The sequence below is a fragment of the Bacillus rossius genome, chromosome 1 (assembly GCF_032445375.1).
Source record: "Bacillus rossius redtenbacheri isolate Brsri chromosome 1, Brsri_v3, whole genome shotgun sequence".
NCBI lineage: Eukaryota > Metazoa > Arthropoda > Insecta > Phasmatodea > Bacillidae > Bacillus > Bacillus rossius.
In genome coordinates this window covers 283,284,787-283,356,875 of record NC_086330.1, presented here as the reverse complement: position 1 = coordinate 283,356,875, position 72,089 = coordinate 283,284,787, and the positions used below count along the sequence as shown (strand labels likewise).

Sequence of the window (72,089 nt, the reverse complement as noted above, 5' to 3'; positions counted from 1 at the left end):
TGATTTCAATATGGTGCCCAAATTTCCAGATTCCGGGGCTCCTCAGTAATACTAATAAATTAATACTGCACTCTAGTAGGTTAGAATAAAACTAGCATTATGGTAATGATGGTAATGATGGTAAGAAGAAGTACCCACACAAGATGGTGTCCTCCAGCAGACGAAAACCAGATGGTAACAATGTCCTCTAGTAGGTGGTAGCTCCTGGTAGCATGTACTGAACATAAATGTCGGATCCATGATGGTCGTCAAGGACAAACTAAAATTTTAAGGTCAAGGTTAAATTCCAAGGTCAATGTCAAATTTCAAGGCCAAGGCAAATTTCAAGGTCAAGGTCAAATTTCAAGATCAAGGTCAAAGTTCAAGGTCAAGGTCAAAGTTCAATGACAACAGTCGAGGTCAAAGGTATGGTGAACAGAAAATTATACTAACCTGTCGCCAGCACACTCAAGCAGGCGAAAAAAAGATGGAGGCCACCAGCGGACGAATACAAGGTGGCGGACATGACGTCATACCAGCTGACGATATATACCTTGGTATTGGTGGTGTGAGGTCAGTCTAGGTAGCTTCCATGGAGGAAGGATATGTTTTTTTTTGCTCTTACCGGTTTCAAAAAAAGGACGGGAATCGATCTAATCAATCAGTATCCTAATAAGTTAATTTTTTGATGAATTTGGAACTTTTTTCCTTAAAACGGATAGTAAATAAAGATTTTCAAGATGGCGCCTTTCACGATGATTGATACAAGTGGTGACATAATTCAAAACGACGGGAGTGGTGTAAGATGTTTTTATTACTTTTTATTGAGAATTTTTTAAATATATTAATAAATTACTGGTTTACTCTCGCCGGAAATCGAACCGAGGACTGAAATCGTTTAAATAATTAAACATTTGAAGTAGGCAATTTTAAATATTTTTTGGAATTTTTTTCGTAATTTCTAGCATAAAAATTACAGATTTTCAAGATGGTGACCATAACGATTATTGCAACAGTTACATATTAATACAAGATGGTGGTTCTGTCTCGAACAGGTGATGATATAATTACTTCAAATTAAAAAATATACAAGTCCGAATATGCATATAATTTTTATATATACATTATTTAATTCTCAGTTTGGTAAATGTCTCGATGGCCGTGCGGTTAAAGGTGTATGTTTTCCAACCTATAGATCAGAGCTGCGATGGTTTGAATCCCAGCACTTCCAATGTATTTTGCATAAAAAAATTAATTTAATATGTCGATAAGGGCCATAATAGCTATAGTAGGTAATGGAACATCGACATTATGTGATGAGACATAGCGACGCTGGCGCTCTCTAGGAACAAAAAACAGAAACAAAGTCAACGGTATTCAAGATGGCGGTCTCCAGTGGAACAGAAAAAAAATCAAGAGTGATGCTGGTGCTCTCTAGGAACAAACAACAGAAACTAATTCGACGACATCCAAGATGGCGGCCTTCAGCAGAACAGAAAAAAATCAATATGGCGACCATGACGAAAATTTTATCAAGAGTGAGTGGGGCGCTCGATTTAAAGATGGGTGATCCAATATGGTGTATCCAATATGACCGCCGGGGTCAAGGTGAAGGTCAATGGTCAAAGGTCACGGTCATCCAAGATGGCCGCCGTGACGTCACAATCCAAGATGGTGGTTCGGCACTCGGCACCACAGCCTTAAAGCCTGCGCTCGGAGCCCTTTGTACATACTACTGGTAGACTAAGTGTGAATTAATGAAATTAATATATTTATATATTACTTTCATTTATATATATTACTTTCATATATATAGTTATATATTATATATATATATTTGAATACACTGAAGTGAAAGTTACACAATGAGAATACTTAATATAACTTTAAAATTAAACAGATTTATGCATTACCACTTTAGAAAATATCAATATTAAATGGTTTGTAATATATTTAATACTATATTCACTCGATATTTATCGTGTCTATTTCTTTAGTAATAAAAAATTGGAAACAATAACATACTTATCTTACAATTTAAAATATCAGCAATTCCGTGAAATTTTGGGAGCGAAGACGTGGGTTGTTTGCTAGTTGCTTATAGCGTTTATTTCAAATCAGTTATTGTTTATTTGTCACCTGTCACACCAATAAATCAACAGAACAAAATAATTATTAATGTGCTTAGTTATACAGTTGTTTTCACGTAAATGTATAAATTTACAAATATATGTAAGTTTACATGACTACTTCTCTTCCATTTACAAAAAAAAAATACTTTAGGTATTGTCTCACACATCCGGGACTCGAACCCCGGGACTCGAACCAGTGACCTCCTGATTGGGTGTCATAGCTGCAGACATAATCAAGAAGAAACTTGTTGAATGTCTTCGGAAAAGTTGTATTGGGCTTCACAATAACCTTTTGTCCACTAACTCGTTTTGATCTTGTATCGGATTTAAGGCTGCCTTCTATGTATCGATCAAAGATTATGTCAAGTCTTTCTACATGCTGGAGGCGATCTTTCACAGCTGGAAGGAAAACCTTGTGCGTGAAGTCGAGGAAAGTCTTTGATGAAGAATGATGGAGCAAATGCACAAAGGCGGCACAATCTACAATACTAGCAGTACAATGTGCCAAGCATTCTTAAAAACTTCATTTCAACCAGATGTGATGCAATTCATGTCGGATTTCTTGGATGGTTTACGAAGATTTCCAAACTCGCTGATTGATGGTGGGTACAAGTGGTTTTCATGAGCAAATAGCATACCTATATCAACCCCTCGTATTTGACTGGCTACATATAACTTACAAAAAACACATTTGCATCTTTTCGTAAAACCTTCAATTGAAGCTGTTTTTTGGAATTGACTGTCCCACTTTTAACTTTAAACAGAACCAAATTCGACCTTTTTATGACTTCATCCACAGACACATTACCTTCGACAAGTCTTTCCTTTACATATTCTTCATACGAAGTTCCTTCCTTCTTCTTGGCTTCGCGTACTGACTTTTCAGCTTCTTTTGAGCACCTAATTTTACTCACTGCTGTTGAGAGCGCATTTTCTTCAAAAGGATTTCCATTATTTTCAAATGAGGTAACAAAACTACTAACATCTTTCCTGAATTTTTTATTCATTGCCGTGGTGTCTTCTCTATGTTTACCCTCTAACGCATTACCATATGTATCAAGTGGGAATAGCTCTTCAAACTGTTTCAAAATATGAATCACGTCTGGCCCTGCAACCATCCATTTTAGAAGTACAGATGGAGATTCCAACACTTGGGCTTCACCAGCCACTCCCTTAATTCCTTTGTTATTCTGTTCATGTAGGTGATCATCTGCAATTGCAGAAAACTTATGGTTTGATTTTTGACTTACAAACTTTCCTTTAACGAATTCAGCATAAATGTTTGGACGAGAGCTTTCTAGATCATTCAAAGTTTTTACAAAACTGGAAGCCATCTTGCATAATTTATATGGTCTAGAGCAAACATCCATGGGCACACCTTTACGAGAATGCTTCTATAGTTTAGAAAGTTTGCTTCACGTACACTTTGTACAAATGCAAGCAATAGAATATCAAGTTCCAATGTTGTTGACCAGTAAAGAAATTGAGCAGATTCTTCTTCACATTTTTCACACCACTCTTCAAAGCTATCACTTACTTTCTCCTCTGACAGTAAGAAAATGTTGTGGGCTTTAATCCTCAAAATATGTAATGAAGCCACTGTAACTTGGTGGGTATATCGTGTTCGTTTTACATGAGAACATGTTAGAAATGATTCAGCTCTACCAGCAGTTGCCACACCTGAATCAACTAAGATGTCTGTCCATCCCGATCCTAGTAGCCATGACCCAATCATGCTCAGTATTGTCATTTCTATGTGCATTCCCCCCATCATCACTACAATTTTATCATCTCCAAACAATCCTGGGACTTTCCACTGCAACAATTTAACAATGGCATATATTGGTTGATCTCCTGTAAGAACAGGGACTTTATCATTGAGATTTAAGTCTTGAAATATGGAAAATATCAGACGCATGCAGTGTGCTGGAGACTGTGCATATTATTTTAAAAGAGGGAGCATAACTTGGTTACATTTTGGCTGTAATTGATTGACTAACATTTCTGATGTAAACGATGGCCATGACACTATATTATTTTCAGAAGCAGGTTCTTCTTGATCAGTGATAGCTTAAATTTTTTTCAGCCATAAGTTTACAATTCTGGAATATCCTTCACATTCCTCATTTGACCATGCTTAAGTATTTATAGGCACATCACAGTACTTTGTGCTAACTGCCAAAGGATCAACAGTAGTATACCAAGAAGGTAATTGATTTTCAACTTTATCTTTCCATTGTGAATCTTCAATATGCATGTTTCTTTTATGTGGTAGCACAGCATCAGGATGTTGTATTATGGTAATCTCGTGCCATGAAACGACGGTTCTGCTGTAGTTGATGATGGATTATGATTCACATTATCTATAACAGCTGTGGTGAATACACTCGGATGCAATGATGCTGGAATCACCTTGCCCGTGGAAGAATATGACTCACAAACAACATTTGTCATGGTGGACAACACTTTTTGCACTCAGTTGTACGATACACTCAATCAAAGAGAGTTCAACTCATCAACAATTTTCTTATTTCTTGTTTCTGAAAAAATCTTCAATCCAAGTTATAGAGGTAAAGGTGTTTTACGTTCAACTACATGTATTATGCCTGTGTCTTTTTGCCTCTTGTATTTCACCGAATTGAACTTAACGAGTTGAGCTAAAGATAAGAGAGGCTTAATCTCTGCTCTAATCGAGTGCTCAGATACTCCTTTGCCTCCAATATTATCATCTTCAAAAGTAAAACCAGAGATTTGCTGGTACACATTTCTGGAACAAACTAATCTGAAAAAGTTCCTTGAAACTTTAGAAAATCCCTATATAAATCTTTGCGAATTATGTTTGCAGTGCGTGCCAAGCATAGTCCATCACTCATACTGTTGTTGGAAGCACTATCAAGAACATCATCTCCAACTGAAGTCTCAAAGTGAAAAATGATTTCTTTTCCTGATTTATTTGCTGTGAGACCTGGAACAAACGAAATCAGTTCTTCTTTCAGTCAAGTCCTGTTGACATGATAGCATTCTATTCCAAGCTGTGCCATCTCTTCTTCCATAAGTTTTGTGATGGTGGCTAACTTTATCACTGGTGATGCGTTACTGTTTAATTTTAATTCTTCAATGTATTGAACAATATGAGCTAGGGCAGAACCATATACCAAACCACACTCGTCTTCCTCTCCCCCTTCCTTTCTTCCTTCGTTGCGTTCCTTTGCACGAGCACGATTTCTGAAGCTTGCATAACATTTTTTGTGATATTTTGCCTCTAAAGCAACAAAGTCTGGGGATGTAAATTTCTTCAAAACTTTATAGTCTCCAAGTTCCAGTGCCAAAAACCTTACTGTTGGTCCTATGTCCAGTGTTTGTGCTGATACAAGTGTTTCTTTCTCACTTCCTTCGCTATCACAAAACAAACAACAGCTATATATATCCACAGAGTTTGTTTCTGACCTATTCACTCGTTTCGAAATAGACACACTGGAATCTTGATTGGATTCTTTTTTGCATTTTACTCGATTAAGCTTTTGTTTATCAAATTTGTTTCAGCAAACCTTATGAAATTTGGCGCCATGTGAAATAAATGTTTCGGCTATACCACTTACTTCATCAAATTGGGAGAACAGAACCCACTTTGGTAGAGCACCGAGGGTCCTGAATCCCTCCAGATCTTCAGCTAACGACATTAGTCCATTTTCTGATGCTTTCACTAGTTTTTGATCACTGACCTCTTGACATATGATGCATCTATCCCATTCAATAGCAGGAGGTATGGATGTTAAGTCCTCTACCAAACTATGTTTCCGTTTGGATGTCATCATGTTCCATTTCAGTTTTCAAACAAACCTGTGGATAAACATAAGTATACTATTTAATGTTCACATCCTCACACATAATCAATAAAAACACAAAGTAGCACAGTAACGTATATTTCAAATGTTTTTTTTCTTCTTCTGCACAGGAAAACATTATTTTATTATTTCAACAGCAAATAAAATAAGTTACCCAGCAGTAAAAAAAAAATATTTTCTACGCCATCTCTCTCTTTCCCCCCCCCCCCCCTCCTCCAAGGCTGCTCTGGTGGCAACTATGAGTTGTGTCTCGATGTTTTTTTACACAAAGGCATGTTAAAGACAACCTGTGCCAATTTTCATGTTGGTATCCAATTATGAACTATCCTTCACAAATAGAAGACTAACAGAATGCACTATTCTTACTGTGGAAGTTTTCGAGAACGACAGCCTGAATGCTGTCGTTCCCTGAAGCCTTTCTTGGCTTCATACTTTTTATTACCCTTTTAATTTCATGTGCTTGAGTTAGGGACGGCTCTGGTGTGACTGCTGGTGTAATGAAACATGTTTTTCCCTGTATATATTTGCAGTTAATTGCCGGTCACAGGGCTGGTTGTTCGACTGGAATGCAGTTTCTAATGTATTCACAAAGGCTTGTGCCTTGGAGCGGGTCTAAAAAGCTATTCCAGTATCAGTTTGAAAAGGGAAGGGGATTTTTTTCCATTTTGTTAAGGAAACGTCTAGTCATGGTCTAAGCACTGTTCTCCTGGATCTTGAATCTAGCTATCTTTACCTTCTATGTGCTTTCTCGCCACAGCGCAATTTCCTCAGAAATTACAATATTAATTTATTCGTCACTTGGTTTCTCAATGCATACATCATATTTGTGGTGCAGGCAAATTTTTTTGAGATTAAGTCTCATATGTATGTTGGCAGTTCGTCATGCACTAGCCTAATCTCATTTTCTGGAATGCACGTGGTTATGCGTTCCTCGGTTTTGGTCGTAAGTTTAGTAATCGCAGAATGTTATTGTGACGCCTTATTTCATTAAATATTACCAGTTATTATCATTAACAACCATATCTAAGGTAAATTTATTAATAAGCCAGACGGTACAACCTTTAACTTATTAATGTCCTGGATTTACGTTGGACATGGCTTACTCAAGAGTCCTTAGGTTTGTGACATGGTATGTTTGAATAATAGTAATAAATAATATTTTTATTTTTCAATGTCCAGTTTTTTTTCTAGCTCAGGGAGAAAATTTTGAAACTACTTACTCAACCTCTGGGTGTGAGACGATTTATATTGTGATTATTATTGAAAAAAAAAATATTAATAACTTAAATTCATTTGCGTCAAGAATGCGTATGCTATTACATTATAGTATACAAATTTAACTCTCATTCTAATTAAAATCAAATCATATCTGTACACTTACTTAAAATCCATCCAATCGTCCTATATTGATCAAGCATTATTCACAAAAACAAATTAAATATACATGGCCTTCCAAAAACCTTTCCTTCTTTTTTTGAAGCCATTCTAGTCTCTCTTTTCCATAGAGGTACTTAGCTTATAACACAGCAACAACGATCAAAAAAAAATTAAATGCTGAGAGAAATAATACAAAGATAAAATAAATAAATGAAGTAATCACAAACTGCACAGATATGCAGTAACGACTGTGATGGTGACGTCACATTATGTTAATTTCGGTCGAGTCTGGAAGATTATTTGTTAAATAATTTGAAAAGACCCTCCTGTCAGCCTTTATTTAGTCTTTAACTTTGTGGATTGTGTTCGATTCTATGTTCGCATTATCAAATATGATGTGAAAAGGAATTAGTCGAATGACATGTCATGACCATCTCTAGTCCGAAACTTATGTTTACTCGTTTATTAATTGCTTGGTAAAAAATACATTCCATATAGCCAAATTTACCGTTTCACAAGTACACTAAAGTAATTTTAGACACTGCTACTAGAATGCGCTTCATAACGTGACTCCCCATTTTTTCACGACTTTCGTACATTGTCCTATTATAATAATTGATGAAGTTAGTATTTATAGCTAAAATGTTTATTAACACATCAGGGAGGAATCACCGATCAAATTACGAATGAATAAAATAATGTTTCTGTTATCCAGATAAATTTGACTTCAACTAACATGGATAAAATTGCACACATCCAATTCATAATACTATGCTTCGAGATCATAGCACGAGAAGAATTAACATAGGAAATATATTAAAAACAAACGACAAAGTAATAATAGAACACTATATATTCTTGTATTTGAAACAAACTTTAACGTATTGCAAACATAATTAAACATGGCTACCGCCGCAGCCAAATACACGGCTTCTGTTGGTCGCACGGAGCAACATAAACGGAAGAGCTCAGCATTGCTGAACTGGTCCATGCGGGTCCGTCTCCGTCTGCGTGCTATTGTAGAAACTCTGTCCCGTGAGATTCGTCCATTTCCGTGCCATTGTATAGCGGGCCTAAAAGGTTAAGTTAGGTTAGGTTCGGTCAGTGTAATAAATAAGAGTTCTTTTTTTTTTCCCCCAGGAGGTGTCAGGTTAGGTTACGTTATGGTAACTAAAATTAAAGGTAGGTTAGGTTAAATTAGCGTTATTTCAAATAATCAATGGCAGTAAAATATGTAGTTTTGCCACGAGCTATCGGCAAACTTTGGATAGCATCGGAACTGTTCGGGCGTGGTGTCTCTCGTCCCTGTGAGCTGTAGGCTTCCCGCAGGCCAGCAAGAAGAAGGGCAGGTGGCGCTCCTCGCGGGCTGATGGCCTCCCTTCAGAGCTGTCAGCCACAACACGAGGGGCCAGGTAATGTATTACCCAGGGTGCACTGCAATCAGCCGGAGCGCGCGCCGTCCCCGGCTCTCCTCGCAGCTTGCTTGCCCTCGGGGAACCGCGAACACCTTGGAGCTAGCTGCTCTCGCTAGCATGTTCACACGGCATGGAACACTGATTGAAATAGCCTTATCTAAACATTACAATTGCTACAGTGCTGTCCTTCAATCGATATGCAGGGACACGATAATATCGCGGATTTATTGAGTAGCGAAAAGACTTGAAGCACATATACACCTGATTCAATTTGATGAGGCAGGTATAACAAGGAGAAGAAGTGGTTACCCAATCTCGTGTAACCCGCAAAATAATGTCACCGTAATTTAACAATGATAACTCAAAAGCTGCTTCATTACTATAGGCATGTTGAGTCCACCTTGGAATGAAATTAATTACAGAAACAAAAGTGACTCTGCCTATGAGCTTAGAGACTAAATTTCGTTTTATTTTTATCAAAATTGCAGCCAAATCACAAGAGATTTCGGTATAATTTTTTTTACGTTTATGTATTATAGTTATTCATAAAGATAGTGTATTCTAAGGGCATGCATATTTCGCGAAAAGATTCCGAGTCCATATGAAAGTTAAAACACTGTAGCATCGCGATTGGGTGGGTTTCTTTGAGGTAAATGTCTATTGTTATAACACCAATCACAGCTGTTCAGTATGGAAGCAACCGCGTCCTGAGTGACTCGATCAAGCAAGGCAATAACTTCTCTCGCAGAAGGCCGCCAATCACAAGGAAGAAACCGCTGGTGCGTGTATAGCTTGTTGCATTCTAATAGGCGTTCAGATTTGTTTTGCGAAAAATGCCACCCCCTATGTATTACTGAAAAAATGACATTTTAATATGTTTGGCACATATTTCGTTATAATAGTTTAAAATTGACTGTGTTGCAGATACATTTCATCAAATAAATAATTAGCAATGAGCATGTCTAGAAGAGAACTACTGGGAATAATAAAAATAAATATACAAGAATTTGAAAATTAGAAAATTTATCAAGGCTTGTAATGTAAAAATAAGTCAATAACAGATGTACAACCAAACATTAGTTTTTCCCCAATCCATTTGGTCAACACATTTTCTTATACAAAAGTTATGCTAAATTATAATTGAATTTCATATACTTAAATGTCTATTTATTGTAATTTTAGTTTAGTTTATAAAAATGTGATTATATTTGCGATTTCGGTTACATTTCGGAGTAATGAGGTTTAGTAACTTTCATTTCAGTGTTATTTTAGTATTATTTCAAATCACCATATAATTTTGTCCCTACATATGTTTATACGTACTTGCGCTAGGAATAAAATTATATTAATTAATTTAAAGAGCTGTGTGATAGCTTAAAATGTGGGTTTGTATGTTTATACCAAACAATTTATACGCGTGAGGAGTTTTTGGCCACGGTAATGAAACCAGAAGGTTAGTTGGGAGGGTACCCTCAAGCAGCACAACTACTGCCCGCCTGTAGGAAATAAGTCACTAGGAGAGGAACTTAGGTCCACTGCCCGGACTCTAGTGCTGTGGAGAAAGTTTATAAACATACATGCTGTATACTTTGTGAGTGCCAAAACACGTCCTGTAATCAAAGCTTAACTTAGAGTTGGGCTTGCCATTTAATTCATTCTATAAATATTGACACAAAATTCAATTCACAAATCATGCAAATACCCAAGCATAGATGCGATTACATAATATAGTTTCTAGAAGACATAAAACATGACTAGATGAAAATACACTTGCAAGCAATTAAGAGCGTGCAAGATTCTTTAAATACAAGCAAAAAATAGTTCAAAAACATTTTTTAAACGTAGCGCTACAGAAAGTGCTCGCATTAACCTTACATACACTATAACATGACACGTTACAAGGCCCATTTCAAGACAATGTTACAAGTAAGAGCTGACTTACAACCATGCTCACGCACTGTTAAATATTTTCACCTTCAATTTACAAGAACAGTCGTTACAAATTATCCAGGGATTTTCATAAATTTATGGTTATCTTCGTAAATTTACTGACACTGAGATCACTATCTTCGAACATGAATTCAAAAGAAAAATTCTTGCTATATTAAGAAACCTTTCAAAACCTTTTGTCCACGTGCTAGTTCATCTTTGTTTAGAAAGAAACATACAACTTGGAAATAAAAATACGGCTTAGTTTCTAAGAAGATTCTGTTATTTAAAAATACGAAGAAATCTTCTCTTTTTTGATGTTAATCCTTCATTGAAAAAACGTAAATTTAATGTAATTCCCATCAAAGGCAAGAGAAGTAACATTAATATTGGCTTTCTCAAACTGACTGAACATGTGCAATATTAACAATTAGTTTTGAACCCAAGAAACACGAGTACTACAATCAATTTAAAAATAAAAACGACTGAACGCCACAAAATCATCCCAAAGCTAAAGTACTAATGAAAGGAACATTATTTATAGCAACATCCCTCTCTACTCTTCCTTACAAATATCCGACCAACAGGTTTCTATAACATAAGCTTCTTGTAAGCTTCGTACATTTTGACCGATGAAAACACATTACTCACGCACGAAATGTGTCTAAAATCAATACTTTACAAAACACAAGTTACACAGGGACCAGAAAATCATTGCCCTCCCGCATCGAGTAACATGGTTAGCTACGATCCCACTTAATGACACGCAGTTGCAACAATAATCCAGTGTCAAATGGCACCATCCACTATCTTTATTGACGTAAAAAGGTGCCTCTAACACGCAGACTCAGCAAAATATCCAACTATCATCAATCAAGCACAAAAAAAGGATTAACAAATACTCTAAATAAGTTCGTCCCGAAATGACAACAGCTCTAAAGCAGAGGCCGGAACAAGTCCCAAGCCTTAAACCCAATCATAACTGAACCCAATCACGTATAAACACAAGAAACACGAAGTCGAAACAAAAAAAAAGTTGAAACAGAATTTTCTAAAGAGCGGCTCCAAAAGATTAATTTCCCTAACATCATCAAGCTCCATAAAACACAGTTGACACTTACGCGCAACGCTGCAAATAAATAGCCAGGTAGCATGTTGCCACTGCAGTCACCGGTCACCGGACGCAGAAGAAAGATCCAAGTTCGCTCCTACCATGAATGATTACAACTCTCACGCCAGAGTGCGCTGAAGCATGATAAAGACGGTTGGTGGGGGGGGGGGGGGGGGGGGGAAAGGAGGGTAGGACACTCTTTGCTGAAAGAACTCCGTTGTTCTAAGAGCGCAGTTCAATTCTCAATGGCCGCGGTGCCCGCCACCAGCTCAGTACCAAATTAAGATAAAACATTTTTTATCGCCTGGAATCAAGTGCTCATAGTTTCTTTACAGCACATAAAAAAATAAAAATAAATTTTTTAATATCTTAAAATGTTATGATAATTGCTTGTTCTTTGGTGGGATATTTATTTGAGGTAACAATTGTTTGGCTTGTAGTACAATATTATATTTATAACAAAAGTAGCTGAATTCATAATTCAATTAAGCCATCGAATTCCATAGATAGAGTGAAAACAATACATTGTTTAAAACCTCGGAAAATTGAAAGCCTTTATTGAAAATATTTTCACACCTTATTTAACTAGTCTCTTTGGATATTTTTGTGAACTATTGTTACCCCCAAATTTATTTTAGAGAAATTATTTTAAACAGTGAAAAGTTTTTCTGTTGTTGTATAACTTGGAGTAATCAAACATTATCCAGTCACTCAGTGTTTTATTTTAAATACTTCCCTATTATTTGCAATAAACCAGTTCAGCTTCAAATTCAACTTTATATCATACGTTGTATATGTGTTTTCCATTTATGCTTTTGGGATGAACCTATTTGTAAGTCAAAATATGATTCTCTTTGTATACATATGCTCCAGCTAGAACATTTTTTTTAACCAATCGACATTATTATTTACGTAACGCAGTCACGAACACTAATTTTTTATTCGAATGGCCTCTTTACTTCCTTTCCGTGCGACCTAATTTCCTTTCGTTGAATAGAAAAACTCAATACAGATATTTAGATAAACAAGTTGTGAAAAATCACGCCATTCTCCGCTTTTTTATGCTTTCAGCAGGAAGTACATTTAATTCAATTGATCACTGGGGGCAGACGAAACACACGAAAAGAAGATTTATTGCGGTAACTATTTTTGTTTGATTCCACGTACGGGGCTGTATTCGTGCGAGGAGCTGACTGCACGTGAACTCACAAAGAGTACGGAGTGTAATAAATGAAGGTGTAAAGATAGCTCCGCTACAACTGCGTAATTGATTGGACGTGCTGGATTTGACGGCGACTGCTCCCTGGCGAGGGATGGATCGCCCCCATCACGGGCTGCCCAGAGCCACAGGGGAATGGATTCGCCATTTCATCGCGGCTCGGAGGTGTTTGAGGAGGAGCTACAGGGAGAGGCTGAGGAAACCCGTCCCAGCATCATTGCCATCCCTCCCCTCTTGCCCATTAGACTAATGTGGTTGACTCAGAGGGATCCCCATCCTAGGAGCACCACAAGGCGCTTAATCAAGTGCACCACATCTCCGGGACTAATCAGACAACCCAGAGAGCCTGGGTTCTCTGGCCGAAGTGCAGCCAAATTAAGGCCCCCGCCTACCCTGGCGCACACGCGGCGCACAGAGCTTCAGGGAAAACCACGCGATTAGAAAACTGCTCAACATAACCGAATGGTGCCTGTTTAAGAAACGTATTTAAGAATTCGCTGAGGGCCGATAAGTAGTTTTGATTCCGAATTAAGTTTTTAAACTGTGTTTTTAGAAGTGTTTTCAGAGAAATTTTTAGGCACCTTTATTTCCATTTCTGCGCCATATAATTTTACGGACGCCGCTAAAATTTCATAGTTGTCCTATTCACGATGAGAAGACTGCGCGCCAGTTCAGAGCCTTGCGCGACACCGCGCTAGAAGCACCAGCGAACCTCACATTTCTCATCTCGCCTCACTAACACAAATACACTCTGACTAGGCGGGTCCCTTAAGGTATACAGAGAAAATAATTTCACTCAATCTTCCTAGAATGATCGAGACTTGAAAATACGATTTTCTTAATTTGCACGATCAAAAAAAAACACAATAAAGAAAGTAAAATGTAATTTCAGTTATATACATTTTCTCAATCTATCCTAAAAAAAAACAAAAAAAAACATGGTAGCTGGAAACTACTAAGAAAGAAAGTCTGTGTCATTTAAATTGTCTCCAAATTTGACAGTACTCAGAAAAAGTGTCTGTCATACCTATTTTGCAATTGTCATTTGCAAAGTAACAAATTATATTTTTTTCCAGAAAAGTGGCAAAGCCATGAAATTGTATTCAAACACTGTCGAAAGAACAACCGTGACAGAAGGTACGTATACCATTGGTACTACAGGATCACGGCAAAGCCCGCCACGTCATGAAATTGAAAAAAAAAAAAAAACTCCGAGTTTAACACCACGGAGATTGGAAACCGGTGGATCACGTCGGAGGAATACGAGTTACACAATTACCATTTTTCGTTTTGATGTGTAAACATCATAGCTCTCGGTACATGGCATTTGGTAGGACTAAATTCGTGACTGGAACGGAAGTCGATTGGAATGGAAATTTTTAAACATATTGCTGCCATCTATGGAAGACTTAGAATCTCCAAAATATGGCAGACCGACGTGATTCATCTGTATATATTTACTTTCGTGAACAGAAATATGTAATAAGCGTATTGGTGATCCAAAGTCAATTTTATAATATAGTTCAACTATACTTTAGCTCTTTATGTTTTAATTTATAGTTATGAAAATAAATAAAGAAAACTTAAAAATAAACGTGAAAATGCTGGAATTACAATTTTGACAACCCTTTGTTAACATTGAAATGTCTATATAGCGCAGCGTTCATCATACTGTAGAAACACAACAAATTGTAAGCCTACATATATTTGATACCATTTTGAATAAAATAATTTCGTGATAAATTTTTTTACTGTTAAATCGTAAATGTTGAATCAGTTCTATAAGGTTAAGGTTAATTTGTACGGAGCATTTACAAACTGGTTTCTGTCGTTCAAGCAAACTCCATTATGCACACATATACTAAGTCCTATGTGTGGTTTAAGATGTTTCAGGTAAATTTTGTTTTAATGTATCTACTGGACTGCAACTTTTAGTTTGAAAAATACTTACCAGATAGCGCCGCATTAGTAATTTGTTTTAGATAAACAACATAATATTAAATATATTTTGACGCCATGTTTGTTCTAACAAAATTTTCCTGGCTATTAAATTATAGCTACTTTTAGAGTTTCTTTTATATCTTGTAATGTCTATTCAAGTTTAAAAATTTTTTTCATGACAGTTTCAGTACCTTAAAGTTTACTTTGGCACACCAATAAGCCTGCTACATCCCCCGATGTAAGCGAAAGTTAATATATACGGGTGCATGTTGCCACACGTGGGTCCACCATCTAGACGACTTGGGCTCTTGGCTATAGCAGTTTCTGCATGAATGCGCATTGGACTTCCAACCTATTCAACTTCCGTTGTGTAATATGCGCTTGTTTCATTGCATTTTTGGTACATACTTAAATTTAATCCTCAACGCGCCTAAAGAAGTATATCCTCAATTACGCAGTGTAAGTTGTGGCTTGCCGTGTTTCTGCACCCAAGCCCAACCACACTCCCCCACATCCACCAGCAACAGTCCGGCCCCTCGGAGACGGAAACCATAGTACCGATTAAATAAACTTTCTCCAATACCAAGGCCTCCTTGAGGCACATCTAACTGATCCTAAAATCTTTAAGATGTGGAGCCAAATGACTTTGTAAATATTAATAAATAAAATAACGGAACAACCAGCATTTATAAAAAAAAAAGGTGACTAATAAACAAAACTCTTTCGGCAGCTTGGTACATATTTTTAACTAATTAAGAAAACAGGCATGGTGTAGGTACACTAATTCCAATAATATGGTAAATAAATTTATAAATTTATGTAACGGAAAAACAACATTGCAATAATATTACAAATCCTTTAGAATACGCGCGTCGCCCGGCCGAGCTAAAAACAAGAGTTAACAAAAATTTAGGCTAAATAAGTAATTAACACACAAGGAATCTTAAGCTATAATTAAAATAATGCTTTAAATATTAACCAACAGTCTATGGACCTATCTTAGTTCAAGTCCGGGTATTGTTTATCTGGGCAGCCCACTATGACTTAAAATTCCAACTCTTGCTGGTTAAACTCCTTGTAGAATCTCAGAATTATATAAATTGTTATTTATTTATTTTATTTATTCAATTTTTGTTCTGTAGATCCAATATGGAGGTAAGGACTCCGGAATACAGAACAAGTCAATTAATACAAATATATACATATATACAAATAAACTGTACAACCACAAAAACTAGATATTACACAGTACTTTTACATTTCAAAAGTAATAAAAAAAACATGGGTACATAAAAAAGAACATGGGTACACAAGAAATTGTATAATTTTAAGTCTAAACCTCAGAGTGTAGAGTTAGTTTACAAAACTCAATATTTTTCTCGTTTTGTGCTGTATTTAAATAAGATTTACCAGAGTTTAGTTTTCTTATCTGTTATTAGGTCAAATAATTCTATCAGAGAGTAGGAAGGATGTTCTAACAGAACTTTTTTGATTGTTCTTTTGAATATAGGTAAATCAGTTATATTTATGACATTTGTGGCAATAAGTTGTAAATTTTTATGCCTATGTAATTTGTGCCCTTTTCATACTGACTGGTATTATGACATGTTATCCTCAATTTATTCGAGTTTATTGTGTTGTATAAAAGAATATCTAAATTTTTTTGTAAATAGCGTTTCTCCTTATGTATGAATAATAGTATTCTTAGTATATACTCGTTTATGACTGTTAAGATTTTAAGTATTCTGAATTTTTGTTTACAGTGAGCTGATTTTTTGTCATGTGTCATTATACGAATTGCTCTTTTTTGTAATTTTAGAATTGTTTCAATTCCCACAGAGTTTCCCCAGATTTCTATATTATATGTCATTATAGAGTGGAAGTGAGCGTAGTAGACAGTTTTTAATGTTTCAATACTAACTATGTCTGCCAGTCTTCTTAGTACATAGCAGGATACACTTAGCCTACTAGCGACAGAGTTAATATGGTCTTTATACTTCAGCTGTTCATCTAAGTTCACACCAAGGAATTTAACATTTGATGTTCTAGTTATGATATTACTGTTAAACTTTAATTAAAACTTTTCTTCTACTGTATATGTCTGTTCCTAAAATTTATACAATTTGTTTTAGAGGTATTTAGTACAAGTTTATTTGCTTCCAACCAGTGTTTTAGATGGCCAAGTATTAAATTTGCTTTAGACACGATGTTGTCTACATTTTTACCTTTCACTAGTATTGAGGTGTCATCAGCAATAGCACTGTGCTGGCTTGTGGGATATTTAAAGGGAGGCCATTAATATACACTAAGAACAATAGAGGTCCTAGGTTACTACCTTGAGGGACTCCATGTTTAATGACTTTCCAGTCTGAGAACACTATTTTATTGTTTGATTTTATTTCCACTTTCTGTTTGCGGTTGTGCAAATATGAATACATTAGCTCAAGTGCTTTGCCTCGGAAACAGTAATGATTAAGTTTTTCAAGCAATATTTCATGATTAACAAGATCAAAAGCTTTAGACAAATCACAAAAAAATGCCTAGTGCTGTGTTGCCACTATCCAAGATTTCGAGAGCTTTACTAGTAGAATTATGTATAGCATTTATTGTCGATTTGTGTTTTTGGAAGCCGTATTGATTACTGTTCAGAATTTTACAGTCCGTGAAGAAGGATGATAGTCTATTATAGAGCACTTTTTCGAAAATTTTGGCAACAATTGGTAATAAGCTAATGGGCCTATAGTTTGCTGCATCTAGTGTATTTCCTTTTTTATAGACAGGTAGTATTTTTGATTTTTTTAAACAATCTGGTACAATACCTTCCATAAAAACCTCATTAATTAATAGTGATAACGGCTTAGCAATGTGATGTCCAGCAAGTTTTATTATTTTGTTAGATATGCCATAGACATCTGTCGAATTTGAACTTTTTAATTTATTTATTACTTTTAATATTTCCTTTAATGATGTTGGGCATAGGTAAATTGATTTATTGTTAAATGGGCAGTTAATTTTCAGGTTTTCAATAGCATTTGTTATTTGACTGTTTTTTGTAGAGTTTAATGTAGAGTTTAATGAATCAGCAACATCAGTAAAAAAACCTGTTGAATTCTAAAGCAATCTGGTCACTGTCATGATTTATTTTACCATTTATTTCCAGATTATTTACTTCTTTTTCAATTTTAGTGCCCCTGCTTAGTTCAGAATTAATTATTTTCCATGTTGTTTTTATTTTATTATCACTTTGAGTGATTCTGTTTTGTATATTCTTTCTCTTTGCCAGTCTTAAAACTTTTTTGTAAATTTGTTTATAGTTCTTATAATATTGCTGAAATTTGGTGTCGTGACAGTCTGTTTTACTAAGATAATATATATTTTTTAGTTTTACACTTGATGTAATTATTCCCTTGGTTAACCATGGTTTAGGTTTTTGGTCAGTCCTAACTTGTCTTATTGGAAATTATGCATTATTAATGTTTATCAATTTATCAATCAGTAATTTAAATTTTTGTTCAATGGTTGTCATTTCATCAATATTTAGCAAAGTTTCTTTACCTTAAATATCTAAGAATGTTTTTTTACTATGTTTATTAATGCATCTGTATTTTAAATAGTTAAATTTTCTATCAGGTAAATGTGCTGATTGCACTCTAATTACCTGAGCCATATGATCTGAAAGTCCATAATCAATGTAATTACTTGTATAGTCTTTATAGTCAAGGTTGGTAATAATATAGTCAATTGCAGAACTGGTTTGTTTAGTAATTCTAGTATGTTCATTGATTATGTTAAGTAGGTTATAAGAATTAAGTATATTCATTAATTTTATTTTGGTATTAGTTTATTTTAAAAAATTAATGTTTAGGTCACCACAAATAATTATAGAGTTTTTTCCAGTGTTTCAAGCTTTTTTTATTATTTTATCAAATTGTTTAAGAAATGTATCAATATCTCCATCAGGTGGCCTGTATATACACAATATAATACATCTGGCATATGCCAGATTGGTTTCGACAGCAGAGCATACAATTAATTTTTCCTTACTTAACAAGACCAGATCCTGCCTACTCTCTGTGAATTCTAACAGATCTCTATGAATGTAGATACAACTACCTCCATGAGTTTGTTTAGATCTACTATAATTTGATAACAAAATATAATTTGATATAGGGTATAATCTAATTTCATCATTATGCAACCAATGTTCAGTAAGACATATAATATTTGGAATAGTGGTTTCAATTGTTGACAGAGTAGTGTTTACCAATACTTCGAGTTCAATGAGTTTGTTACGTAGTGACTGAATATTCTGATGCAATACAGTAAGTGTAGGCCTTTTTGATGCCTGGAATTTGTTTTGTTTATTGAGAGCATTATCTTTAGTTTGAGTTATTAACTCACAAGTCTTTACATAAGTAGTAATGTTATTTGGAAAAACATAATTAGTTATATTTATATTAGAATTACAACTGATTGTGTTTAAGAACCGAACCTCATTGGAAGTATTATTGTTAATTAGGTCGGTTCCCTTTTCTAGTTTCCCTTTGTAATAAAGCCCAAAGGTATAGACTTGGAGATTTTATCCCCATGTGACAATGTGTTAATTGCACTATATAAACCTGGGGCGAAATGGGGTATCTAATGGTTGGAAGGTAATAAATGTAGTTAGAAATGTTACAAATTGATAAATTTTATGTAAAAATGATACTTTAGTCTATGAAGAATAACTAAATCATAAACTGAAAATTATAAATTACTATTGATTTTAATAATCATCATTTAAATAAGAAAGTGCATTTTGCCCCATTTTGCCCCTAGTATGGGGCAATATGGGGTATAGTTATAATAAATTTAGAAACCAATAATTTGAATTTTCTAAATAAGTTAAATAAGTTTAATAATAGTTAACATTAAGCATTAAATAAGAGCATACAATTATGTTGAATGAAAATACATAAATTTATGGTAGTTAGTGTGCACAGGGTTCATAGATGTGAACCACTTCGTCATCATCACTGTCAACACCAGCACACGAATTGTGAGCCCACTTTAAACATCTTGAACAACTTATCCATCCTTCATTTGACTTAGAATAAAAGACATTGCAGTACAGGCACTCCGCATCGTCATCTTGACTTTCTTCACTCTCACTTATTGAGCACTTGAGGAGAGGAGACTTTATGTTTTTCTTTCTTTTCTTTTTGCGCTCATCTAAATTGAGCTGTTTCTGTGCTGTTCGTGTCAATTTTTTGGTCTTTTTATTCTGTATTACTAGTAATTCTGCCTTATAGGGAGATGCAGTAAAAATAGCCGTTGTTCCCCTTTTACGTGTTTTCCTCTGTTCGCCTTGTACTACTTTGGGGACAGGTAGAACATTTTCAGGAGAACAATTTGGGAAAGTGAAGAGAGTAGCTCTACTTTGAAAGGATGTTTCAGGCAAGGGCGTTGAAGTTACTGTTTGGAGTTCTGCATCTGCCGAGTTAGAGTACCCTTCTTGAGGGTCATCTGTGGGAGGAATTTGCAGAGGTGGTACAGTGCTAGGACCATCAGCTAGTAAACCTATGTCAGTGGGATCTTCAGGAAGAAAATCTACTTCAGTGAACACATTCCCATCAAAAGGCCAGATCCCAGTCTTCCGAAAACCATTGATGGCAGTCAACATAGTTGCAGCCTGCAAGTAAGCTGATCCAAACAGAGATGCAAGCTGAAGTAACGTCACTACGCGTCCAGGATGAGAACGCAACCATTTCCTCACTTCATCTTCGTAATACTTGTTGAGGGGCTTCATGAATGATACATCTAGTGGTTGTAGACTATGGGAACAGTGAGGAGGAAAGCACAATAAAATAACACCATTTTTCCGGGCTGTATCAATTAGTTGAAGGTTTTTAGTATGAGATGCATGCCCATCAAGCAAGAGAAGCACTGGTGATTGTTTGGATGCTCTAGAAAAGATAACAAATTATTAAACCATGAAATAAATTATTCCTTTGTGATCCATCCTTTATCTTCAACCTCAGCCCATGATCCAGTAGGTAGTCCTGTTTGAAACTCTTGTTGCATCCTTTTCCTTGGAAAGATTAGCATAGGTGGTATATAAACACCAGCAGCCGAAAAACAAATTTCTGCTGTTACAGTTTCCCCTCTTTCAGCTGAAGTCACAGTACCAACCTGCCGACTACCCCTCTGAGAAATAATTCGGGAATGACCTTTGGGATTAACAGTGATTCCCGTCTCATCAACAATATAAATTTTATCTGCAGTGAGACCATATTTGTCAACAACCTCTGTTAAGAGATCAAAAAACTTCTATACTGCTACTTTATTGAAGCCCATTGCACGTGCCGCCGATGTAGCTTCAGGTTTTCGAAGAGAAATTTCAGGATGCCGTAGAATTTCAGAGACACTGATTTGTACATTTTATATAAGTAGATTTTTTAGAATAAATAATCTATGCAGAATATCACAAATTGTCATTTCAGTATTTACTTAAACAAACATGGGGCAAAATGGGGTAGTAGGTACCCCGTTTTGCCCCTTGAGAAACATTTTTGGTTACAACCTTCTAGCTAAAAATGTACTTATCTAAAACATTAGATAGAATTCATAAATTGTCGCTAAAGACATGCACTTTTTAATTAGTATAAGTATAAATTTTAAATAAGTAAGTATATTTAGTTACCTTGGCTGGAATATCACGTAAATATTGCAAAACACACAGTCTGAAACAGCATACTACCACTTCTAACGAACTGCAAACAACAAGATGGCTCCGGATACACTGTGGTGTTGCGTTTCACTTTGGAGTTTAACTTCCGTCTACACATAACAAGTGGAAGCACGTTTTTGACGATAAAATCGTGGTACCCCGTTATGCCCCGCTTCCCCATTCTGCCCCAGGTTCCCCTATTAGACTAGTCAGCTTCCATTTGCCTTCACGATATAAGTGCATTCCATGTGTTGTAAACAATTTCCTGTCCAAATTATCAGTTTCTACAACTTTAACATTTCTAAACATACTACAAACTTTGTAAATCCTACGATTTGTTTCCTTGACAGCTACATTAACACAAGACCAAGATGGCAGGTCATGCCTAAGGGGTATTGCTGTAACAATAAAATTTGTTTCCTTAAATGATTTTAGTTTTTGCTTAAGTACCTTTACCGCTACATCACCTTCATTTTTTGAAACGTCATTGGACCCACCAATGATGACAACTGAGTCCTTAGGTCCTAGGTTTTTACTTACATTTTCACTATCACCCAAGATAGTTTGCAACCTTGCGCCTGGCTTCACCATCCCTAATACACACTTCTCTGGCATTAAAATACACAACTCTCCTGAAATCCCTCTTCCATGGCTGTCGGCAAGAATTACTGTGCTACCGGACTTTCTTTGCTTCTTTCTTGTGTTTACATGTTCAACAGCCTCACCTTTCCTTTCTTTCAGAACACGAAACTTGTTATATACAGGAATGGAAAAGTCACGAGGTGAAGTTGATTTTCCTGACTTACGTTTTTGTACCATTTGCGTCCATGTGCTTCCAGCATTAAGACTCGTTGTTACAGTGTCTTTTTGTTTGAGTGACAAGGATTTCAGTTCTGATTGCAGCACATTAATGATTTCTCGGAGCGAACTAACTTCATCCAGAAGTTGGTTTATTAGAGCCTCCTGCTTATTCGTAGTATTATTTTCAGAGTCTGTAGTACATAAGTGTTGCGTGGTGTCATATTCCAACGAAAGGGTTGCCATTTTGTTTTCGTCGTCTTCAGGTATTACACACGTGGCACATTCCCTCTCGTTTTCCGGGATGTTGTTTTCTTTTACATCACTACATTTATTAAAATGATACCACTTGTCACACTTTTCACATAGAATTCCATTCCTAACTACTTTTGTACATTTCCCACACCTAATATCTCTTAAAACACAGTTTTTCGGCGGTGCTAACGAACAACACTTTTGAGTCGGCGCCATATTGTTGTTTTTCTTGTTTTTTTTTTCTTGTTGTTTTAACTAAGCTTCCGTTTACACAATTTTTTTAAATTATTTGAGAACCATAATAGAGCACCTATCTCCGAAAAATCAACCAATTTTCCGAAGCCCAACTCTAGGGCAATTGAAATTCCGCCAGTAAAAGTAAAGGAGGTACCGCCAGCCCACTAAAGAAATACTGCATGTGCCGTGTTCGCCGCGCCGTTTTCGTAAAAAATAAAGTATCGTAAACGCAGTTGTTTATTGTACAAAAAAACTTCTCACTTAATCACAAGTCAGTTGGTACGATGAATATCAGGTGATTCAGTACTTACGTTGCGGTGTCTTGAATTGCGGAGGGGATTGAGGGCAAAAATTGTAACATCACAATTTTACTAGTCGGGATGCCTGCCGCACTTCTCGACCAAACTTAAAGCCGATAGGCGCAATACCTCATACAGGTGAGCGGACATTGACCTTGGCCGCTGCTTAAAGGTGACGTTCTGGTAGCACTAGTTGTAGCGGAATAAATCAGCGAAGCAGCCAACATTTGCTTGTTACCAATGATGAATGTTTACACATCACTGAAGAGTACTGAAAGACTAGCTCACTTTTTTTCCAATTATAATTTTTGGCTCGTTGATTTTTCATTACAAACGAGCAAGCAATGTTTCCTTTGATTACAAATATTTGTCAATGTTTGTTTTAATTTCGACAATATTTGATGGTACTGACAGTTTTAACTTATTTTAACAATTACAAATGTACACCTATGCCTTACTCACGAATCGTACTGAAAGCATTTGCACAGAAAGCCGGTCTGCATGCAACTGCAATATTGTGTTTGGTTCTCAACCACTCTGAGCTGTGATTAATTAGTGGAACTATCAGAAATGGTAGATTTACTAAGTATTAATACAAAACGAAGCTTAACAACAGAAGAGTTCTATCTTTATCGACATAAGAGCTGCTTGTTTTGTGCGTTAAATATATCTATAATTTTTTATGTTTAATTCCTTATAGAAACATATTTTTTTTTACAGAGTACTGAAGTCATAGAGATTGCGTAGAAAAATCAACACTTCAAAACAAAACAAAAAAAACAAAATCGTTATATAATTTCTAGTTAACAAATACAAAAAAAATGGTCCGTTCAGAAAATTAGAAATTTAGATTAAATCTTACGTTTTAAAACTTTTGTGTGTTTGGAAGAAATACTTTAAACCAAAATCCGCTAATGCTTTTTATTTGAAATTTACAAATGGTTTAGTTAGCAACTATAGAATTAATTTTGTCCTGTATTTACTTTGATTTTCAAAGATTCTTATTCCGAAGATAATAAATAAATTAATTGTGTAGCAAAAAATAATTCCTTATAGCATTACAACACGTAGTTATATATTTTAAATATCATAATTTGCACTTAAAATACACTTAGAAACACGACCAATAATCTTTTAATGGATTCATATAGATCGCGAAAAAAATGTTAACATAAAGATTTCAATCACACAAACAAACTATCCATTTATGTTTAAAATATATCTTTTTAACATTAATTTATGTTAACAATTATATTTTTCCAAATTATGTATAGAAAAGAGTGAAAGTTTTAGAAAACTATACGTAGCATGTTATGGAGGCAGTGATTACTACAAATTCAAAACGTAAACACCATAAATGTTTTTGATTATGATAGTAAAGAACTCTCGTTTTTGTTTTATAAGTATTCGTCTTTATTTTATTTTAATAAACATTATTTATCATGGAACCTTATCTTCTGCATCATAAATTTTATCTTTATGACTTTTAGTAGTGAGTTATCCTTCAAATCCAATACAAATTCTGTTATTAAATATAATTATTCAATTAACTTCGGGAATAACAGTGACTTGAACCACAGCATACTTACTAATAAGTTTAAAGAAATACAAAAAAAATACAATAATTATAAAAAAAAATATTTTTATATATAAGGACGTTTTAAAGTAAAAAATGTAACATTTTATAAAATACAAGAATTTACCTATACTTATGTGTGTCACTCGCACATTATAACAGACAGTGTAATAAACATCCTTTTAAATATTTCAATGTTCGTTAACCAGTATAAGACTACACAGCACAAAAACGTTTGGGAAATTAGCGAATACAAAATTTAAGTTATTAACTATTTTATTCGATCAAAGACACCTTCCCTCCTCCGCTTTTTCTACGCGCTGTTAATAATCACTTTAATCCAATACAAAACACTCAATGGTTACAAATTATCCAGTTATAATCGTAATTTTAGAACTACATTCATAATGATACGTGTTTTAAATTAACAAACTATGAACATGAACCCACAAGACATATAGCCACTTCTATGAGCTGGTTATGTCTTCAGAAATAATACTCTGCTTCTTTCCATGTTATTATTTAATTTGCTTCCAACGAAAGATAACTTGGAATCTAAAGTAGTTTTTATGAAGATGCATTTGTCTAGAAGTACAAGAAAATCTTCGTTTCTATTATTTTTTAAAAGTTCGTAATCTTACTGTAATATCTCTCATTGCAGTTATTGCTGGATTTTGTTACTTAAATTTGTAGTGAAATTTGTAGCTGTAGGCTACTTTAGTCGAAACAGCGCCGAGGAAAGCTCTTTAACTAATCTCTTGTTCGGTAAGCGATTGCCAAACACGCTAACGACTTCCTGAATCACTTAATGCGAGGCTCAAGAGACAGCAATTAACGATTGGCAACGTCCTCCTTTAATAAGTGGTTTGTCCTAGTTCTAAAATATGCGACCAATTTTTATGACTACACAGTTGGAATGGGAACAAGTCATGGCGTTTTCGCAAGTTTGGCAAATATAATGATTATTCGGCACACTTTCAACGACTTTATTTTTGATACAAAAATCACTAATTGATAGTAATTAGTTTTGAATACGTATACGGTTATCGCAGGAGTCAGTTTATTTACTTTATTTCTCAAAGAAAATAATTATCATATTTTAATGTGGGTTTCCTTTATAATGGTTGCTCAAGTATAAACTACTTTTACGAATTTTTTTGAGAGATTTTCAGTACACACTATTATGACCTACTACCCCATTCAGAAATTATAATTTCAGTATATATATTTGTTTCTGTTTTTACATTTTTCACTGACTTTCATATGAAAGTTCTCGGACCTTCCTTATTTATTTAATTAATTATGAATAACTTCTTTTAGATTTATCAAATATCCGCCTTTTCAGTTATCTTCAACTTTATTCGCTGGAACATCTCAGAAAAAAAGCTTATATTCCTCCCCCCTCCCCCAACAGGCTCATCACCACAAAGACGCTGCACATCTTCCTTGGCGAAGGATGAAAGTTTTCCCCGAAGAAGAAGTAACGCGACACAAACCACGCGGAAAGTAGGAGATACCACGATAGCCAACGTTGTGGTCGTGAGCTTGCAACTGACATTCACAAAAGGGATCACGTATTTTACTGCCAGTGCCAAACAAAATTGGGAATGCTCTGTGAACTACATAAGTGTGGTCATGAAAGAATAAATGAACGAACCATTACACTGTTAGATATTACGGTAAATTAACCTGCCTTTCTAACGAAGAATAAATTTCAAAGAAACGAAAGAACCCTCGGAGTTTTAGAAAGCTGTATCTTTGTAGAAACCACGTCACACAGAAAATTTTTTCTGTGCTTTTACAAAAAATTCATTTGGAAACCAACTGCCAAGAAATAGTATGTAATACTACAAAAATGTTTTTGTAATTTTATATAAAACATAGTTATGGTAATTTTTGCGGATTTGAAATATGTTTTTTTCCAAAATAATACTGGCTACTTCTAACGAAAATTGACGCATCATTTTGTATTTTAATTTATAATTCATTCAAGAAAATATTTTTAATCCCTGAAAAAAGTTAATCGAATAACTATTGGAAGTACTGAGACAACACAAAGGTTGAATGCCCGGTTAAGAATCTGAACCTCATATTACTGCGAACTCTATTTTGAAGTGATACAATTATTTCCATGTAAATGCACAAATTTAAAATTTCTGTAATGTTCTATGAATATTTCTGTTCCATTTGCAAAAAAAAATTACTGTACATATTCCAACTTTTGTGTCGGTTTGTTTATTGAGAACAAGATAAATAGGTATTTGTTCGTCGGAGATGGAGTATTTAACAAGTTTTTCAGAGCTTTGTTAACATAAGAAATGAGTCTTATAAGTTTATGTTCAAACGAAGTAACCTCAGTTCTTGTAAACTACCAAATATATCTATTAAGTTTACGAAGATACATGGATGATTTGTAACCCACAGTTCTTCTTAAATGTAAGGTAAGATAATTAAATAGTATAGGAGCCACTAGATAGGAAATTCAACTTGTTTTGGGTAATCATGCCTTTATGTAATAACGTGACAAACATAAAATAATGTCATAGGTTAATTAACACTGGTTTATGTGTAATTAATAACATAATTTTTTGAAAATTAAAAAAAAAGTTAATTTGTGTATTTTAACCAATGCCTAAGGCACAAATTAATTTTATAGAAATACCGTATGTATTTAAAATTACACAAACTGGACGTATTTTATACATATTAATTACAAATAATGACTGGTTATTTGTTCACCTTGTTAATTTACAGATATATAAGTGAACTTACGTGGTATGAGTTTACAACAGAACGCATGACTCGATAATCGGAATGCAACGTAGTTTCCACGGAGATTCAGTTATAATGTAACTGCGACTGAGCATTCGTCTTTTTATGGGCATTCTTCGTTGAATGGTACATGAGTTCACTTTTAATTTCTTTACTGAACATAGGTATATTTTTTTTTGTAATATGAACAAAAATATTCATGTAAAATTACAAATATTAATACATTTTTACATTTACACGAAAGCAACCGTATCACTGCAAAATAGTGTTCACAGTACAACTGGATTCGGATTTTACTTGGGCATTTATGATTTGTGTTGTCCCAGTACTTCCAATAGTTAAAGTTAATTCTAAACCGTTCCCTGAATAGCTATAAAATATTAACGGCGCACATTAATAAGAATAATAAAACACAATAATATCTAATCATGTAATATTCGATTATATTTTACATGGTTTGAAAAAATTATGCTTGAATGGAACATCCATGTAAAATATAAAATTTTATGCGCCATTTTTTGTAAAACAAATATTTCAGTATTATCTCAAAAACTAATTTAATACACTCAAAAATAATCATTGCCACGAGTTATACAAAGTTACAATATCTTTCTTGTATAGTTTTAACAACTACTACTTGGCAACTGGTTTCCATATGTATCTTTTTTGTATGAGTACAGAAATTTTATTTTCTGTGTAGTAGCGCACATAAATGTTATGTTGTAATTTTGCATAACCGCTGTTTGGTTCCCACGTGGCACAGAAACACGGAAGCTTGACTCCCACGCACACTGGGGTACGCGATGCGGCCCGAGGCGGGCTGTGATTGGACGGGCCTACATCCGCGGCGGGCTGCGATTGGACGGGCCTACATCCGCGGCGATAGCTCGCTTGAACGAGGCTCAAGTGGACGGTTTCCTCAAATGGAAGGGAAAAAAAATTCTAAATGCGGTCAAGAAAAAAAATAGAAATCCAGAACTCAAAGTGGTACTTCAGCTTTATGTGGTTGAGTTGTTGAACGAATGAAATATTCAGATTGCTCGGAGAGCTGCTATTGAATCACACAGCTCCCGAATTTCAGAGAGAGGCAAGAAAATATATTACGAAAATTTTATTGAAAAGTTATACCAACAGAAACATGATGAACCAGAAGAAGTGACTGCCACTTATAGTGCTTCTTCCGTACTTCATTTGGTGCAGAATCTATACTAATAATAAAACTGTTCTATGCAAAATGTTTGTACATTGAATGAAATTATTAAAAAAAAAACTATTTTCGAATGGCTATTTACATTATTTATAACTTTTTTTATATTTTTATATTTTTGTCTGTTTATCTGTCTGTTTGTTGAAGCATCAATAAAAAACTACACAATGATTTTGATGTATTTTTTTATTGGAAAGGTCTTCACATAATTTTAAAACTACGCTTGATATAATTACAGACATCCTACCTAAAGAGATGAAAAAGGGATAAATATGATTTTAAGATAATTTATAACTCTAAAACTAATAAAGCATAAGAAAAGATAATAAGTTAAAATAATTAACACAGGAAAAGTACCAACCACATTTTAAATTTTATTTTGCGAAATTCAACATTTAAAGGGAGAGAAAGGGGTATGTATATTTTGAAGATTTATAATTACGTATGTCTATTAATTAAATTGAGTAAATAAATGTTTTTGGCTACCAATAATAATTAATACAAAAACTATCAGACAAAATTTTTATATTTTGTGAAATTCAACCCCTAAGAGGTGATAAAGGGGTGAGAATATTTTTAAGATTAATAAATATCTCCAAGTTTAATTAAGAGTAATAGATGATTTTGGGTAACAACAATAAACTAACGAAAACTACAAACTAACATTTTTATTTTCAGCAAAATTTCACTCCTGAAGGGTGGAAAAGTGTAACGTATGTTTTATGATTAATAATTGTTTCTCCGAAATTATCTAAGCGTAATAAAATTATTGTGGGTACCAATAATAAACATACGAAAACTACCAACCAAATTTTTATATTTTAAGAAATTCACTTCCTAAGGGGTGCACAAGTGGTAGGTATGTTTTAGAAGATAAATAATTATAATACCTAATTTAATGAGGCAAATAAATATTTTTGGATACCAATTATAAACATGCAAAAACTATCAACCAAAATGTTTTATACTTTACGAAATTCAACCCCTAAGGGATATCAAATAAGGTATTAATGAATTTATGATAATTAATTTTGTCTTAGAAGCTAACAAAGCATAAATAAAATATACTAGGGTCCAATAATAACAACTACCAACAAAAACTACCAACCATAATTATACCATTTTGCGAAATTCCAACTTAAGCCGTGAAAACGGAGTGAATATGGTTTTAAGATAAATAATTTTAACTTGGAATTAAATAAAGCATGACAAATAAATGGGTACCAGTAATAAAGATACGAAAACTACCATACACAATTTTACCATTTTGCGAAATTCAAACCCTTAATTTGTTTAAAAGGAATTGTGTGTTTTTAATACAAATAACCAACACTTCTAATTGAATTATAATTAAAAGTAAGAAATTAAAAATGTTTCCATCATGAGTTATGTATTGCTTATTTTTGGCGATTATTAAAAATTGAAAGTCAGAAATACATTAAGCAAGACATAAATTAAATTGTAAAAATTTTAAACTAAACATTTTTTATTTTAGGGTTTTGCAAGATTATGTCCCTAAGGGGTGTAATCGGTTTATGATTAGTTTAAAGAAAAAAATGCATGTTTCCCAATCTGATAGCTCTAAGGGTTAGAAATTAAGAATAAACAACCAGCATGTAGAGTTACAAATTATATATATATATATATATATATATATATATATATATATATATCAGTTTTCTGGAGTTCGTCTTTTAAGGGTGTGAACAGGGAGTAAGTTTTGTTTATCATAAAAATAATTTAATCGCCAAAGTAAATAAAGCCGGATGTAAGAAACTAGCATGAATAACGTAAATTATTATTACGTAAGGTACCTTAACCATTTTTCGATATTCAACCCCAAAGAGCAGTGAAACGAGGGAACGTTAGTTTTCATAGTAATAAATCAAATATCAAAGCATATTAAGATGACGGTAAACATATGAACATATGATTTAATATATTTAAACTTTTATAATTTCATATATTCGACTGCAAAATTGGTGAAAAGGCGGTAAATTTTTTTTATTATAAAAGTCGTATCGCTGAAGCTAAACAAGCGGGATGTAAGTTATGCGGTAGTATTTATAAACATGAAAAATGTATCAACTATTTTTTTACAACTTCGTAAAGTTCTACTTTTTAAGGTGAACTATTTTAATATGGTTTTAACGCTGAAAAATATTTTCTGATTAAATAAAACTTAATTTAACATAATATAAATGATAAATAAACATACCTTAAGCTATTTAATATTTTAAAAGTTCTCTGAAATAGATCTCTTATGTTGTAAGAGTGGTTAATAATATTATATATATGTGTGTGTTATGAAATATATTAAATCAGTATTGACAATATGAGTTTAAACTCAATATAAATATAAATTTATTATAATTATTTTGGAGTTCATATTTGCTGTTAAAAGAATAAAACGGGATTAGATTGGTTTTCGTTTGGTTAAAAAATATTCCCATATTTAATTAGTTATGAATTTGTACATTGACATTCGTGTGGGAAAAGAGGATAGGGTTAACGAATTAGGGAATTTTGTTTAAGTAATACTAAGCAGACTAATAATCACCTAATATGTTGGAAATCAATTTTTTCTTCTTCTCTACATTTCAATTAATGATGCGATTGTATCAAATAGCATTCAATAATGGGCTGTGTTTGTAATAAGGGGAGATTATTTAATAATTCTAAGCATTTCTTTAGCCAAATTAAATTAAAGTGTTAATGTAAACGATGGCATAATCTTAGTTAAAAAGAAATAGGCGCGTGTTCAATAAATTTTTAAATTTTCTTCCTCGTGAAATGGATAGGAGATAATGTGATTTCATCAAGATAAAATATATCCTCGAACACTTTAAAAAAGAAGTTTTAAAATCAGATATTTAAACAATGCTAAAAATTAAAAATGCCTACACATACCCACTTAAAAAAATTTCATTCTTAAACGTTTTTATTATAAAATAAATATTTAAGTACCTGACAAAAATTTAGTAAAATTTTTTGTAAATTTTTTACTTACTTTTATTTCAATGTTAAGATTTTATCAATGTTTTGAAATCTTGCGAGCGAAGCTACGGGTTATTAGCTGGTGTGTCATATAGTGTAGAAGCTGTTCTCAGTACTGACTGAGTGCTTCACCACGTCTAAAATGCCTTACAATAAACAGCTGTGTGCGTGGGGATGCATTGCCTGCCACAGGACTGCACTAACACGGTATAGAGTGCGCTATCAAGGACAGTCGTTTGCAGCCACGCAGAGCGACTCCTGCAGCTCCCCAGCGTGCTGCCAACATTTTTGAACAATCTTTTGTACCCTTGTTGCACGCAGTTGTGATGCTCAACTGTAAACAATACTGACCGATAACCCATCGCTGTATTTACATCCCAATAGGTGTATATTATATTATCATATTTATTACTTTTGAATGTTTATAAATACTCTGTAAATATTGGGGATAGGACATATGTCTATTCAACATATTCTTCTCCAAATAATGTGAGGAATAGCCATGTGGTTAATGGTACCTACTTAAGAATCTTCATCTTTGTACTTTAGTTATTATGTTCTCACTGTGCTCGTTTATAAAACTTAATTAATATTTTTTTTAGATAGTAGATATTCATTAAAAATCCATTGATTAAACTATATATTCAAGGAACATTTGTTTTTGTTATATTGGAATTTTATAATTTGGTCATGGGTTTAGGTTCAAACTTATGCTGATTTTAAAACATGTTTTTTTTTCATTGCTCCATAAGTACTCCAGCTTATAACGGCCGTTTTCCTCAGAAGACAGACATTGTTTGTGCCTTTAAAACGTTTAATTTTGATGACGATTTCTAAGTGGTGGTTGTTCTCAAAAATAATATAACAATCTGAGGAAATTTGAAAGCTAATGGATACTTCAAATGTAAATGAGTACCAACTTAAAACGTAAACCAAGCGTTTACTCAAAATAAACAACAATTTTTTGACAGTTGGTCTTTTAATTTAACAGCGCCGAATTAGGAAAATTCAACGCTAAACAATTTTAATTTGAAAACAATTTATATAACAAAAATTATTTTATAAATTACCCTTTTTATAGATAAATAAGGGGAAAAAAGACGATTCTCAGGATAACTTTTATAAATAAATATTTTTCGTAAGCAGCATTAGAACAGGCACCAAACATTAACATTTATTTTTGAAACATTTATCGTTATTGTAGTCATCCACGTGGTGTAGGTGGTTCAGCGGCCAGACCCGGACCGGGTCCCTGTGGTGGGCGAACCCACGTCTTCGCGAGTGGGAAACGTGACGGACGCTGCCCTGAGCCGGTGGTTGGGGAGGGTTTCTCTCGGGGTGCTCTTGTTTCCACACCACCCGATAGTTCCGGCCGTGCTCTGCTAGCTTCTCCTCCCCTTTTCAAGGTTTACAAAGGCCTCCAAGTCGCGCACGAGCTCTTGCCTCGCGCACCACAAATATCGTCGCCTCTACGTGCCAGGCGAGGAACTGGCGTGCAGTCTATTGGACTTGTAGCTGTGATCCTATAGTTGTATGTTGGAATAATGTGAATGGTCCCGGGTTCAAATTCTACCAAGCAATCCCCAGTTCAGCGCTCAAGCACACGATGAAATTACTTAACACAAGCAGAATCTTTAAGTGTGTTTCGAATGACGACGAACAAAAACTCGTCGATAACGTAATAAGTTAAAAACGAAAAAAGAAAATCTACAACACCAATGTAACTTTATTATGATGTTCTTTATACTGATATTAGATATAACCAGATATCACAATTTCGCACGTTTGAACTTCCACAATCAGGTACATCAATTTTAAGTGTACAAAAAAAGTAACATATCACAAAGTGAATAAAACAGGCTCACAAAAGCCAATAATTTAACTGTAAATGCCCAGATTAAATTCCATTTTAAACCGAATCAATCATTATAAAAATTACGTGATAGGATGTTCGCCATCTTTAATAAGAATTAAAGTAACCATACACGTATTCATAGAATACTTTAAACATTAATTTACCGCTAGCAATATTACAAAACGCTTAAGGAATATTATCAACGTATGCAAAAATACAACGATTATCACAAAAATGCAACAAGAGCAAACTTAAGGGGAAATCACGTAAATGCATTTTGCCCCTCAAAATATTACAAGAAAATACAAAAAAAAAAAAACACAAAATGATTATACGGATGTAAAATCCCAGGGCAAAAACAGTTTACAAACGACTTAAAATCTGACTGGATAGCAGGCAATGCAAGCCTCGCAAGCCCGAGCATGGATGGTCACACAGTCGAATGGCAACCTGTACACGCTTCATAAAAAATGTTAAAAATTTATGAGGATAAGTTCTCTTACAGAGAAATGACAAGGACAAGAAATCAGAACGCAAGAAAATACATGGATACCAAGTCACAGCAAAATCGCGAAAAAAGCAACAAATCATGTGCCTTAAAAATGTTTATCCAAAACATGATTTTAAATGGTGGCAGCCGAAAACAGTGATTTCGAATAAGGGAGAATAATTGACAGTTTACGTTACGTTACAAGACAGAGCCACCGTCTGTCGCCAAATCAACTCAAGAAATTCCAACTTACGTGCCATGTCTAGCCGGACCTTCACGTCACATCAATAATAAGTCCAAGTACGTACATCCACATTAAGATGCGAAACTACCTTCACGTCACATCAATAATAAGTTCAAGTACGTACATTTACATTAAGATGCGGAACTATACCCTAACTCAGCACCCTAATACCCTAATGAACATGACCCCAAGCAGGAGGAGGCAGCTCTCCGAGGCTGAAATACAGGCGCCCAGAGTGCGCAGCGCATGCGCGAGAACCCTGGACGGTGGCCGAGGCTGGTAGGGGAGGGGATGATGACACACGAAAGGAATGGAGGGGGTGGGGGAGGAAGGCGACGGCCACGCAGCGGCGTCTAGAAGCGAAGGCGGTGAGTTCAGTTCAAATTAAAAATAGAGACTTCTTACGTTTTTCCGTCTACCATTTACATTGCTCTGTGTAGAATTTTTCAAACCTGAAAATTGTCCGTGAAAACCACCGTTTTAGTCCTTTTTACTACCCAAAAAAGTACACGTTATAGACGAAATCATATTTACAAGTGCAATGTTTCTTAAATGCCATTAATTGAGGAGTTGAAGGGGGCTCTAATGTCGACCCGAATCAGAAGTGGCAGTCACATCTGCCAAAACCAAAATATGCGCAGAATGAAGTAAAAGTAATATATGTAAGGCATCTAAAGGAAAGACTTAAAATATTATAGACTAACATTTAATTACTGTGAGGCAAATTGATTCACAAATAACACCACCAGCATGTATTGAACTTGGGCCACTAAAGGTAAAAATTACAAAGTGCTGCAGCATTTATATACCATAAAAATTATAGAAAACCCTGGTATGGTAGTTTCATCAAAGCCGTATATTTTACGATATAAAACGTTAGGCGCATACTAGCAAACATAAAATTTTAAATTTGCAATCAAGTCTAGAAGGCTCCAAAAAGATAAACACAAAACAATTACGATGAAAGGCAAAAATAAACCAATGCATTGAAAGTAATTGAAATCCACATTACACGCGAAACTGTCCTTGCATGTATAAATTTAACCTATACAAATTGGCAGCAAGGCCTAAGATGATTAAAAATTAGAAATATTTAAAAAGGTTTTCTTCGCAGCTAAAAGACTCGTGAACAACACATAAGTTCATCATGACGGGCGTCGATAATAAGTAATGATTAAGAGTTTTAAGTACTTCTTAAACCACAAGACTTTTACTCGCAAAAGTAAGTCTATATTCATTCACTTTTAGCGTGCATTAAAAATACACATTTAGCACTCCGAAATGTCCATTGGAAAATACGAGCGGACGCCTTCACACTCGTGTATAAATCCGTCACAGAACACAATTATTGCGCAACCCAAACTTCTTTGCCATTCCCAAAATAAATTTCATGTTCTTAGAATGCTCGCTAAGGCTAGGTATTAGCGAACGTAGCTACCTTAAGGCAAAATGTATTTACTGCTATAGCTTGCAAACTTTAAAGAGTCCCAGTCACAGCTAATGCCAGAAAAATGTCTGCTGATGTGCAAAGAGATTCGTGTCCAACCAAATTATTGCCAAGTAAAATTTTTAGAATAGCCAAAATGTTTTGACGGCTTCCCAAGCACTTAAAATGGCCGTTGAAACTAAAACCAGCTCAAAAGTAAATTCTAAACTGCAAATGTTTTGTAAAATTACTTTTTATTTAGTAACTAGCTGACCTGACAGACGTTGTCCTGTCATTAAATTCAAACTGGAATAGTATACTAATAATAATGACGTACACACGACATATCATCTTGAGCGTATGCATATGCCGAAGACTTCCAACGTATGTTGCTGGGAGAATAGTTGTTCTGCCGATATTCTGTGCATTTCCGTCAGATGAACGGATTTCTCGGAAAGGAAATTTGCCTGATTAAATCTGATTTATGTCAATCGCTCTGTCTCATCTTTCACGTACATATCCACAGCATATTGGTCAAATTGACGCCGACATTTAAAAATGTGGTTGTCCTCAATTTCCCGAACAATCAGTCCGTATGAATAATAATTCATTGAACTAACTTTTTTGTTAGTTTCGGCGCCTATAAATGGATTTATCATCTTCATTAAAAAATCATACCCATCTTCACCTTGCCAAAATAAGATAGGATATTGTAACACATCATATGATCGATGTGTTTCGGAGACACCATGTAGTTGATCATTCCGCCGATGTAAAACAATATCTCGATTTTCTAAATGTTCACCCACGACGACAATAGCGACTTCATCAATTATGAGTCAAAAATGTTTGGAATCTTGCCCATTTTCAGAAACCAACGAATGTAGCGGGTCTGGGGGCGCTTCCATTGGCATCAATTTGAACTGGCCGCTGGCACAACACAATCCAGGAGCTTCATTTTTCAACTTCAATGCCTTGAGTAGTATAGGAATGACGGGCCGAGCGCAGGGTCCAGGGTGAGGAGCGAGGAGCTGACCAAGCTCTGACGTCACGACCATCTCTGACGTCACGGCGGCCATCTTGTATGAGTGTAACGGGACACAGCGTAACGGGACATAACCTAACAGGACAAGTAGATCACGGTGGCCATTTTGGATCCGCCATCTTGGATCCGCCATTTTGGATGACGTCATTGTGTTCTCGAAAATTCCGGCGATGTGTTTTCTGTCATATTGGATGATGACGTCACCGTTGCAATTTTGGTTACGGCCGCCATCTTTAACTTTTTTATTTATTATCCGATTTTAATGAAATTTTTTTTAAAAATTATAAAAAAATTAAATAATAAAATTTTAATAAATTATTTATAAAAATCATACATTAACGACACGGAGCTCGGAGTCCTCAGTTCGAACCCGAATAGTGCAAAAAAAATAAAAATTGCGACCGATCCTTCCCCCGTGGTGACTTTTGGCAGACTGACTCCCACCACTTTTCTTAAAGCATATATATCGTCACCTAGTATGACGTCATGTCCGCCATCTTGTCTACGTTGCTGGAGACCACCATCTTGTTTTCGTCGGCGAGAGTGCGCTGACGCCATGTTAGTTTAGTTCTTATCCGCTAGAGTGCAGTAATCATTTATTACTGTGACACCCGCCATCTTGAAATTTGGACACCATCTTGAAAATCCGTAATTATTTAGCTAGAAAATCGGGAAAAGTTCCAAAATTCATTAAATAAAGCACTCATTAATTTACATATTGATTCGATCCGCTCCTGTCCTTGGTTCGATACCCGATCGATGCAATAATGGTTAATCTTATTTAAAAAATAATAATTTCAATAAACCATGTTCAACATTCGTAAAGAGACTCTAAATCCTCTACGACCACCATCCTATCAGACGTCAAGACCACCATATTGGAAATGTGTAATTTTAATGCTAGAGATTCTAGAAAAAGTTCAAAATTCATTAAATAAATTTGTAATCCATTTAATGATTGATTAGATCGACTAAGATCCTTGGTTCGATCCCTGGCCGATACAAAACAACTTTAATTTAAAAAAATACTAAAAAAGTGTTAGGTTTGAGAAAATAAAAACACCACAAGCTCTTTTAAAAAAAATTTATTACATAAATTCAATACACTACTAAAAGTACAAAAAAAAACACTTACAAATACCAAAGCCTTTTGGATTCCTCGTTTCAAACAGTCTTCTTATTGTACGGACTAAGCCTTTTACATGACTTTAAATGTCTATCCGATCCGTTCATTACCGCAGCCAGAGACGGACTGAAGTTCATATCACTTATATAGTCTCATTAGCCGGTACAACACATGAGTCAAATCAATAACCATGTTCATTATACGTCTCGGAGCATTTTTTATAATGAAGATGTAAGCTATCAAGGCGTGAAATTAGTTTTTTGCATTTATTGCACTGAAATTGTATTCTTTTAACATTATTAGAACAACTGCTTCTTTCATGTCTGCGAGCATTTGAGGTGATAGTAAATGATGCGTCACAGTATTTGCACTGACGCAATGTACGCTCTTCATTAATTGAAGTATTCAATGCTGATGAAACTTCGGATGATGGTGGAACAGCACATATCGAAGTCTCCTCCAGTGTTGTCAGAGGCGTTGCCAACGGGATCTGCTCCAACATCGTCGGCGCCGACGTCATGGTTCCCGTAGTCGATGGTACATCCTCCATCGAGTACGACGTTAAAGTCGGCAAAGATGCCATCGAAGTCTCAAGAACAAGCAATTACACGTCTTATGCACCAGAAGAAACAAACTAGGTGATCCGTACACCGTCGACGTCAGTAACAAAACTGAGCGTCCTGCTGTCTAGGACTCGCTTATATACATGCACCGTATGGAATAATACGCTAGTCAAACCAAGAACATTTTACTAAAATACTAGAGTCAAAACAACATTAAAAAAATAGAAGCACCATCAAAAAAAAAAGGAAGCACACTTGGAAGCACCTTCAAAAAAGGAAAAAAAAAAATTGGAAGCACCATCAAAAAAAGGAAGCACACTTGGAAGCACCTTCAAAAAAGGAAAAAAAAAATTGGAAGCACCGACTACGAAAAGGCAGCACACTTGGAAGCACCTTCAAAAAAGGAAAAAAATATAATTGGAAGCACCGACTACGAAAAGGCAGCACATTTGGAAGCACCGCCTACGAAAAGGCAGCACATTTGGCAGCACCGACAACGAAAAGGCAGCACATTTGGCAGCACCGACAACGAAAAGGCAGCACATTTGGAAGCACCGACAACGCAAAGGCAGCACATTTGGAAGCACCGACTACGAAAAGGCAGCACATTTGGAAGCACCGCCTACGAAAAGGCAGCACATTTGGAAGCACCGACTACGAAAAGGCAGCACATTTGGAAGCACCGCCTACGAAAAGGCAGCACATTTGGCAGCACCGACAACGAAAAGGCAGCACATTTGGCAGCACCGCCTACGAAAAGGCAGCACATTTGGAAGCACCGACTACGAAAAGGCAGCACATTTGGAAGCACCGACAACGAAAAGGCAGCACATTTGGAAGCACCGACTACGAAAAGGCAGCACATTTGGAAGCACCGACAACGAAAAGGCAGCACATTTGGAAGCACCGACAACGAAAAGGCAGCACATTTGGAAGCACCATCATCGAAAAGGCAGCACATTTGGAAGCACCGACTACGAAAAGGCAGCACATTTGGAAGCACCGACAACGAAAAGACAGCACATTTGGAAGCACCGACAACGAAAAGGCAGCACATTTGGAAGCACCGACAACGAAAAGGCAGCACATTTGGAAGCACCATCATCGAAAAGGCAGCACATTTGGAAGCTCCATCAACAAAACAAAAGGCAAAAAGGAAGCACAAGTTACGAGATCTAAGTCTTAGAAATCAGAATACAAGAAATAAAAACATTAAATTATTATAATTTAAATTGTTTATTTTATTGCTTTACATTATACAAATGCAAGTAAAACAAGCCATTATTGTATGTAGCCAGCATTCCTCAGTTCCTTGAGTATGAAGGATATTTCTTTGATGCACGAATAGTTTCCTGCACAAAGCGAACCATGTAGAAGTCTTAACCGGTCAACCAATATGTTTGGATCATTCCATGATGTGTAATCAATCTCTTCTACCACCATCTTCCTTGCACCTTTATAAATATTATGATCTCTGGTGTCTTTCGTTTTACCACCAACCTCAGGGTAACTTTCATGTTTGAGACGGTGATCATCACAAGCTTGATCAGATTTATTTAATATATCACGTCGTTTCCACCGTTTCGGTCTCAGGACACCGCCACATTCTTCGATCTTGGCAGCTTTAGGTGCTTCATCATAGTCTATGTCTTTGTCAACAGCCTCAGAGTCACTGTAACAATCACCGTAGAAGGAATCGTCTTCACCGAATTTACCGTAATAATTCGATGTTGATGATGTTGAAGTGTCTTCATCGTCTTCATGCTTCCTTTTTAGGAGTCCATCATTTTTACAAAGTAGGAAAGATCTACTTGAATTCGGCTGGAATATATTCTCACTTTTCACGTTAAGGATTCTTCCATTGTCTTCATTCTTCCGTAAATCATCAACCTCCTTCAATTTAAGTTCTTTGTCGAGATCGGAAGAGCCAAGATAATTATTGTGATGATGCAGATCACTCTTCCTTAGGCTAGTAGATTCATCGTTGTCCTCTTGCTTGTACGCAGGCTTGGCGCTACAAGTTCTGCCATGTCTTTTTAGGCTCTCTCTACGCGTAAACGACTTGCTACATCGAACACAACTTATCATATTACGCAGAGGATTTTTAACACAGTCATTCTTCTCGTGTTGTCTTTTATTCTTTCTCAAGATAAACTCTTTACTGCAAAACTTACACCTATGTTCTTTCGATACAGCGTCAGATCCCAAATCGGAATTCATATTAGTTACTGAGACTAATGCCAGATACCAATTGAGTGTTTTAAATTAAATCCAATACTTAAATAGAAATTTTTTCATATTTCATCAGCGAGAATTAATATATCTCATGCAAAAGTACTTTATGCATGTAGTTCTGCTTTTCAACAACAGATGTCGCCACATGTTGCTTACAGGTAAATAATATTTAGTTATTTTATGCGGGATGCGGGATGCTCACTAACGATCGCAAAAGAAGGGTGGCTTCGCTAGACTCCAAGGAAAAGGAAGTTCGTCTTGCATGTTGGTGCTCCACAGATGTCTCATGGCATAATATTAATTTGACTGAGTAATGATATGTGTTAATTCCACCTTATAAAAATATTGCAAGTTTTGATTTAGTAGCAGAAATTATCGAATTAAATGTAACTCCAAATAAAATGACATGTCTCATTAGACAAAAAAAAATCCATGCAGAGAGCGGTTTCTCAGAATAGTCAGAAACACTTCAAGAAACCACAGGAATGATTGCAAGAATACGAGAAAACCATCAAAATATTGACAAGAATATTCAGGAGCACACGGAGAAAACCACCATAATATTGACAAGAATAATCGGAAGCACACGGAGAAAACCGCCACAAGTTTTCTTTGTTATCATAAAATTACAGAAAAAAATCAAAAATAAAAAAACACAACAAATTCAAAAACTGATTCTGGCTTGGACTAGAACTCTATCTTTGCTCAACAATGAGAAGTTCACATGCTAGCATAATCAGTTTTTGAATTTGTTGTGTTTTTTTATTTTTGATTTTTTTCTGTAATTTTATGATAACAAAGAAAACTTGTGGCGGTTTTCTCCGTGTGCTTCCGATTATTCTTGTCAATATTATGGTGGTTTTCTCCGTGTGCTCCTGAATATTCTTGTCAATATTTTGATGGTTTTCTCGTGTTCTTGCAATCATTCCTGTGGTTTCTTCAAGTGTTTCTGACTATTCTGAGAAACCGCTCTCTGCATGGATTTTTTTTTGTCTAATGAGACATGTCATTTTATTTGGAGTTACATTTAATTCGATAATTTCTGCTACTAAATCAAAACTTGCAATATTTTTATAAGGTGGAATTAACACATATCATTACTCAGTCAAATTAATATTATGCCATGAGACATCTGTGGAGCACCAACATGCAAGACGAACTTCCTTTTCCTTGGAGTCTAGCGAAGCCATCCTTCTTTTGCGATCGTTAGTGAGCATCCCGCATCCCGCATAAAATAACTAAATATTATTTACCTGTAAGCAACATGTGGCGACATCTGTTGTTGAAAAGCAGAACTACATGCATAAAGTACTTTTGCAGGAGATATATTAATTCTCGCTGATGAAATATGAAAAAATTTCTATTTAAGTATTGGATTTAATTTAAAACACTCAATTGGTATCTGGCATTAGTCTCAGTAACTAATATGAATTCCGATTTGGGATCTGACGCTGTATCGAAAGAACATAGGTGTAAGTTTTGCAGTAAAGAGTTTATCTTGAGAAAGAATAAAAGACAACACGAGAAGAATGACTGTGTTAAAAATCCTCTGCGTAATTTGATAAGTTGTGTTCGATGTAGCAAGTCGTTTACGCGGAGAGAGAGCCTAAAAAGACATGGAAGAACTCGTAGCGCCAAGCCTGCGTACAAGCAAGAGGACAACGATGAATCTACTAGCCTAAGGAAGAGTGATCTGCATCATCACAATAATTTTCTTGGCTCTTCCGATCTCGACAAAGAACTTAAATTGAAGGAGGTTGATGATTTACGGAAGAATGAAGACAATGGAAGAATCCTTAACGTGAAAAGTGAGAATATATTCCAGCCGAATTCAAGTAGATCTTTCCTACTTTGTAAAAATGATGGACTCCTAAAAAGGAAGCATGAAGACGATGAAGACACTTCAACATCATCAACATCGAATTATTACGGTAAATTGGGTGAAGACGATTCCTTCTACGGTGATTGTTACAGTGACTCTGAAGCTGTTGACAAAGACATAGACTATGATGAAGCACCTAAAGCTGCCAAGATCGAAGAATGTGGCGGTGTCCTGAGACCGAAACGGTGGAAACGACGTGATATATTAAATAAATCTGATCAAGCTTGTGATGATCACCGTCTCAAACATGAAAGTTACCCTGAGGTTGGTGGTAAAACGGAAGACACCAGAGATCATAATATTTATAAAGGTGCAAGGAAGATGGTGGTAGAAGAGATTGATTACACATCATGGAATGATCCAAACATATTGGTTGACCGGTTAAGACTTCTACATGGTTCGCTTTGTGCAGGAAACTATTCGTGCATCAAAGAAATATCCTTCATACTCAAGGAACTGAGGAATGCTGGCTACATACAATAATGGCTTGTTTTACTTGCATTTGTATAATGTAAAGCAATAAAATAAACAATTTAAATTATAATAATTTAATGTTTTTATTTCTTGTATTCTGATTTCTAAGACTTAGATCTCGTAACTTGTGCTTCCTTTTTGCCTTTTGTTTTGTTGATGGAGCTTCCAAATGTGCTGCCTTTTCGATGATGGTGCTTCCAAATGTGCTGCCTTTTCGTTGTCGGTGCTTCCAAATGTGCTGCCTTTTCGTTGTCGGTGCTTCCAAATGTGCTGTCTTTTCGTTGTCGGTGCTTCCAAATGTGCTGCCTTTTCGTAGTCGGTGCTTCCAAATGTGCTGCCTTTTCGTTGTCGGTGCTTCCAAATGTGCTGCCTTTTCGTTGTCGGTGCTTCCAAATGTGCTGCCTTTTCGTAGGCGGTGCTGCCAAATGTGCTGCCTTTTCGTTGTCGGTGCTGCCAAATGTGCTGCCTTTTCGTAGGCGGTGCTTCCAAATGTGCTGCCTTTTCGTAGTCGGTGCTTCCAAATGTGCTGCCTTTTCGTAGGCGGTGCTTCCAAATGTGCTGCCTTTTCGTAGTCGGTGCTTCCAAATGTGCTGCCTTTGCGTTGTCGGTGCTTCCAAATGTGCTGCCTTTTCGTTGTCGGTGCTGCCAAATGTGCTGCCTTTTCGTTGTCGGTGCTGCCAAATGTGCTGCCTTTTCGTAGGCGGTGCTTCCAAATGTGCTGCCTTTTCGTAGTCGGTGCTTCCAATTATTTTTTTTTTCCTTTTTTGAAGGTGCTTCCAAGTGTGCTGCCTTTTCGTAGTCGGTGCTTCCAATTTTTTTTTTTCCTTTTTTGAAGGTGCTTCCAAGTGTGCTTCCTTTTTTTGATGGTGCTTCCAATTTTTTTTTTCCTTTTTTGAAGGTGCTTCCAAGTGTGCTTCCTTTTTTTTTTTGATGGTGCTTCTATTTTTTTAATGTTGTTTTGACTCTAGTATTTTAGAAAAATGTTCTTGGTTTGACTAGCGTATTATTCCATACGGTGCATGTATATAAGCGAGTCCTAGACAGCAGGACGCTCAGTTTTGTTACTGACGTCGACGGTGTACGGATCACCTAGTTTGTTTCTTCTGGTGCATAAGACGTGTAATTGCTTGTTCTTGAGACTTCGATGGCATCTTTGCCGACTTTAACGTCGTACTCGATGGAGGATGTACCATCGACTACGGGAACCATGACGTCGGCGCCGACGATGTTGGAGCAGATCCCGTTGGCAACGCCTCTGACAACACTGGAGGAGACTTCGATATGTGCTGTTCCACCATCATCCGAAGTTTCATCAGCATTGAATACTTCAATTAATGAAGAGCGTACATTGCGTCAGTGCAAATACTGTGACGCATCATTTACTATCACCTCAAATGCTCGCAGACATGAAAGAAGCAGTTGTTCTAATAATGTTAAAAGAATACAATTTCAGTGCAATAAATGCAAAAAACTAATTTCACGCCTTGATAGCTTACATCTTCATTATAAAAAATGCTCCGAGACGTATAATGAACATGGTTATTGATTTGACTCATGTGTTGTACCGGCTAATGAGACTATATAAGTGATATGAACTTCAGTCCGTCTCTGGCTGCGGTAATGAACGGATCGGATAGACATTTAAAGTCATGTAAAAGGCTTAGTCCGTACAATAAGAAGACTGTTTGAAACGAGGAATCCAAAAGGCTTTGGTATTTGTAAGTGTTTTTTTTTGTACTTTTAGTAGTGTATTGAATTTATGTAATAAATTTTTTTTAAAAGAGCTTGTGGTGTTTTTATTTTCTCAAACCTAACACTTTTTTAGTATTTTTTTAAATTAAAGTTGTTTTGTATCGGCCAGGGATCGAACCAAGGATCTTAGTCGATCTAATCAATCATTAAATGGATTACAAATTTATTTAATGAATTTTGAACTTTTTCTAGAATCTCTAGCATTAAAATTACACATTTCCAATATGGTGGTCTTGACGTCTGATAGGATGGTGGTCGTAGAGGATTTAGAGTCTCTTTACGAATGTTGAACATGGTTTATTGAAATTATTATTTTTTAAATAAGATTAACCATTATTGCATCGATCGGGTATCGAACCAAGGACAGGAGCGGATCGAATCAATATGTAAATTAATGAGTGCTTTATTTAATGAATTTTGGAACTTTTCCCGAATTTCTAGCTAAATAATTACGGATTTTCAAGATGGTGTCCAAATTTCAAGATGGCGGGTGTCACAGTAATAAATGATTACTGCACTCTAGCGGATAAGAACTAAACTAACATGGCGTCAGCGCACTCTCGCCGACGAAAACAAGATGGTGGTCTCCAGCAACGTAGACAAGATGGCGGACATGACGTCATACTAGGTGACGATATATATGCTTTAAGAAAAGTGGTGGGAGTCAGTCTGCCAAAAGTCACCACGGGGGAAGGATCAGTCGCAATTTTTTTTTTTTTTTGCACTAGTCGGGTTCGAACTGAGGACTCCGAGCTCCGTGTCGTTAATGTATGATTTTTATAAATAATTTATTAAAATTTTATTATTTAATTTTTTTATAATTTTTAAAAAAAATTTCATTAAAATCGGATAATAAATAAAAAAGTTAAAGATGGCGGCCGTAACCAAAATTGCAACGGTGACGTCATCATCCAATATGACAGAAAACACATCGCCGGAATTTTCGAGAACACAATGACGTCATCCAAAATGGCGGATCCAAGATGGCGGATCCAAAATGGCCACCGTGATCTACTTGTCCTGTTAGGTTATGTCCCGTTACGCTGTGTCCCGTTACACTTATACAAGATGGCCGCCGTGACGTCAGAGATGGTCGTGATGTCAGAGCTTGGTCAGCTCCTCGCTCCTCACCCTGGACCCTGCGCTCGGCCCGTCATTCCTATACTACTGCCTTGCAAAGTGAACATACAACGCAACGTTCATAGGTCCAATAGCAACGATTTGCTGTGAACTGTAATCGATTGCCACCTTATAATTGAATGCAGCTCGATGTGGATCAAATGCAACATTTCTATGTTCTTGATGTCGATTCCGTTCAACGTCATTTCGCGCTTCGCGTTGCTCATCAGTTTGACTTGCTCTTAAATATATTTGACTTGCAGCATTGCGAGTTCTGCGACCAATGTTTGTACGTATACTTCTTGGAATTTTTAATATCAAAATTTAAACTGAAAATTATAAATGAACAAACTTAAAACTCCATAAATTTCCCTATTCAATCAAATTTGCAGTGTGCACTAAGCAATTAAAACCATAATTCATTAACAATATGCAATATCAAAGCAAAATTGTTTAATTTTCCCTTATCATTCTGACCAGGGAGCTGGGTAAGGGTTACAATTCGTTCTTAATGCCGACCATGGATTTCCATGATGAAGTCCTTGATTCCGAACGATACAACTAACTAACGCAAAGATAGGTAATATAACGCTACGCTAGAATTATGCGATCTTTGTAAATGATATTGGCGATGTGCGATCTGTGTGAACAACTGACAGACAACTGTCAAACAACTGACCGTTATTTTTAACGTGCTTAGCAAAGAGTTTATAACGCTGGAGCTAAGGTTACATTAAAAAAGTTTATAATAAAAAGAGTCGTTAGGTTTTCAAAAATTTTCTAAGTTTCTGTGCAATTTTCTTAATTTTTTATTGTAAGAACCTTCTGCGAAGTATTAGAAAACATTAAAAAAAAATGAATGAAATCGGTAAAGCCGTTCTCAAGTAATATAGCATGACCAGGAGAATAGGGGTTCATTTATATATATATATATATATATATATATATAGATTACGTTTAAGAGAGTTCTATGTTTTATTTATATTTAAAACTTAAGGGGCCCGCCTAGTCAGAGTGTATTTGTGTTAGTGAGGCGAGATAATAAATGTAAGGCTCGCTGGTGCTTCTAGCGCGGTGTCGTCTCTAAGTCAAGGCTCTGAACTGGCGCGCAGTTGCGCAGGACGACTTTTAACTTTTGAGAGGTGACCGTAACGTTTTTATGACGGAGAAATGAAGATGAAGATGTAAAGCAAGACCCTTAAGTTCTTTCAAGAATTTGTACCACGCATTTGAGGAATTTAAGCTATTCTAAAAATACAGTTTATAAGCTTAATCCGGAAACGAAACCACTTACCAGCGAACACTGAAATGGTTTTAGTAAAACTCGGATGTGTGGAGTAGTGTGCCCGGCGGACTTGTGCGCAGGCGCTGTCGGTGTTCGTGAGCGCCTACACGCTGGTGGCCATCAGCGTGGACCGCTACATGGCCATCATGTGGCCGCTGCGGCCGCGCGTCAGCAAGCGCCAGGCCAAGGCGGTGATCGGCGCCGTGTGGCTGGTGGCCGTGCTCACGGTGCTGCCCACGGCGCTGGTGTCGCGCCTGGTGCAGCCCACCGAGTGGCACGCGCGCTGCGGCAAGTACCTGTGCCTGGAGGACTGGCAGGACGCCGACATGCGCAACACCTACAGGTGCGTCTGCCCGCGTCTGCCCCCGTCTGCACACGCGGTTCTCGCGTCGGTTCCTTTCCTTTTTAAATGACTTGAGGCAAAACAATATTTTTCTTTCATAACTTAATTTTTATTTCATCTTTAAACAAAATACTTTGTGATTTTTTGAAGTGAAACTTCTAATGAGACTTCCAACAAGGTTGCGTTAAACGTTTAACGCTACCACGGAGGGGGTATGAAAGCACTGTCGCGTTAAACGTTCAACGCGCCTGGGGAGGGGGAATAGAAAGAGACAGAGTGAGAGTGAATGCGTGGCACTTGAACGCATGCGCGTAGCATACCTGTTACAGGCCAGCGCGAGCGTTAGCAACGAGTAGCGTCCAATATTCCAAGCACATGCGCGTGGTATTCTTGCGATGCAGCGAAGTTAACAGTGTGAGCGTCGTGAAATTAGCTGAAATACGTACTGGTTGTTCTATTTTATTGTGCTATTTCAATTTATAATATTCATTATTTCATTAACTTGTTTTTTTTAGTTTGATTTGATACTATATGATTTCACTATAAATCAATTTCTACCCCTTCGTATTTTCATTTCCACATTACGAAGTTTCACTTCTTCCACGCGGAGGGACTCCACGCACTATATTTTTATCTAGAGTCTACTCCAGTAACTGTGTTACCACTTCAATACCCTTATGACACATCGCTGTTTCAGAGTTATAACATCGGGCATCCGTGTGCATACATAGATATTTATAAAATCGAAATATATACCGATAATTCGCTAGGTGCCAATACGCTACTCCTCAAAAACGTTGAAAATTGTTGAAGATGTATTCTGCGCTTCAAAAATATCGTTAAATTGAAAATAACCATGTCACATTGCTTAAAAAAAGACTTAAAAACATCTTTTGACAATATTGATAACGATATTCTCTCTGTAAAACTAAAATATAATTAAAAGTTTGTGATAGTGCTGTTGCGTAGTACACGTATTCATCCAACAGGCATTAACCTGTTAAACCTGGCACTTCATTGTCAGCATAGCGTTCCGTAGCCTACTTGACCCGCTTTTGTTTTCCTTACACGTTAATTATATTCCTTTATTTATCCAGCACTATCGATATCGCTTATATGGCTATTATTTACGACTTTGAATGTCCTTTACACCTCATGATTCAATTAATGGCATGTTTAAGTTAAATATGGATCATGAAGGGTTCTTGAAATGGTCAATAAATGTCTAGCATAATGATACTTCAAAGTCACAGGTAATAATAGTAGTAGTTATATAATAGCCGGCCCGAGCCCTGGTGCTGTCCACCATCTTGGATTGTGATGTAACGGCCGCCATCTTAGATGACCTTGACCGTGACCTTTGACCTGGACCCTGAACTTGACCTTAAAAAATTGCCTACATTCGCCAAAATTTGTCCAAATTTAACCACAATTCGCCAAAAAATTTAAAATGTCACAATTTTAGAGAAATATTTTCACCAACAAATCTAAAAAAAAAAAAAAATTGTGAACATTCAAAAATTTCCATTTTCAAGGGAAAAAGTCCCATTGAGAATTAAAAAAAAATAATTCAAAATTCTTAAAAGTGTTTTTGCTTTTAAAAAAACCATGTCTTAAAAATGGCTTTATAATCCTTAAAAATATTAAAGTCAAGCCCCCCAGATTGAAAATATTGAAATTAGACTTGACCCGGTCCACCATTTGGCCGTCATTTGGTTTATCAGAACCTTGAGACAATTTATTTCCGCCATTTTGTAAATCGATTATTATGAACAGAAAAATCTTAAAAATTTAATCATTTATATATATATAATAATTAAATTAATTTAAAAAAATAAAAAAATAAACGCACTTACGTAATAAGTCTTGGAGTGATCGTTCCGAACCAGATGAGGGCAAAATTAATAATCCTTTCCGCGTGGTGAATGATGGCAGACTGACCCACACCACCAGCGCAGTCACTATGCGGGAAGAATGATTTATTATTTTACCTCATCGGGTTAGAACCGAGTACTCCAAGGTACATTTTGTAAGTGAGTTTTTATTAAAATTCTAAGTATTTTTTTATAAATTTTTCAATTTTTTTATTGATTTTATTTTGATAATAATTGCGGATTTTTAGTAACTTATGGCTGATGTGATGTCATAATTCAAAATGGCAACAAAAAAAAAAGTTCTAGAACCCCATTTAGTGGAAGGTTCTAGAAAACATAAATGTCGGGTGTAACGTTTTAATCTAATATAACGGGATCCAAGATAGCAACAAGCGTCGAGGTAGCGATCAAAATTCTGGCTCAGCAGCTTGAATTTGATTATTTTAAGAGTTTCTAAGCTAATTTAATGATTTGTTATTCTTTATAGGCAAATACACTTTATGGAATTTATAATTGTGAATTGTTGACTTTTTCATGTGGAAACTTTCCTTCGGATTTTTTTTTTTTTTTTAATTTTCATATTTTTGAAGATTTTTTTGGTGATTGTTTTCTAAAACCTGAAAATTGTGAGTAAATTGATGAAAGCTCCTCCGGCGACAGGCTTCGGGCTGAGGATGGAGGATGGTATCGGCAATCTTAAATTATGACGTCACAGCGGCCATCTTGGGTAACCTTGAACTTAACATTGACTTTCAAAATTTACCCAATATTCTCCAAAATCCACCAAAATTTCCATATTTTTAAAAAAACAATTCCGCTAAAAATTAAAAATTTTTTTGGAAAATAACAAATTTCTCTATTTCGAGAGAAAAATTCCTGTTTTGTTTTGAGGGAAAAAGTTCCCCGTTTTAGTCCTCAACAATGCCAACGGCTGAAAAAGTCACAAAGAGGCTAAAAGTCCGCATATACATACAAGCCTTCCTAAGCCTCCGAGGTCATAACCTTGACATTAGGATGCCATGGCCATAATATTTAATTATGTCGTCACCCTGCACTTTTCGTTACGACCACCATCTTGAAATCAGTAACTATTATCAAAATAATTTTTAAAAAATTAATATAAACATTCCGCCATCTTGGATTATGACATCATTGTGGCCATCTTGAAAATTCATAATTATTATCGGAAAAAAAATTGGGAAAAATTTTAAAATTTGTAAAAGGTAATTGTAATTTAATTTTATTTAAATTTTAATTAAAAAACGCATTTACGTCATATAGTCTTTGGTTCGAACCCGGTGAGAGCAAAGAAATGGCAACGGATCCCTCCTCTACGGAAGACACCGACAGACTGACCTCCCACCACCAAAGCCAAAGTAGATACATTTATATACATCTTGTTTTCGTCTGCTGGAGGCCACCATCTCGATTTCATCTGCCAGAAGGCACTACCATCTTGTTATTTTAATTTTTACCTGCTAGAGTGCAGTAATTATTTATTTACAGGCCACCCGCCATCTTAACATTTGGTTGCCATTTTGGAAATCTGTATTTATTTGGCTAGAAAATTGGGGAAAATACCAACATTCATTTAAAAAAAATCTGCAATTAATCAATTTATTTATTCGATCGATTACAGTGCTATTTTCGATCCTTGCTTGTTCCAAAAAATATAATTTTTGGTAAAAGACAAACCCTTAGTAAATAAAATATGGTAAAAAGTCCTAAAATAGTCTAAAATTCCTCTACTACCAACATCTAGTAAGTCGATGATGACATTCTTTGACCTAAAACTTCGGAAAACATTCCAAAAAATGAACAAAAAATTCGTCTATTAATGTATGATTTACTCGATAGATTTCCGACCTTGGTTTGATTCTCAGCCAGTGATAAAAGTAACTGAGGCTTTAAATAAAATTTAAATTCTTTTTCCCATTCGTTTTGTGGAGTTTATTAATCATTTACGTTATGAAAAACGACTCTATACAAGATACCTGTCCGACGATATAAATACATTTTCGCTGTGCCTGCCATGGAAGCCCAACTTTTAAATACTTGGAATACGTTTCAACCAGGTATTGTTCAATGTAAGGCACAAAGACGAAGAATCTTAGAAACAGAAAAGTATTTTTCGAAGATACTTGTAAAACATTTTAAAACAGGCAATGTCCAATGTCAGGCGTTTAGATCAGACATCTCCGAACCATGAGACCAATCATATCCTGAGTACAGACTTAGCGATCCACAATCAACGAAAAGGAGGCACATTTTGAAGCACAATTGGAAGCAAATTCGACAAAGAGAAGGCATAATCAACGAAAAGGAAGCACAATTGGAAGCACAGTCAACGAAAAGGAAGCTCAATTGGAAGCACAATCAACGAAAAGGAAGCACAATTGGAAGCACAATCAACGAACAGGAAGCACAATTGGAAGCACATTCATCGAAAAGGAAGCATAATTGGTAGCACAATCAACGAAAATGAAGCGAAATTGGAAGCACAATGAACGAAAAGGAACCACAATAAAAAGGAAGCACATTTTGAAGCACAAAAAAAAAAGTATGCCTTATTACGAGAACTCAGTATTAGTTAGAAATCAGTTTACAAGAAATAAAACATTGCATTTTTGAAATATGTATAAATTATTTAGTTTTCAATATTATTACACATGCGAGATAAACAAGTGATTGTAGCCAACTTCTTCCAGTTTTTAAGTATGGAGGCTTCTTCGTCGATGTGCGAGTAGTTTTCTTAACGAACCGATGCCCCCAACGTTCTCAGGCGATCAACGAACATGTTAGGATCTTCCCTATGACATATAATCAATTTATTCTGCTATCGTAATCTTCCTGGAATGTCTGAATATAATAATTTATTTTATCATGCCATTTCCATCATTTTTGTCTCAGGGCTTCATCACAGCTTTCGATCGTGTCAGCTTTAGGTGCTTCATCACAGTCTTTGGTTTTGTCACCAGCTTCATAGTCACTATCGCCATCATCGTAGAAGTCAGCGTCTTTTACCAGATTACTGTAAGAATTTGAAATCGTTGAAGTCGAAGCTTCTTCATAGTCTTCAAGCTTCCATTGTTAAGAGACCAACCCTTTTACATAGTATGGAGGATCTACCTGAATTCAGATTAAATGTATTCTCACATTGATTGTTAAGAATTTTTCCATTGTTTTCATTCTTAAACAAATCATCAACGTCCTTCAATTTAATTTCTCTGTTGAGATCAGAAGAGCTGTGATCATAATCTCGTTCACGACAAGGCAAATTTCTAACGTAATGCTAAACACTCTTCTTTAGAAAAGTAGCTCCATCGTTGTCCACTAGCTTGTAAGCAGGCTTCGCGTTACAAGTTCTGTCGTGTCTTTTGAAGCTCTCTTTTCGCGTAAATTACGTGCTACAATGAACGCAACTTAGCATTTTGTGTAGCTAATTTTAAACACAGTCCTTCTTCTAGTGTTTATTACCATTCTTTCTCAAGATAAATTCCTTGCTGCAAAACTTACACCTGTGTCCTTTCTATTCAGCTTCAGACAACGAGCAGGGATCCATATTAGTTACTGACACTAATAGCAGATGTTTACTGAGCGTTTTAGTTTGGAACCATTACTTAAACAGAATATTTTAATATTTCATAAATGAAAGAAAAAGTTCTCATGCAATAAACTTGTTGCAAGTAGTCGCTATTCCCGCCAACAGATATCATCACGTGTTGTGTTGAGGGAAATATATATATTTTTATGCGGGATGCGGGGTACTCAGTCACGGTCGCAAGAGAAGGAATGCTTTGCAAGACATTAAGGAGGAGGAAGTTCATCGTGCATGATAGTGCTTCTCAGCTGTCTCAAAGTATTTTCCACTTGATTTAAATACCGCAAGTGCTGATTTAGTATAAGGAATTCATCAATTTATACGAAACTCTGAAAAAAATTACATGCCTCATCAATAAATTTTTTTTATGCAGAAATTGATTTCTCAGAAATGACCAGAACCACTCGGAGAACATCAGCAGAAGCCTCGACAGGAATAATAAGGAACATACGGAGAAAATAAACACATATAATCCTTTATCAATGTCAGCAAATTACAAAAAAAAAATGTTAAAAATTATAATTTTTAAATAAAATAATTAAAAATAAAAATAAAAATTAAAAAATACAAAAATACAAAAACAGCTTCTGCCAGCTGGTAAATTTTTCCTTTGTTAAGCAAGGATGGAGTTTTAGCACAAGCCAGAATTTTTTATATATTTTTTCTTTGGCTAAAACCGTCATTGGCACTAACAGCCATTGGCTCCAAAAATCTAAGGCTCCAACGATATTTGGCTTCAAAAGTCATTGCCTACAAAGCCAATGTCTCCAAAACACAATGGCTCCAACTGTCTTTGGCTCCAGCTGGTCAAGGTGCCTGGGTCCCTACGGGGAATGATTGTTGACCTACGACGTGTCGGCGCTGTAGCCGGCTCTAGTATCTGAGTGATGCTCTCGCCAGATTACCGAAACGGGCGTGTGATGCGAATACATAGCCTCTCCCGCTTACGGCAACCCTTAGCATTCTCGTGGCGCCAGTGTTGTTACACAAATAGGGCAATGCCGGGGGTGCCCACTCCTCTGACTTCCTCGGTGTGTCGGAACGGGTATCTGGTAGACTAGTAGGCTGTGGACGGGTGGCTGAGCCTTGCCCTGCCGAAAATCTATCGGATGGTTTTGGACCCCCAAACCCTAGGTGGTGTCTCAAAGCATTGGATTCAATGTGAAGAATTCATTATGCATATGGAAATAGCGAAGGGCGGCAGCGCGGCGGAGGTGTTCTCCCGGTAAGGGCATCCGGGCTCTGGCAAGGCTGTAACCCTTTGGGCGGAGGTTAGTATAAGAGTCGGTAATTAAGGCAGTCTTTGGTTTGGTGTACCTTACCTACCCGGGCTTTGGCACAGCTGTTGCCTTCGGGCGGGAGACATGCTGATATTGAAGTACCCAAGGACATCCATGTCCTTATTCGGGGGAGCTTAGCCGCTGTGAGGCTGTCCGGGAAAGCACTATACCTGAAAATTAAGGGTACCATGGGACTGATCCTTTACTGTGATAGTTCCCTGCTGAGATTTCCTCTAATGGCTCAGGATCAGGATTGGAGTAGGAAAACGTGGTGGTAGTGGTCCTCCTATGCTTGGAGAACACTCCTGTTGACGAGTGGAAGTGTTGAGCTACTCAAGCTCGGGTACTAGCTTGCTGAGCTATTAGAGGTTGGATAGGCCTCGGCTGGATCACGAGCAACTGAGTGACCGAGGGTTCCCAGAGATGTGAGAGTTGTGGTTCCGTGACGGCTTTACTCAGATTCCACAGAGGGGGCTAGCTCTGTAGGTGGTCTGGGGGTTTACGGCGGAGCTGGGGGTGGGTCGGTGGGGCCGAAGTTGGGATGGGTCTCCTCAACCTCTCAACCTAGCAGTGCACTCGCCAGTAACATGCCGCGAATGGAAATGGCGTATCTATTTCCCGGTTCTTGGAACCCATGTTGGGCCCTGGCAACAGTGTCAGGCATGTAAAAGATCCATCTTTTCTTCTAACCAGTACTATGCCCTCACGGGATCAGATGCCTGGGGGGAATTTTGATGTATTCATGAGGTGTGAACCTGATACTGTCTTTGCTCCAACAGTATGTGGCTTCAAAATTCATGGACTCCAAAAGTCACTGCCTCCTACTGTCTTTGACTACAACTGTCTTTGTTCCAACAGCTCCTGGTGCTCTAATGCTCCAATTGCTCCAAGAGCTGCTATAATTCAATTGCTCCAATTTCCCCAAGAGCTCCAACTGCTCCAAGTGTTCCAATTGCTTTAAGTCCTCCATCTGCACCAACTACAAATGAGTCCAACGGATTTCAATTGAATTTTTGATCGAACTTGGCCATATTGCTGGTTTGACTTTATTATTACTCTCTATTTGGTCATTCATTGGTGATGATTTTTACATCTTTAAGTTAGAAGTTGGATTATGAGAACTAGGCATAACTAGAAACAGATTTCTGGAAATAAAACAATAACTTTTTTAATCCAAAATATTATTTATTTATTTTTTTCAATTGTATACACATGCAAGTAATGCAAGTCATTATTGTATGTAACCAGCTTCCATCAGTTCTTTAAGTATGATGGATACCTCTTTAATATGCGAATAGATTCCTGCACAAAGCGAAGCATGTAGAATGTTTAACCTGTCGACCAATATGCTAGGTTCTTCCCATGTTGCGTAAGCAACCTCTGCTGCTGCTATCATCTTCCTCGCATGTTTTTAGTAAATACAGTGTAAACTCTTTATAAAGTCACTCGATTTAACGACAAAATCCTTAAAACGTCGAAATTGCTTGACTTTGGTTGGTTTACCTTGTTTTCTGTACAATAATACAATCTATATAGCGGCACGCTAACTCTGTTTAACGACAACAATACGGCATAATAAATTATTAAGCAGTACTTTCTAAGTTGCCAAAGTTGATAAGAACTACAGCTGTGTACGTTCTTTTGTTTGCTGTTTTGTTGTTTTATTATCTAGCACGTGTTTACTTCGACTGATGTACCGGAGATTCTAAGAAATTTTGTCTTTTGCTTTTGTTTGATGAACTTGCACATGTTTACCTCGGTCACTAGACTTTTGTCAAGTTGTCACATGTTACCATTATCGCAGTTTCTGAAAGACTTTCGAACTGTAAACATGGCGAGTAAACGAAAATCTTTGTGTATTGACGAAAAAGTTTTATTATTACGCTCAATAGAGGCGGGAGAAAAGATCAGTGATGTTGGAAGGCACTTTGGATTAAGCCGCTCTACCGTGTCTACAATATGGAAAAACAAAGAAAAAATAACAGACTATACGCAATAAGTGTTTTTATTTGTATGAATATCAATGTTCGTGTGTAAAATGTGTACTATATCAGCAAATACATTTTATTATAAAATGATAAAATTATACCTTTTATTTATCTCCATTTAACGAACACTCTCTATAACGCCGAAAATTGCTCAGTCTGTTAAGTGTCGTTATATAGAGTTTGCACTGTATTATTAAGATCACTGGAGTCTTCCGTTTTAACACCAGCCTCAAGGTCACTTTCGTCGGCGATCCAGTGATCATCGCCAGCTTCAACAGAGTAATTGATTTTAACATGTCGTTTCTAACGTTTTGATCTTAACGTTTCATCGAAGTCTTCGACTTTGTGAGGCAGTGACTTTCGGAGTCAGTGACCTTTGAAGTCACAGACTGTTGGAGCCAAAGGCACGTGCAGCCAAAGACTGTTGGAGGCAATGACTTTTGGAGCCAGTGTCTTTTGGAGCCAAAGACTGTTGGAGCCAATGACATTTGGAGGCATTGTAGCCTACCGCATTTTGCGATGGTTCGTATCCTACTGTTTATTATGGATTGTGTCGTCTGTGTTCAAGTCGATTGGCTTCGTGGTTTGGATACGTCTGTTCTATAGCCTGACATTGTAAATGGCTTGGCCTAGAAGTCCGAAGACACTTGGCCTACACGCCTATCATTTTACAAGACCTGGTTGGCATGTATTCCAAGTCTCGAAAAATTAGACTTCCATTGTAGGTACAGCGACAACGTATTTATTTCGTCAGATAGGTGTCTTGTATGAAGTTGTTTTTAATAGAGAGAATCATTAATAAACTCCACAAAACGTAATGGGAAACAGAATTTAAAATTTATTTTAAGCTTCAGTTACGTTTATTATCACTGCTCGAGAATCGAACAAGAACGGGAATCGGCCGAGTCAATCATAATTTTAATGATTATTTTTTGATGATTTTTGGATATTTTCCTGTGTTTATAGATAAATAATAATGGATTTAAATGATGATGGTTAGTAATTCATCATCAGCTTACTGAAGACTGACAGATGAGGAATTTAAGCTTCTTTTAGGACTTTCCACCATATTTATTGAAATTAACTTTTTTGCATAAAATTGATGTTTTTGCTTCTCTTAGGTATCCAACCAAGGACAGGAATCGATCTGATCAATCAGTATATTATTTGCAGATTTGTAAAAATAAATTTTGGAATTTTTCTTGAATTTCTACCCAACTAATTACGAATTTCTATGATGGCGGTTAAAACGCTCGACCAGATGGCGGGTGCCCTGGCAATAAATGATTACTGTACTCTAGCTGGTAAAAGTTAAACTAACATGACGATAGCAGCCTCTAGCAGACGAAAACAAGATGGTGGCCTCCAGTAGACGAAAACGAGATGGCGGACGTGACGGCATAATAGCTGGTGATATATATATATATATATATATATATATATATATATACATACACTTTGGCATTAGTGGTGGGAGGTTAGTCTGTCGGTTGCTTCCATGAAGGAAGGATCTGTCGCCATTTTTATCTTTGCCCTCACCGGGTTCGAACGGAAAACTCCATGACGTAAGTGCATTTTAAAATTTAAATTATATTGAAATTAAATCAATTAATTTAAAAAAAAATTTTTCCCCCCGATTTTCTAGTTAAACAATTACGGATTTTCCAGATGGCTGCCGTGACATCATAATCCAAAATGCCGGAATGTTATTAATTTAAATTTTTATTAATAAATATTTCTACATTAAATAACTACCGATTACCAGCAAAAAATACGAATTTTCAGGATGGTGACCGAAACGTTAATTGTAACGATTACGTAACAATTTAGAATGGCAGCCATGATATAATTGTAAAGGTTATGTATGACCTGAGTGACTTAGTGCAGCTTGTAGATGCGTACTTTAAGCAGCTTTGGGAAATTTTCAAGTCGACATTTTTTGTGACTAAAAACGGGAAATTTTCCCCTGAAAATGGGAATTGTTACTTGAACTAGGCAAATTTTAATTTTTCTGATTTTTTGGTGGAATTTTCTTCCCTCGTCGTGTTGGAAAATTTTGAAGGTCAAGGTCAATATCAAGATCAAAGGTCAAGGTAATCCAAAATGGCCGCCATGACGACAGAATCCAAGATGGCGATCGACACCACTGCCACCAAACTACAACTTTAGGCGCCGGAAATATATTTACATACTAATAATACACAAGTTTAACCATCATTTGAAAAAAAATTTCTTCACTCTTTTGTTTACGTCACGCCTTCTACGCGATGGAAATGGAAAATCTTTCTAATAGCAAAGTCTGTCGCACGCACATATTTTTTGGTCATACTGTCGTCACAGATAATATGTCAACCGTGAATGGCTAGGAAATTAATTTATCCACGTCACGTCAAAATCGTCGCTCCCCCTAAACGCTACAATTGTTCTAAAAGTATGCCCTTAAGAAAAACAAGGATTTTTAATGGTTGCGAGTATCCGACAGATAAGACTCTACGTTGGAACAAATGCCCCTTTAGGTCTTTACTTTCCCAGAGACTGTACATATTTTCTTGAGGATAAATGCGAGCAGGAAAATAATTTTCTTTATGGTAATTTCAAAAGTCTTGGTTAAGTATTTCTGCAACAAATAGAAATAAATATACAGGCTGGGTCTAAAATCGACCATTAAACTTCTGTTGCAAGTGCATTATGACAAAATAAGTTGAAAACAGAACTCGAATTATTGTCTAAAGTGCTTACCAAGGCTGGTATACTTTTTAGAAGTTAGAGCTGAACAATAAAATTATTTTATATAATAGAGAAAATATTTAAGATAGAACACTGAACACCTGAATTATGTCTATTTGAATTATGTTCTGCAACCACAGCAAAAATTTTTGTTGTAACAAAATTAATTCATTAAAATAATTGACAGTAACACCCTTATTTTCTACATATTTTTGTGACGTGTTACCACCCTTAAATGTTTCAATAAAATAATTTTGCTACAACGAAATACTTGCGATGGATGTAGAATTTTTTTCAAGTAAACTGATTTTTTTAAAAAAAACTTTCTCTATATTCACAATAAAAATGTGGTTCAGCTTTAACTTTTAAGACGTATACCGGGCTTGGGAAGCACTTAGACCATAAGTCGTATCATGTTTTCAAATTATTTTGTTGTGATAAACTTGCAGCCAAAGTTTTATTGTCGAATTCAGAATCACTCTGTATAAAGAATTACATAAACTTCATAAACTCATCATTGTCCACGCTGTTTAAACTGCGTTTGAGGTAAAATTTTAACAGCGAACAGTGGCTTGTTAAAACATTTTCACAACCATTTTTAGTAAATATTTCGAAATGTGTATCAGTTTTGCGTCATGCGTAACTAAATATAGTTCGTATTTATAAAGACCTAAGTTTGCTAACAACTCGACTCCAAATTCAATCATCGCGATCATATTTACTGAATATAAAAACACTCATCATCGTTACTCACTTTTTTACCATTGCTTTTTGGGTTTGTTTTTGAGTTCCCGACATACAGCTGAAGAACGAAATAAATGGTATAGAAATAATAACCATGTATTGTGATTGCGAATTGTTTTGAATGAAAATAATATGGAATGAAAACTAATAAAAAGCAATACGATTCATAAATGAAAAAAAAAAACCTAACACCGACAGTTTATCGTCTTAACATTTGACCAACGTGCACACAAATAAATATTAAGTAATAGTGCGTATTGAACAAGTAATATATAAAAAATATCCAATGTAAATTAAATGGGTTTTGTCAATATGTCTTTTCATTTATTTCAGATTTTCAGTTGTTTTTATTTTATTCTGAGAAATATGTTGTAGTAAATTTACAATTAAGTAAATGAGTAAACACAAATACAGGGTGCTGATAAAAATAGTTCATTCATGTATTTATAACTTGTTGAATGTGTTATTTTAATGTGTGATTAAAATTTTTTGTTATAGTGATTTAAGATGTATTTTCGTACAAATTAACCTAGGACTGTAGAATAATAATGTTGTCTAGAAACAGTTGTGCAAACTGTAGAAAAAAAGAGAAACTTAAACAATCTTTGTAGATGTTATTTAAAATTTTTTTTACAGTGCAGTAGGTACCTAACACAGATGATGATCTCGAGGGTAAAGAGTGATAACCCTCCTAAGGATAAAATTGCCTTTCCAAGTTTTCATAGTGAGATGTGTATAGTTTCGTTCGTTCATGGATGTTGTGGCCGTCACTGGAACCACTCCCAGGTGATCGCCTCGCGCGCCAGGAGCACCAACAGAGCTCACTGCCACTGACCCCCGCGCTCCTGTCCGCAGCCTGATCCTGATGGTCCTGCAGTACATCGTGCCCCTCGTCGTGCTCATCTTCACGTACGCGCGGATAGCCATCGTCGTGTGGGGCAAGCAGATACCGGGAGAGGCCGAGAACTCCAGGGACCAGAGGATGGCCCGCTCCAAGCGGAAGGTAGGCTCGTCACAACACTTACATTTTTGCCTGATTAAATTTCACACTCCCCGAGATTGTTTTAATATAATATTCAGCTAGTAGGGGGAGCGAACCCTTTCGAATACATATATTGTTATGGTACGCACGATAGTGATGGTGCAACATAAAAATATGGTTTTCAAGATGCAAAATTATGGTATGCCTAAGGAAATTACGTGAAAAATTATGGTGCGCCGCATGTATGCACGAAGAAAAATTTCCCCAAAACTTACACAAAACCGGGGATGGCCATACATTCTTGCACTAATACTGCATTCTGTAGCTAACACAGTAAATTTACTGTCTTTTAGCAAAGAATTAACCTCAAACTAAGAGTAATTGATCAATTAAAATAGCTGGATAGTACCTAGTAGCATATATTGCCCGATTCAAGCCCTCAGTTCTGGATGTGGAGCTGGAGCCAATGTCCACCATCTTAGATTCTATCGTAACGGTGCCCATCTAGGATGACCTTAACCTTAACCTTCAAATTAGCTAAAAATTGCCAAAAAATTACGCAAAGTCCTCGTAATTTGCCAAAAATTCGCCAAACTTTCTACAATGTTCAGTTTATAAGAAAATAATTCTAACAAAAAATCTCAAAAAAAAAAATCCTATTGCGAGGGAAAAATTTCCGTTTGGATACAACATTTTACAATTAAGTTCACAAAAATACCAATATCTTGAAACCATAAGCCGATTAAGTCATGACCTTGACAATTAAGGCACCAGGGTCTCCATTTTGAATTGAAACGTAACCTTTGCAATTCAGTTACGGTGGCCATCTTTAAAAATCTATTTTTTATGCTAGAAATACGTGAAATTTAAAAAAAATTAAATAAATACAATATCGTCGTACAATTTAATATCGTCCTCATATTTAAAATCCATAAACTGTTTTTAATAATTCTAAAAAAAATTTAAATGTATGAAAAAAATATTTCAGTACAATTTTCAAAAAAATACTTAAATAAAAGAACTTACTTCATGGAGTCTTAGGTTTGAAACAATAAGGGCAACAAAATGGCGACAAATAATTCCTTCACAGAGTTCACCGAAAGACTGACCTCCCACCCTAATGTAAATGTATATATTGCGTCAGCCAGTATGACGTTATGCACGCCACTTGCACTTCGTCTGCTAGAGTGCGCAAATACCATGCAAGATTAATTTTTAGCAGTGAAGGTGCATTAATTATTTATTTCTAGAACGTCCACCATCTTGTCAGCCGTCTTGGCCACCATCTTGTAAATCTGTATTTATTAATCTAAAAAATCGGTAACAATTCCAAAATTTATCACAAAAATCACTTGTTCTAATAATGATCAAAACGAACAATTAAAGTTTTTGATTTGATCCATGATCAATACCAAAATTTAATTAAATTTTAATTACCAAAAAAAATGATAATTATAGAAAAAAATTCATACGATAGTCCAAAATAAAAAATTATTACATATATTTCTACTCTAGTAGGGTAACAATTGTGAAAGTTAGCAATCTAATAAAGATGTATTTTGCATTGGCTTGAAATAACTGATTCTAAGCTCTGAATGGTTTACTGAAGACAAAGATCTGGCAAATGCTTTTCCTACATAGTCTTTCTTCCCGTCAGAGTTTCTCGATACTGTGTTTTACAGTCTGCTTCACATCGTCGGAACTGCAAATGCGAGCATTCACTGTCTTGAATGGGCACTTCTTCACTTTGTCTTCGAACGGAAATGGTTTGCCATACACGCAGGCCAGCTACAAATTATATTTAAAGATCAGTTCGTTCTTACGTCATCCGAAAGCTGATTGATTATGTCCTGCTTGATATAATCAAGAAACGTACAGATGTCTTTTGACTCACTAAACTTATTTAGATATAAGTTGTCTTTCAACATTCCAAAAAAATTCAGATTTTGCCAAGTGAAATACGTTATTATTTACCTGTAATGCACCAAGCAGAGTCTTAAACTTAGATTCATGTCCAGGCTTCATCGCATTCGGTTGCTGAACATCTTTGTTTGTGCTTTTGACGCATACAAGTCTCCAAACTAAACCGACTAATATAAATGTTTGCAGGTAGTTCAACAGCAGGTGAGCATCCTTCACCTTTACATTTTTTTGCATGCCTTGGCAAACTGCCAATACGTGTAAACGCAACTTGGCACTCATCGCAGCGAAACTACGCACGAGAATGATTCTTCGTGCATTTTTTTTCTCTCGTGTCTTCGTGCATCTTGGAAAAAATGCGATCGACTTATCGCAGTAGCAGCAAGGATGCCTATTTGATGAAGGCGATATTTCAGACTCGAGCAGTTTGAGATGTATTGGATGCTATATCTATTCGCGATTTACTCTTAAGCAAATCAATCAATCGCTGTTGTAGAGAAACCTTTATATTCTGTCGCGTAGCAGGACATTTACGTATCTTCAAGTGTATTTTCAACGTATTATTTCTAATAAATTGCTTCTGACACTTGTTATTGCTTAATATTTTGCGCGATAGAGTCTTAGCACATTCTGTATTCCCATGACATTGAGCATTTCTGTTATTCGAGAATATCTTATCACAGTAACGACAATGATGATCGATAGTTGTTGACGAATCACCAGCAATTGAAGTCTTAATCAAAAACGAAATTTCGTTCATCGTGGTTTCCTCTGCAGTCAGCACTGCAGACATTAATGTCTCTTCTGCTGGTGGAACGATGCCAGTTAAGGTCTGCTCCATTGTTGATTAGCGAAGACACGAGAGAAACAAATGCATAAAGAATCATTCTCGTACGTAGTTTTGCTGCGATTAGTGCCAAGTTGCGTTTACACGTATTGGCAGTTTGCGAAGACATGTAAAAAATGTAAAGGTGAAGGATATTCCTGTTGAACTACCTGCAAAACATTTCGACTCGGTTTGTATTGGAGACACGCATGCGTACAAGCACAAAAACAGATGTTCAGCAACCGATTTTGATGAGGCCTGGATATGAATCTAAGCCTAAGACTGTGCTTGGTTGCATTACAGGTCAATGATAACGGATTCTACTTGGTGAAATCTACATTTCGTGGAATGTTGAAAGACTACTATTATCTAAATATATTCAGTGAGTCAAAAGATATCTGTCCTTTTCTTGATGATATCAAGCAGAACATAATCAATTAGCTTACGGATAAAGTAACAACTAACGGATCTTTAAAATATAATTTGTGGCTGGACTGCACGTATGGCCAAACATTTCTTTTCTAGGACAAAGTGCAGATGTGTGCATTCAAGTCAGTGAATAAGTTCATTTAAAATTCGAACGTTGTGAAGCAGAATGTAAACACAGTATCGAGAAACTCTGTCGGGAAGTATAAGACAATGTAGGAAAAGGATCTGGCTGGTCTCTGTCTTCAGTTAACTGTTTAGAGCTGAGAAACAGTCATTTCAAGCAATTGCAGATTTAATTTATATTATATTGCTAACTTCACAAGTGTTTTAGTAGTATAGTAGAAATTTATGTAATATATTTGTATATTTGACTATCGTATGTTTTTTTTTCGTAACTGTCTTTAATTTTGGTAATTTTAATTAAGTTATCTTTTTGTATTGGTAATGGATCAAACCAAAGACCATATTGGTTCGATTCAATCATTATTAGAACAAGTGATTTTTTTTGTGATAATTTTTTGAATTTTTCAGATTTTCTAGATTAATAAATACAGATTTCCAAAATGGTGGTCTAGACGGCCGATAAGATAGTGGACGTACTAGAAATAAATAATTAAAGCACCTTCGCAGATAAAAATTGTATTTGCATGGCGGTAGCGCACTCTAGCATACGAAATCAATATGGCGGACGTGACGTCATACTGGCTAACGCAATATACATTGGCATTAGTGGTGGGAGGGCAGTCTGTCGGTGATCTCCTCGGAGGAAGGATTCATCACTTTTTTTGCCCTCACCGGGATCAAACCAGTGACTCCATGACGTAAGTTATTTAACTAATTAATTAAATTGCATTTGAGTATTTTTTCATACATTTTAAATTCTTTTTGGAAATTTTAAGAAAATAATTATGAATTTAAATATGGTGAACATTTTAAAAATGTTGGAAAGTTTTTATTAAAATTCTATATTTCAAATTTTTAATTAATAATATTTTCTTAAATATCTATTAAAAACATAAGGATTTGAAAAATGGCTATCGTAACGAAATCGCAACGGTTATGTAACTATTTAAAATGGCGTCCATTTCATCCTAATTTTATGGTCATGACCCCATTGACTTATGGTATCTTGTAGATGCTGACTTTACGTCATATTGCAGTCTACTCAAACTACTAGCATTTTTGAGGACTATAACAGTAAGCTTACCTCTAAACGGGAATTTTTACCTTGAAATAGGAAAATTTTTTTCCTAAAAAGTTAACATTTTGGCGTATTTTGTCGAATTTTTGTCAAATTTTGGCCAATTTTTGTGGGTGTTGGTCAAGGTAAAGGTCATCCAAGATGGCGCCGCGACGTCAGTATACAGTATGGCGGACATCGGTTCCAGCTCCATACTCAAAACCTAGAACTCGGACTGGACAATATATACTACTCTGGATATTCGTAGAAACTATGATGGAATCTGACTTCCTAGTTACTTGTTCCAATGTAAACCAGTTAATCAAGCATCTAGAAGAATGAAAAGTGTTTTCGCTGCATACTTAAAAGGTGTTTGAATGTTTTGTAAACATACGAATATTATTACTTTCCGTGCATATTCGACGTAATAACTCTCAGAATCCGTATTTTACGAAGCTCCCGGAATTGTTTGTTTCTAGAATTCTTCCTAAATGTATTAGAAAAAATATTAGAACATTGTAGGGGAAAGTCGTCCAAAACGGGGACTGCGGGTGATATGGGGACGGTCCTTTTCTCGGAGTTTAGTGCTGTTATCTGTGTAAAAGTGTCGAACTATGAAGCTTCGCTATCCATAAATCAGTGTGAAGCGAGACGTTGCGGGAGGCAGTTGTTTTTGTTAATTATTGAGTTGTTTGAAAAATTGTCTGGAATTGGTTTCAATATTTCGTAAATGTTGAGTTGGATTTTAAGAAGCAACACCTGAACATTGATTTTCGGTAAGTACAGCATTGATTCTTACAGGTTCCAGTAATGTTTTGATATGTCATTTTAAAACTTACCTTTCATGTGAGTGAAAATACGCCATTTTTGTTAGACTGTGTGAGGGTCTGATAAAACGGGGACGCCTAGGGTAGGACAAAATGGGGACGTCCCCGTTTTGAACGACACAAAATATTTTTTAAGAAAAATGTTTTTAGATGTTAATTTTTATACAAGTCAATGATATTATGATTATTAAGTGCCTAAATGTTAGATTTGACAAAAAAATTAGTGTAGCTGTAATTATGTTTGTTGTTAACTATACAAATATTTTTATTTCCAGATGTAACCATGGAACGTTATCAAAGAACGACTGAAAGGCAGAGCTGGTCTAATGAAAGCATGGCTGGAGCAATTCAAGAAGTTTTAAATGGAAAAATGGGCTACAGAAAAGCATCTAAAGCCTACAGTATGCCACAAACTACCTTGGAGAGAAAGGTAAAACAGACTCGCCAAAAGGGGTTGTCTTCCAAAGCAACTGCTGAAAAAAGGTTAGGTAGGTACAAACCAGTTTTCTCAGATATTCAAGAACGAGAATTAGTGGATCACATATTATTTTTGGAGCAGAGGTTGTTTGGCCTATCTCTCACAGATTTACGAACGCTCACATTTGAGTTAGCTGACAAAAACAACCTCCCTCATGTATTTAATACAGAAAAGAAAATAGCTGGGAAGGACTGGTTGTATGCTTTTCTAAATCGCCATCCTGCACTAGCTTAACGTGATCATGAGAAAACTTCTATGGCAAGAGCAAAGGGCGTCAATCGTATAGCAGTCGGCAAATTCTTTGATTTGTTGGAATACCTGTTTTATAAATTCTCACCCAACGATGTTTACAATGTTGATGAAGGAGGTGTGTTGACAGTACCAAACAAGCCATCCAAAATTCTTGTGTCTGACATCAGCAGAACGAGGGGTGCTTGTGACAGCAGAAATATGTATGAATGCTGCAGGTAATTGTATGCCCCCTATGTTTGTGTTTCCTAGAAAGAGAGAAAACCGCCTTTTGATGGATGATGCCCCCCCCCCCCCCCCCCCGGATCATTCGCTGTGTACCACGAGACTGGCTGGATTACCAAGGAACACAGTTCCCATACAAAGAGTTTGGAACTGATAAATCTTGCTCGAGAAAATAATGTTGTGCTGTTGACATTTCCTCCACACACAACACATCGTATGCAGCCCCTCGATGTGTCATTCATGGCACCACTTTCTGCCTTTTATGAACAAGAGGTTATAAAATGGCTGCTAAATCACCCTGGACGTTGTGTTACAATTTATCAAATAGGAAAACTGTTCAATGCTGTCTTTTCTAGAGCAGCTAATGTGCAAACTGCAATGAAAGGATTTAAAAAAAAACAAAAAAACAACAGGGATTTATCCCTTGAACCGAGATATTTTCCCTGAACATCTATTTGCACCATCAGAAACTACAGAACAGCCACTTGGTAGAATTGATAGTTATAAACAGCAGGAAATGACAGATATTAGGAGCAGTGGTCCTACAGTACTAACAACGGGACTCCAGACATCAACATCTTCATGCAATTCTATGATGGTGGCGTCTCAGCCATCTAGGCCTACTTACAGTTCTATGATGTTGAAGTCCCAGCCATCTATTTCCAGGCCTTATATGGTGGAGTCTCTGCAATCCTCTTCCAGACCTACTATGGTGGAGCCTCAGCCATCTTCTCCCAAGCCTAACATAATGGAGGAGTCCCAGCCATCTACGTCCAGTCCTACACCAATGGAGGTGTTCCAGGTATCAACGTCCAAACCTGCAACATTGGACTCCCAGCCATCAACTTCCACATCTACAACAATGGAAGAGTCCCAGCCATCAACATCTAGGTCATGTGGCTCAGTTTTTATAATTTCACCAAAAGTGCTTATGCCACCTCCCCAGGAAAAAGAACGCATTAAAAAAGCAAAGAATGACAAGAGGAGAGGAAAAACTGCCATACTGACTTCACCCCCTTACAAAGCAGAACTGGAAGTAGAAGAACGGGAAAGGAACACCCAAAAATGTGTTAAACAAAAAACAAATCTTCTTAAAAGACTTCATAAATTTACTAATCCTAAGATCAAAAAAAAGTAAGCTAAGGAAGATAGAAAACTCAGCATCATCTGAAGAAGAGGAGGAAGAGAAAGAAACAAACGAGGCTTGCATATTCTGTAATGAACTATACGTCCATTCAAAGAATAGAGAGACATGGATTCAGTGTTGTAGTTGTCAAGGATGGGGGCATAAAGCCTGTTAGAGTGGTGAAGAAGAAAATGACACATTTATATGCGACTTTTGTGCCTAATAGCTTAAGTTAAGCAAGTGTGTGACTATCTACAGTGTGAATATTCTTTGGGAAACTAAAAATGACTGAAATGCATTTAATTGATGATAGTGTATCTTTTTATGAGTGTTTCATGTTTTCACTTTTATTTTTACATTTAAATAACCTCTAATAAAAATGTTGTGCAACATTCTAATTATTTGTTGTAGGTACCCCGTTTTGTCCGACTAATTGTTCAAAATGGGATAGAAGATCATTTTGGAACAAAAGTTATTTCTTCTCCATATTATTATATTTTTTGCACTAACATATAATTCTTATGATAATACATGAACTTACCTACAAACTGAATTAAAGAGATTTTTTCATTCATTAGTAATTTCTTTTCTATGAGACAAAATATGTTAGCGTCCCCATTCTGGGCAACTTTCCCCTAAATGTTCATCTGATGGACCGCGAAATGTTTGTGGGACACCCAAAACATTAGTTGAAGTGTAGTGTTTGTTTTTTTGAAACAGTTTTAAAGGGCTGTTTTTATGGAAGTGACTACGTTTAACGTTGTAATATCTAATTCATTCCTAACAACCTTCACCAGATGTGGTCAAGCACCCTTTCCAAAATGATTTATGTTTTGTAGTATGAACATGGTGAGGAAGATGACATTTAACTACCTAACAGCATGCCATCTACTGACAGTTACTAACTCTATCATAGAAAGTCTTGCAACTACTTCGGTAGATTGAATATTGATAGATGAAATTGGATTAATTGAGTATATAATAATGATATATAAATGTAAAAACATGTTTAAATACTTACCTGATAACCTTATCATGATTGGTAACTTAAACTAATATATCTGAAATGAAGAAAATGACGGAAATAAGTCTCGGTCTAACACAGCATTCTATATTATTTTCTATTTTATCGTCATTTATATTAGCCAATGGTATTTATCAGATTTTAACACGATACCTTCCTTGTACTTGAAACAATCTGTCGAAAATATTGGTGACAGAACAAGTACAATATCATGTGTAATATAATAGGTGTAAAAAGTCGCGCAAGTTTTCGTAAATATTTTTACCTGCACGACGTTTGCACCAATTATATCACATTTATTGTATATCAGTTGAAATTATTAGTAACAGAACCACAAATGCAAGGAAGATATGTTGAAATTTCCGAAATACCCCTGAAATAACAGCAATGAGGAGGAAATTAAGGGGAAAAAAATTAAAATGCCGTGTTAGACCAAGCTTCGAGTGTTCAGAGGGTGGACTCGACTACTAACTATTAACTACTACACGACGTGCTCCAGCAAACTTCAACTGAAAACAATTAGTTGGAGTTTACATTAGACCCAACCCTACTGCTGACTCGGCTCTGTATCAGACGGAAAAACGCGATAAAAAAATTTCTAATTAAAGCCAGATACCTCACAGACCATACGTCTAAAGCATTCAATTGTTCCGTTTTGTTTGCAAAACACTTACGGAAATCTTCTTCAGAACCCCAACATATGTGTACCTAAAACCAACCGTCCCATATCGCAGAAAAAGGTCAGAGGAGAATTGGTTGTATTTATAAACCAGAAATAAGCATACTAGACTAGAAATGCTAGTGCTAATTATTACGTTATGTAAAACATTTTCTTTAGTTGAATTGTAATCCTCAAATAATCAAGCAGCTGGAAACATTTTTAATGTTTAAGGTGCCTGCAAAACTGGTTGCGGATATGAATGCCTTTAGCCCGATGTCTTCTTTCCATTCGCTATTTACATACTGTGATATTATTAGACAGCTTATCTTACCATACGCATCTCTGCATACATCTGAGCACTTCTACGACTTGTGTGGTTGGGCCTTGCTAAATGAATTCCTAGTAAAGGTTATAGTTGAGGTATTGTTAGAGACCAAATAATTCACAAATTCATTTCGCAATTGGCTAGGATTAAAAAAGTTTAATATGTTACCTACTTCTATGATATACCTACGATTTATGTCAAAAACTCCGAGCCAATTAGAATCACTCATAAAAAATAGTATTGAATAACAGGCAAACAAGGTTAGAAATATATGAAGTAAGCAATAAATGATCAGTGTGCATAGTACTGTGGAGCCTATCCTGGAGATAATTGAAAACACGAATTATTCGAGTTTATATAGTCCATTGAAAAGTTACATTTGGGGTTGCGTTTGTCAGAGGACGCAATTTTATTTTTTTATATATGAAGAAGGGGTTAGTGTAAAGTTAAATCCAAGTTTAAAGAGGTTGCAACCCTTGTCCCACGGCCGCCATCTTGGAAGAAGAGGTTCAAATGGTTTTTACGGTTTATCTGGCAAACTATAGGTCTCATAAAATAAATTAAACATTTTTTGTTTCACATACAATTATAAACAACTTTTGTCCTTTAACCTTTAGTCGTAGAACCATAAATAAAAAAGTTATAAGCGAAAATCCATAAACATTTGAGAAAGAAATCTATTTGTCGATATAACCTTTTTTCTAATCATTTTACAAAAAAGTGATACTGAACCATTTTTATAGATGGTGTTTTAAAGAACAATTTTTATTACAAACATTTTTAAATTTATTTATTAGTTAAGGTTTTACAGCGCTGCGAAACGAATACTATTCTTCAGTATTCATAACTATACATAAATATAAATATTAATGTTTTCCCATAATTTGTAATCATCTTGTTATTTGCTTTATGATAATCTTTTTAATTATTGTTAATGCAATTATGTTAGTAATTAATAATTAATAATAGAGTCTAGAAGCGCGTTTTTTTTTATACGTGGTATTCCCAGTAGGCATAATCCACGGTGATTTTCTAAATCACAACTACTCTGTCCTCGGTCTTTTTGATGGACCAGGCTGCGGCTCAGCATCTGGTTGGCTTTCTATATTAAATGCTTGAGGGAGAACCGGAGAAGGAAGTGGCGTCAATGTCGGCGGTTCATCTTCAAAATCATTTTCTTCAATTAAATTCGAGAGCTCCATTATGTTGCTGCAAGTCTCCCCAGAACAATGGAAACACACTGCAGCGCATTTCAGGCCTGCTTTTCAACATCCACTCATCGCTCGACAGTTTCCTTTGCATCTGCAGAAAATTAATTTTAGATGCTCAGGGGATGCTGGAGGTTTAGAGCTCTGGACTGGAATCAATATTTTTCCACGTTTTTTTCCAGCGCGAAACTTCAGGATCGTTATAATTACCAAGCCATGACTGGACCTGATGGTAGACTTGGAAGCTGTGAAAGCGAGCTGTATCTTGTGTTGGAGGAAGTGAAGATAAATTAAATGTACTCTTCGTCACTGACTTGGCGAATTGTTTATGTCTTAGGCTGTCAAGAGAATTATCATATTTATTACCACCATTTAAAGAGATAAAAAAACGTTCACCAATGACAGTGAGCAAAGCAGGGTCAACTCTCTTGTTGAGGAACAATGCCGTTCCACTTTTTAACTCTAGATGTTTTTCACTGAACTCAAAACTGTGTTCACTTACCTTAAAATCGTGTCCAAAAACATTCAAAACAGTTTTCACAATTAAAAACGTCTTTCACAATTTAAAACACAATAAAATACTCCGCACGTAGCGAAATATGTAGACAACTGAAAGATGAAAGTCGAAGGACAACTTCAATAAAATATAATAATAATAATAGCAGGCAGATGTTATTTTATTCCCAAACGGTCACTTAGGTATTTTATACCTGCGCATTATTCTCGGTGATGACACTCTCAATAATTTGAAGTCATTTTAAAAATCAATAATTCCCAA

General features: G+C 35.8%; 1 protein-coding gene across 1 annotated transcript; it reads left to right on the top strand.

The window, feature by feature from the left end:
- The first annotated feature begins 34,568 nt into the window (after nucleotides 1-34,568).
- LOC134527537 (RYamide receptor-like) lies at nucleotides 34,569-64,828 on the top strand. The gene is made up of 4 exons (XM_063360299.1): nucleotides 34,569-34,622; nucleotides 47,375-47,637; nucleotides 60,707-60,854; nucleotides 64,739-64,828. Exons 1-4 carry the CDS (start codon nucleotides 34,569-34,571, stop codon nucleotides 64,826-64,828), a joined length of 555 nt encoding a protein of 184 aa, XP_063216369.1.
- The last annotated feature ends 7,261 nt before the right edge of the window (nucleotides 64,829-72,089 follow it).

Coding starts and splice junctions, on each gene's coding strand:
- LOC134527537 (XM_063360299.1), top strand. CDS start 34,569: ATGACCCCAAGCAGGAGGAGGCAGCTCTCCGAGGCTGAAATACAGGCG. Junction 34,623..47,374: donor CTGAAATACAGGCGCCCAGA/GTGCGCAGCGCA, acceptor ACTTGTGCGCAG/GCGCTGTCGGTGTTCGTGAG. Junction 60,855..64,738: donor TGGCCCGCTCCAAGCGGAAG/GTAGGCTCGTCA, acceptor CATTGGCATTAG/TGGTGGGAGGGCAGTCTGTC.